Source organism: Podarcis gaigeae (genome assembly GCF_964106915.1).
Source record: "Podarcis gaigeae genome assembly, chromosome: 9".
NCBI classification, from domain to species: domain Eukaryota; kingdom Metazoa; phylum Chordata; class Lepidosauria; order Squamata; family Lacertidae; genus Podarcis; species Podarcis gaigeae.
In genome coordinates, this window is record NC_139685.1 from 39,482,550 (window position 1) to 39,554,638 (window position 72,089).

Sequence of the window (72,089 nt, forward strand, 5' to 3'; positions counted from 1 at the left end):
CATTGCAATACACCCTTTCCCATTGTTGCACACCTTGGCACTTAGGAGCTCCTTTTTCCTCCTTCAGTTGGTAAGTCAACTGTAGGCATTCCTAGATCAGGATAACTTAACCACAGTTTTCCATGCATTGTGAACCTCGCATTTGGATTACTGCAATGCGCTCGATATGGGGTTAGCCTTGGGGAAGGTCTGGAGCAGAGGCTGCACATCCCTTTTTGCCACCTGAGGCAAAACAGGAAGGTGATGCTCCCCTGCCACCCCGCTTCCTCTGCAGGTTGCACAGTGGCAAAGTGGCAGCGAAGACAATGGGTTCTGGTGATATCTCACAAGATTTTGGTGAGATTTGGGGAAGACCTCTCCAGAAACCCCCACCACCATTTCTCTGCTGATGGTGGAGATGGCAGGGACCCCCATGGCAGCTGCCTCAGTTTTCCTCCTGGGCAGGCAGGTCTTGCTCCAGAGACTGCAGCTGACACAAAGCACAGTGGGTAGGTTGCATGTGGGGCCAAACTCACACCAGCAAATAACACCCTGCAAAAAACACCATGCCAGGTTCAGGGTGTTGGTACTCACATGTAAGTCCCTATGCAGCTCAGGACCAGGTTACTTGAGAGAATGTCTTATCTCTTATTATACCATGGGTCGGCAAACTAAGGTCCACAGGCCAGATCAGGCCCAATTGCCTTCTGGATCCAGCCCACGGACAGTCAGGGAATTGCCGCATGGATCGCCAGCGCATGCATTCTTTCCCTCTCCCTCCCTCTCCCTCCCTCTCCCTCACATCAGCGGTGGCACCTCCTCCCTCCCTCCTCCTGGCTTCTCTCCGCCCTGCCTAAAGGAGGAAGGGGACTGGGCTTTGTTGGTGCCAGCAGCAGCAGCGCTCGAGCAGATTCCATTTTAAACAGCCCTTTTGCGTGCCGTTCATCATCCCTCCACCGCCGCTGCCAGCCCCTGCTGCTAGCAAGACACAGGTAAGCAGCCACCGGGGCTCGTGGTGCTCTTGCATCTTTCTTTCTTTTCCAAAATATAGTCCAGCCCCCCACAAGGTCTGAGGGACAGTGGACCGGTCCCTGCTGAAAAAGTTTGCTCACCCCTGTCTTATACATCTCAGCAGCCTGCTCCACTGTAACTCAGAGCAGGGCTTTTAGTGTGGCTGCCCCTGTGCTGTGGAACAACATTGCTGTCAAGATATTATCCATACTTTCAGAAAGCAATTTTTGTCCCGACTGGCTTTCCCAGCTAGATAAATGGGTCTAGCGCAAGTGTCCACTTGTTAGCGTTTTAGTCTTGTTTCAAAAGCTTTGCTTTTGTGCTTTTAACTCTTTATAATTATCTGATGTATAAATCACCCTGAGATGCTGCTTTAGAAGGTGATTAATAATTCAATAATAATAGTGAATTGTATCATCAGAGCAGTCTTTAATTCAGGAGAACCTGGAACTGATCACAGATCATGCAACACCTTCTAAACAGACTGCCTTCAGCATATCCGGTGTATTAAAGGAGAAGCCAAAATAGTCGCTGCTGAAATGCTTGAGAAAGCACTATTGCCAAGTCAATTACTCTTCTCATTCAGACATCTCAACTTGGTCATCTGTACCGGATGGAAGATGAATCCATTCCAAATGAACTTCTAACCAGAGAACATGCAGATGTTCAAAAGCCATCGAATCAAACAAAGATCAGGTTTTAAGGATGTTCACAAGTTAAGAGGGGCCTAAGGCTGAAAAGGAACATTGTAAGTTGGGAAATTTCAGCTGGCAACAGGCTATGTAGAAGGTCAAAATGCAGCAGACAGAAAAGAATATAAGTAGAGGAGAAAGAGAATAAAGGAAAGGTCCACTGTGAAGTCTTTCCTCACCATACCTTCAAGGTACATAAATACCTTGAAGATACAATGTCCAGTATCTGTGTCCAAGATAACTGTGCATAGGTCAGTGATCCATATGTGCCATAAATATATTTCCCTTATCGGGGAAGGGCCATAACTCAGTGGTAGAGTATTGGCTTTGCAAGCAGGAGCCAGGTTCAGTCCCTGGTGTCTCTAGGCAGAAGTGGTAATGTCGCCTCTCTGAAATCCTGGATAGCCACTGTGGGCAGTATAGACAATACTAAGATGTATGAACCAAGAGCCCATATACGATAGTCCTCCTGCAAGTCACAAAGACATAATATGTTGTTCAAGTGCCATCAGGAGACAGCCTTGGTGGAAGAGGACAGTGGTGCTGAGTTTGATGCTTTAGAACTGACTCAATGTATGTTCCTCTACAAAGTTAGTAGAGCAAAGTAGTTTTCATCTGAGCTGCAGAAGAACTGTATCTTTACAGTATGCAGAACACAACCCAATTTAAGTCTCTGAAAACTGTTTTGTTGCAGTGAAGACTTTAGCAGAAGTAAGGGTTCATTACCATTTGCTTGTGTAAGCAGAAGAGATTATTTGGCTGTCAGCATCAAAACCTCTGAAGCCCATGGGACATATATCTTTAGAGGATTGTTTATTTTATTCCAGATTCCTGCACAGTTTATTATTTCTTTGACTGTGTGTCTAACCTCATGTTCCAGCACAACTGCATAGTTAACATTCAGATCCACCCTTTGTATTTGGGAGAAAACACAGCTCAAACCACTGTATCTGGATATGATGGGGCATTCAGAGCAGTGGATCATCTGTGTGTACACACTTTGGCATCCTTCTAAACGAAGTAGCATCATTTTAAACAACCATCCAGCCATGCAGTTCAAGGGAAACTCTGTTAATGTGATGGACACCATTTCCATGTAGGAAAACACATTACTAACAACCAGAACTACTGCAACTATGACTCTGGCAAACACAGATGTTCCACTCCTCTGAATGCCCTTCCATATCTAGAGACAGCAGCCTGAGATATGTTTTCTCTTAAATGTAAATGATGGATCTAAAAGTTAAATATGCAGTAATGCTGGAACATGAGATTAGACATACCGCCAAAGTATTCTGCAATGTGTGATGGGAAGCACACATGACCCAGTGTGTGGCAGTTTCTTTTTTTGGGGGGGGGGAGCAAATTCCATGCTAGGGATCATTAGGAAAGGAACTGAACATTTAGACCATGTTCCTGTTACAGATGTGCCCTTTTGCCCCATGTTTAGGTGGCAATGACAGATTTTATGGGGACAGGCCAGCAGGCATGGATCTGCTCTTCCCCTTCAGTGAGTACTATCATTCTGAGATCTACTGAGATCTTATACTGTCGTTGAGAGAAGTCAAAAGTGCAAAACTGGTTTCAAAAGTGCAAAGATCCTAGTTGGATAGCTCAGTCAATAGTTCATGAGATTCTTAATTTCAGGGTCATGGGTTTGAGCCCCATGTTGGGCAAAAAAAACCCCTGCATTGCAGGGGGTTGGACTAGATGACCCACATGGTCCCTTACAACTCTACAGTTTTGTGGTTCTATAAATCTAGCTTCAACAGATTTACCTCAAGTCATAGATTAAGTCTTTGGCTTAAAACCATTTTTTGAAATCTATTTTTTTCCCAGTCCTATTACTGTTAGAAATGATATACAGTCTCGAAAGTATGGTCATGCTCAAAGGCTTTGACTTAAGATCCCTAAAAAAAAACTTCTCCTCCATGTTAGAAGTAAAAAGAGAGAGAATAAAATGCAAGATGATTCAGTGACCTGGTGTAAGCCTTACTATAAATGGCAGCTGAGTTTCTATTTTTGGAGTCTCACACTCTAAGGAGATACGTTTCCTGCCTCTTTAAGCCTGAACCCTCAAACAATTTACACTTGACTAGTCTCTGTTCAGTCACCTGGAACTGGTCCAGAGTTAAGCTGTTTCAGGTCTGCAGCCCTTTTATGCAAATAAATGAGGTGGGAAAGAAGCTATTTCTGGCCACTGTGAGGAGAGACAAATAGGATCACCAAAGTAGGCCAGGCATGCACATGCAAAAGGAGTCAACATCTGGGCACAATATTGGGTTCTGCATACAACAGAAGCCAGCAGTGTATCTTATAGCAAGAGTAAAGGTAAAGGGTAAAGGGAGCCCTGACCATTAGGTCCAGTTGTGGACAACTCTGGGGTTGCGGCGCTCATCTTGCTTTATTGGCCGAGGGAGCCGGCGTACAGCTTCCGGGTCATGTGGCCAGCAGGACTAAGCCGCTTCTGGTGAACCAGAGCAGTGCACAGAAACACCATTTACCTTTCTGCCGGAGCAGTACCTATTTATCTACTAGCACTTCGTGCTTTAGAACTGCTAGGTTGGCAGGAGCTGGGACCGAGCAACAGGAGCTCACCCCATCGTGGGGATTCAAATTGCCAACCTTCTGATCAGCAAGCCCTAGGCTCTATGGTTTAACCCACAGTACCACCCGCATCTGGGCATAATATTGGGTTCTGAATACAACAGAATCCATCAGTGTATCTTATGGCAAGAGTACACAACAGGAAAACAGTTCTGTATACTTGTTTCATCGGTAGAATTGCAAATCTATGAGGTAGCCACATTTGGAATACTGTTTACAATTATAGTTGCTCCACCTCAAAAAAGGGATAGCATAGAGCTGTAAACAAGCAACCAAGATTGGAGCATCTTCCCTAGGAGAAAAGGCTAAAACATTGTGTGTGCAAAGCAGGGGAGAGGAGTAATTTAGGGGGGAAAGTGACTGTGGTAGTGGAGTTTCTTCTACAAGTTCCAAAGATCTTAGAAACTCACTCTACAGTAACTTGGAGCTGGGCTGCCCATTTTCTGTGGAATAGCATTCCTATTGAAATATGACAGACATCCACTATCCACTTTCCAGAAACAACTGAAGGCATCTTAGTTCTGACAGGCTTTCCCATTTGGATAAGTAAGTCTTTATCACGAGTGTCCATTTGTTGGAATTTTGGTCTTATTTTCAATGTTCTTTTCTCTCTTTTTTGTACTTTTGAGTGTTTAACTGTGTTTAATTATTTTATATGTAAATTGCCTCAAGACAATGATTAATACATCAATGCGTGTATACACAAAGTATTACAATTTAATAACACTAGAACTTACAGGGTTGTTCAATGAAAATGGACTGGTAGTAGTTTCAGGACAGATGAAATGCAGCACTTCTTCACAAAGAATATATTAATCAAATTTATGGAATTCACAGGCACAAGATGAAGAGATGGCCACTAGCTTAGATAAATTTAAGGAAGGTTTAGACTAAACCATCAATTTAGTCAACAGGATGGAGGGATAGAATGCTTCTAGTTCAGGGGTCAGCAAACTTTTTCAGCAGGGGGCCAGTCCGCTGTCCCTCAGACCTTGTGGGGGGCTGGACTATATTTGTTGGGGCGAAATGAACGAATTCCTATGCCCCACAAATAACCCAGAGATGCATTTTAAATAAAAGGACACATTCTATTCATGTAAGAACACGCTGATTCCTGGACCGTCCGTGGGCCAGATTTAGAATACGATTCGGCCAGATCTGGCCCCCGGACCTTAGTTTGCCTCCCCATGTTCTAGTTACTGTATCCTAAAGAACAACACTAGGTGAGAGCTACTGACTTTATGTTCTTCATTGTTGACTTCCTGGAAGCATCTAGTTCTCCATTTTGGGAAAGAGATTACTGGATTGTTGGTCTGTTCTTGTAGGGCCCCTTTGACATTTTTAACATGCTGTGATAAAAATTTCCAAGTCGGCAAAGTACTGATTTTCCAAGTCGGCAAAGTATAACTTACAATCTGTACCCATGTCGGATCACTCTCACTGGAGTCTAGCAGGGATATGCCATGGTCTGACATGGAAAACCTTTCCTCATGCAGACTGTGCCAGAGCCCTGGAATTTGGCACCATTCTGCTCCATAAGTGTTGGGCAGGATCCATAAAGAGTTGAAGGAGAAGGTTGAACTTGAATTACATGCTCTTGCTGTCTTATGATTCAACCTTACTGACCTTTACTAGGACAAGACTGGCAGGCTTCTTTGTACATTTATTATGCAGTTAGGAGCCACTGCCCCTGTTCACTTCACTCAACCTAAGCCATCCAACCCTTTTGCCACCACCACCCTTCCCTCAAATTTGGCCAGCTCCACTACCTCACCCATTCCCTCACCTATCCCTCCACTTCAGACAGTGGTATTTTGAAGTGCCCTTGTTAAACCTCACTCCAGCTACGTTGAATGGGGGTGGGGATTTCAAAGAGTAGTTTGCCAAATTGCATTGTGAAACCCCTCCTTCCATTAAACAACTGGGATAGGCTGCCTTCCACCCTGTCATTATGCTGGAGTTGACATGGCTGTTTATGCAGCGTGATGACAACCTTACATTTTTATGCATATAGGAAAAAATGTTCTGTACATTATTCAAGTGTTTTTCCTTTTATTGAAATCATCATATATCAAAACATGAGTATACCACCCATATACACATACATACACACACATATACATATACACACACATGCACACACACACAGACACCTCACACTTCTGTGATGAATGCAATGCAATCTGTTTAGAAATGGTCGATACTGTAGAATAGTTTACTTTACACTTTAATATAAACTTAAATAGCAACGAAAAGAAAACATTTATTGCTATAATACATAACAAGGGAGATTTGTTCCCCTTGAAATCAGATTTATAAGTTTGATTACAGAGGTTTTAGCATTTGATTATAATCACACACACATATACACACACATTGGTATAATTTATTGACAGTGAAAGAAGTTCAGAAAGCAGTAAGTGACATATCTGTATACTAGCACTGAAAACAGCTGATAACCATATACGCAAGAGCAATCAAATGTAGGCCTACTCAAAATTAAGTCCCATTAACTTCAAAGGGACTTGCAGGTATGTGTGCATAGGATTGCAGTCTAAGTGAAATGCTTGGCCTTTTAATATCTGATTAACCTGTGCCTTTCAGGAAATGGTTAATACTGAACAGAGTTTTACTTAAAATGATGCAGCAATGCAGTGAAAAAGGATGTCCCATATTTTAGGACACTTTGGCCAGATTATACATTTCTCAGCTGGTAAAAGAGCATGAAACTCTTAATCAAAAATTGAGGTTGTTCCATCATGTTATGCTTCCTCCCTTTCCTAATTTTTTTGATGACACATATTCATGATGACACATACTTCTTATATCACATGAGATAAGAAATAGGAAACTGTAGGACGTACAGAAGTCAGAGCAGTAAGTTTGAGAAAGAGGAAATTCCATTTCCAGACAGGTATGTCAAGAATAATTTCAGGGAGGTGTACAAATGAAGAGGAACAGTTACAAGTCTGAGATGGAGGGAGAGAAGGACAGAGGAAGGAGATCTTACTACATAGACTTGCTTGGACCCAGAGTGTGGCAGAAAAATGGTTCCTAAAAGGAAAAATTCCTCCTAGCTTAGTTTCAGAATTGGTCAGTATTTTACCAAGAATTTTACTCTCTTTGTTAATTGACAGGACTGAAGGATGCAAAGGCAGAAAAAAAAATCCAGCCAAGCATTTTTGGTGTCAGTGCGAATGCATAAAGTATCACAGTGTACACATGGGGCCTAGGTCCAGATCTGTAGCGCATTCTGTATGCATGCAACGTGAAGGCCGTGCACTACAAATGCATTCTGAGCTACCGTGTGAATATCCACCGCATAACAAAAAGCACATTGAGGTATGGTGCTGGAAGAATTAAGATTAGGAATAGTTCAGATTCATTTAAAATACTGTAATGGGGCTACTTGAATGTCATCTTTGTTTTTGCTATACATTTAAAAATACTACTATAGTAATAATGGGCTGTAAATGGAAACTAAGAAAAGGTACACTGCATGGCTTGCAGTGTGCAGTAACTAAGATTGGACATGTTTTCGCTTCCCCCGCTTATGAACCAAACAGCCTTCTCCCCATCAAATGAATGGTGGCCTATAGTGTCATTCCAGGCTACTCCTTTGGTGGTACTGTAGCATCTGTGAGGCCCCCTAGGCAGAATGAGGATGAGAGGCTAGACACCAATTCCACTTGCACCTAGGTAGACATTCTCTTTGCCATGTATTACATGTGCATGTTTAAAACTAGCAGTGGGCAATGTGGCATTGCTCACCTGGCTTCCCAATGCCAAGCATCACTGCTAGTTACCAAGAAAGAGATGAGGTGGTAGAGAGCTTGGTGTGGTGCAGACATGGAGATGGAAGCATTGAATTGGTTCTTCCAGGCATGCACCACACCCCCTGCCTCCTTTGCCATTCCCCCATCCTTCTTGGTGCCAGCAGTGGCACTTGGGTGTTGAGAAGCCTGGTGAGCAACACCTCCCCACCCACCACTAGTTGGTACAACTTGGTTAAGCAACTCTATGTAACCCGAATACAGTGGTACCTCAGGTTACAGACGCTTCAGGTTACGCAATTTCGGGTTGCGCACCAAACCCAGAAGTACCAGAACAGGTTACTTCCGGGTTTCGGCACTCGCGCATGCGCAAAAGCGCTAAATCGTGCTTTGCACATGTGCAGATGCAGCGCTGTGGGTTGCGAACGTGCCTCCCACAAGATCACGTTCACAACTCAAGGGTCCACTGTATATTTCAAGAAAGAGCAGTGCTACATGTTATGCTGTTCATATAGCAAGCAGCTCAGTTCTGCTTGTTTTGAATGCTGTCCCTCCAGAAGTGATTCCTAAAGACTGGGAAGTCGAGAGAAGTGTCAAGCGCATACTCTAGGGAAGCAGGGAGCCCTTATCAGACTCACCTTGGTAAAGCAGCTGTTTGCAAGAGGAAAAGAAATATTAGGTGCCTGGGCTTTCCCCCTTTCATTGTTACACGAGGTGTCACTAATATGGGCCGCTCCTGCTTCTCACCCTTCCAAACTGCCACTGACTTAATATATTTTTACATAAAATAAAAATTAAAAGTAGTATGGAATATCCCTTTTTTGGTAATTTTAATACTGGCTTTCAGGTGTTAACAAGCTAAAGTGCTGTCATGTTTCCTTTTTTTGAATGTTCAGTTCATACAGAACTCATCCTGGAAATGCAAGAAAGCACAGCTTAGTCTACTCCTGTTGGTGTCCCCAAGAAATTTGCTTTTCCATCTTCAGCGTCTTTCTTTTGAAACCAGGGCTTTGAATTTGTTCCTTGAAGGTAAGCATCAAGAAAGTAACAGATCCCGGGAATATCACTTGGGAAGTTGGGAGGAAGTTCCTGCCTTGAACGAGGAGTAAATACAAATCCTGGATAATCTTTTAGTAACCTGCAAGAAAAATTGAAATGCGGTTAAATATAATATACATGTAACCTTTAAATAATGGTGATCAATATTATCAAAACAAATTCATATTTGTTGCTTTTTTGCATGGGAGGGTGACAGTTTCACTCTGAACTAACCACTGCAATGCAAAGATCTGGAGAATTTCTTCTCACGTTTCTAATATATGCATATATCTGTCTCTGATATTGAAGAGAATGAAAGCCCGAGGACAAGTGAATTCTGCACAGCAAAGCTTTATGCATGTATTCAACTACTGCATTGGTGGTATCAAATGCATTGACATAACGTCTTACTTCACTTCATTATGGATCAGATTGTGCTGTGATCCCTAATTTTCTATGCACGATGGTGTGCTGTATCTGCCGTCAACACAAATTGCTAGGTCACATAGGCTTCCCATCCCAACAAGTTTTTACTGGCTTGTTTTTAATTGTTGTATACGCTTTTTTAAAACAATGTTTTTCATAGAATAATAGAATTGGAAGGGACCAAAAGAGGGTCATCTAGTCCAAGCCCCCTGCGATGCAGGAATCCCAAGCACATGGTCCCCCATCCAATTTGAAATTATAACTGACCCTGCTTAGCTTTTCAAATGTGCTAGGTTTACGTATGTGCAATTGTTTAACTATTCTTGTATCTGGAATTGTTTTATGTAAGTTTTTATTATACTGCAAATCATACAATTGTTAAGAAATGCAGTAAATAATAGGTAATAAGACTCTGTTATTTGTTATTGTTTTGCTTTTTGGTTACAGAAAAAAAAATTGTCTCAAAGTGACTTACAATTTAAAAGGAAAAGGCAAAAAGCATACAATACCAAATTGAAATACATCACTGTTTGATCATTTTATTCAACCTTCCATAACATTCAGGTTTATCCATTCCTGACAGTGGTTCTCTTGCTGAACATTGCACAAAGCCAACAAGCACAAAATCAGCAACAAGAAGAGCAAAAGAGTCTCTTCCAACCTCTCCCCCCACACCACAACAAGAGCAAAACAAGAGCAAAACACCCCACAACAAGAGCAAAACAGTCTCTTCCAACCTCTCCCCCCACCCCACAGTTCTGCTAATTCAATAGAACCATGTCATAGAATGCAATGCGGTACTTTGCAAAGGGGGGAAAGCTGCAGATAAATGTGAAAGTGATTAACAAGCCACCACTTGCATAGTATAAGAACTTTGCATAGTAAACTGCTGTACCTATAGGTTGTTGGGCTGACATTTATTTTCCTAGGAACGCTGCAAGACTCAAACTTGTTGGCAAGTGTTACGTTGTTTCCAAATAGGCAATACCGCGGCATTTTAACACCGACGACACCAGCAAAGACTGAGCCGGAATGCAGACCTATGCGCATCTTTTGAAAACAAAAGAAGATATATAATATTGTTTGATTGTTACACGTGACAAAAATCAAACTATCAAAGATGCAGTAAGTTTTATTAGCTTGCTTGCAATCATGGTGGATTATGACCGGAATATGAGCAGTGCAATTTGAAGAGCAGTAATCAGATGGTAACAACAGAAAACTTCTTTTGATGCTTGCTCTGCATAACCATTAGCCTAAACAAAGCATGTTTGTGCAGAAATGTCTGAGTGCAGTCCAACAGGAATGGTTGATGCAGAACATTAGTTTTGGTTTTGTTCTTTTCCAGCAAACCTTGTTGGGACAAATGGAGCTGGTGTTCTGTGGACTATTTTCTGAGAAATGAGTCCTTTAACCTCTAGCTTAGGAACTTGTGGGAGATCGTGTTTCTCAAATTTGAAGACTATTTCAACAGTTCTATCATCTTGGCTTCCCCTCAAATCAAGCACTTACCATGTCTTACAATCCTGTTCTGTATCCTACAATTACATTTAAATGATAAATACTATGCAGCCAATCTATTCTTCCATGTCCAACAAAATACTTTGCAGCATGCTGCTTGTTTACAGCTAGAAAAAATAGTTATTTATATTGTATCCTCAAAAACAAACACCTCTCAAAAGTTACATGCACACTGTCTTCTCTTTGCAGTTTGTTCATAAACAAGGGCATATTGCATGGCAGAAATTATGTACAAAGCTGCAATCAGAATACCATTACTGTTCAAGGAATAGTCTCCTAATTTACAGGCTGGTGTTGGCAATCACTTGAAAGTTCTTTACACATGCCCAAAGGATCAAGAAAACGCCTGCATTGACTGATGGAAGCATATTCAAATCACAGTTCAAACTTTTACTAATATAATCAAACAAAATACTCTGCGATGCATATGTGTTTTCCAGTTCCTAGCAGCCTGGAATCAACAGATAAATATGTAAATGTTTCTCTCAACTAGGATCCATCCACCTGCTAGTGAAGTGATCAAGCCCAGAAAACAGAAGGCAGGTGTTACCCAGGAACTGGAGGGGTCGGTGCCTTTGGAATTTTAGAGAACTGGCAAAGCAAAGTGCCTCCCATATTATAGTGAAACCACAACCAATTTAGGATTTGCTGAGTTGCAAGGTACAATATCTCATGAGGCACGGACTGCTTTTCTTCATGCTATGCCTAAAACTAGCAGATGCTTCATACTTATAGGCCACAAGAAAGCAAGGGATAAATAATAAAATTGTAGAGTTGTAGAGCTGGAACCATGAGAACCGCCTGCAATGCAGGAATCTTTTGCCCAAAGTGTCACTCGAACCCACGACCCTAAGATTAAGAGTCTCATACTCTCCCAACTGAGCTATCCATAGTGACATTAACGTGGTTTTATGGGCACCAAGGGGACTTTCCAGAGGAATGCTGATTAACAGTAATGAAAACTCAATTTAGGATATTAGTAGTTTGCTTTTGAGATAGCTTTTGAGATAGAATACAATTACACAGCAAGTGTCAAATATTGTAAGAGTTAACTATCATTAAGTGTGTCGAAAACATTAAGTGTAAACAACCTCTACTGATAAGGTCCAAGAGCTAAGCCCATATGCCAGCTGCTAGGGATAGATAACACACTAGTCCCTTTCTTGGAAAATCTAACATTATGGAATAGGACTGTGGAGTCTAAGGGCTACATTTCCCAATAGCACTATCTATGACATGTACTGCTAGGTTGCATTGTGGATCTATAGTGGAATATAGTACAAGTTTAGTGCTCACTTCCATGTAATTTGCTTCTAGAAGAAACCCATTTGTAAATAAAATGGACATGAATGCTAAACATGTGCTGTATTCGACTATAGTTCACTATATTCCACTATAGTTCTGGAAGTGGCTCTTATGTTGTCTGAAATCTCACCGTTAGGAAAGCATCAAGGACATGGAATAAACTGTGAATGCAGCCTCAGGGTGGGAAACTGCCCTGCTGGGAAAAGGAGATAAAACAGAGGAAGAGACAGAAAAGTAGAGGGGATGTCAGCCTAGGATCAGGTCTGTGAGGGCTGATGAGACACCAGTGGAAACTCAAGTGGAAAAGAAGATTGATTCTAGCAGTCTGGGAAGAAAGATAGCCCTGAGATTCTGGCTAGACAAAGTGTCTTTGTGAGAAAGGCCATTGGTAACTGTACTGGAAGGCAAGAACAGTGACTGCAAGATGAGCTTAGCACACCAGCAGTGCTCTCCTGATTTTTATTAATGTCCACTTGGTGATTCATGTTCACATGCTGCCTGGGCTGAAAATAAATCTTCCAAACATAATTCCCCCCCCTGCCAAGGCATATTTATCTTTTCTGTAGAATCTTGCAGCCAAAGAAAGTGGTGTGCAGTTCAGATCGATATTTAAAACTCAGTCCTTGGCCCCTTTAGGGCTCTCATTACTCTCTAAAAGTTGCCAGGTGATAATGCTGCCATAGAAACAGCAGCTGGAATAACTCCTATGAACTCCACACCTTGGACTGACTTTCTTTAGCAACCTTTCCCCCTGACCTTACCAGTCCTTTTGGACAGAATAAGCCAATAGTTTTAAGCATTTGACTTTAAACAGTGACTTTAAGCACTGTGGTCCTCCAGCCATAATTTCCTTCAGGCTGCTTATCCTCTTTTTCTCTCAGTTCCATCTCCCCTACCCTTTTCCCAAGCCACCTATCATTCCTTCAACTTCCTGTCTTGGTTCATTTCTTACTCTGCTTTTTTTCATTTTCTTCAGCCCCCTTGGTTTGGGGCAATCTATGTCATTACTGGGACACGGGTGGTGCTGTGGGTTAAACCACTGAGCCTAGGGCTTGCCGAACAGAAAGTCAGCGGTTCAAATCCCCGTGACGAGGTGAGCTCCAGTTGCTCGGTCCCTGCTCCTGCCCACCTAGCAGTTCGAAAGCACATCAAAGTGCAAGTAGATAAATAGGTACCACTCTGGCGGGAAGGTAAACAGCGTTTCCGTGTGCTGCTCTGGTTTGCCAGAAGCAGCTTAGTCATGCTGGCCACATGACCCAGAAGCTGTACGCCGGCTCCCTCGGCCAATAAAGCGAGATGAGTGCCGCAATCCCAGAGTCGGTCACGACTGGACCTAATGGTCAGGGGTCCCTTTACCTTTATGTCATAACTTCCCCACATCCTAGGACTCTTCCTGGTCCTCAGTCTGACCCTGTGTGATGGTTTCCTTCTAGCCAAACAGAACTTTCTCTTTCTCCACAAAATCTGGATTTCAAACTGCTTTGTACTCTGAGCGACTGAACATCCATTGGCAACACATCAGCTAAGCCAGTATCAAAGGTGTCACACCACAAATCAAGTATTTGTGGGGCAAATAGAAACTTTTGTGGGAAAGCAGCATGAGGGAAGGGTTAAAACCACCTTCTCCAGCCCTCAAAAGAGCACCTCCCATCATACAAATACTATGAAACAAATTCTAAAATATAGGTGGTTTGATCATGGATCTTTCACATCACACCTGGTTTGGTCCCAATTCTGCACAGAAAAGCACAAATGAATTTACACCACTAGTCATGAGGTAAATTTAATCATTGTGAAAGAAAAGCATTTTAGGTAATACTTCACTAAAAAATGAAAATAAGGAACATTTTTTTCTACCAGCTAGTATTTAAAATATCAGTAGTTTAGTGAATTTGAGATAACATGCTAACCTTGATGAGCTCTCCATGTGGAGACATCACTTCATTGGACAGCTCCATCATTTTCAAAGCCATCAATGCAATCTGAATAGCATGGGTCTCACTTTCCTTGTGTAAGCCTCCAGCCACACAGTATGCATCTCCAATGGTTTCTACCTGAACATTAAAATAAATAACTTAGAACACAAGTAAAATCACATGAAGAAAACACAGAACACACTTGGAAGGGTTGTCCATAACTCTGTCCCCTCCAAAACGCACCCACCCACTTGAGATTCACATGAACTTGAGTTCTGATGTGCTAATTGCATGATGCAACTTGCCAGCTGCTGGAGCAGATTATTTTGCGCTGTAAAATCTGGTTTACTGTGGTGTTTCATTATGACAAAAATGTCAAAATATTTATCTTTCATCCACCATCCATGAGGTTCTATCATCAGTCCTGGAGGCATTAACTCAAAAATAGTGCCAATGAAGCTAGAAGATTTACTCCACACTAAATGCACCAAGGATTGCATTCTGAGGTATATAATTTGTTAAATGACTTATTCCAGATTAACAGCATCCTCTCTAAGTTGCATTATATCACTCAAATAACCTTACAAGCTTGATTCCCCTCTCTAGGAGGACAAATTGGTGCAATAAATTCTCTACCTTATAGACATCCAGATCTCCACACTGGTAATCAAAGAGAGTGTAGAGTTCGTTGAGCATTGTGATAACCTGCATAGGTGAACACTGGGAACAGATAGCAGTGAACCCTACGATGTCAGAAAAAAGCATTGTCACATTATTAAATTTCTTGGCCGGTACAACTTGTCCTTGCCACAGCTGCTGTGCAACCTCTCCGGGGAAAATAGAGCACAGAAGATCTACTGTCTTCTTTTTCTCCTCTTCAAGGGCTTGGTGTGCCTGCTCAAGAGTAGCCTTCAGTTTCCCTAGCCTTTTCTTCAGTCCATCTTGAGCTCGGGCTTGTTCTCCTATTAAAACAACATCCCTAAGTGCATTATGAATTGGAATATCTGAAAGATAGAGGCCACGTCCTGTAAAGTCTTCTAGTCTATCCACACAGGGGGATCCCAAGAACAAGATGGTACTGGACTCAAAGATGTAGATCATCTGTCCTTTAAGGTCCATAACCTGAAACAATGAGAGAAAGATGAGGTGATGTGAGACTTCTGGAGCATTATGGAAGTTTACTAATGCAGTGATAGCCAAGTTATTAAGCCATAGTACCAAACTCTCTCCAGACAACCTGCTTTGAGTTAGAAGCTCAATGATTATTATAAAATCACAAATCTCACACCTCTGAAGAGCTTTAGATAAATAGGGGCTGTCCCTCTACTAAGTGAGACTTAACAACTATTGTTCCCACTGGGTAATTTGGTAAGGAGAGGCACTTCACATGCACAAATAGGGGTCAATAAGAGCTAGAAAACTCAGAGTAGGGTCTGGATGCAGCTTACAGGCTGTCCTACAGATTTGCTGGCAAGGGCCAATACGTTTAAATGCTCTCCTGTGATTATTTGCTTTTAAGAAACCTCCTTATTGAAATATATCTTAAGGTGGAGTTTTAACCTAGCTTTCTCCCTGACATCCTTGTTTTCCATGAGTAGGGTCTTTTCCTCATGAGGTAATGTTAAAACATGCATTCCCTTCACCTGCAGTCCAAAGTGGAATGACCCCAAAATAAATGTAACAACTGGAGAATAGCTTACTTCAAACAAGCATTCCATTGTGAATGGAAGCATTAACAAATAAACGCAAGAATTTTTTATGCTTTCACTTTTGCGCTTTTGCTATCAAAAAAAACTTACATGAGGAGAAACTTCAAATTCAAAATTCCCGATGTCAAAGCCCCCCCCCCCCAATGGGAGGAGGAATCATTCATAGTTATTCACTCATTGCCTTGTGCAATACATCCAAAACTACTATTGCATTTGTACACTTGAATTAGAGATGGGATGAAGAAATAAGAAATATAAATATGATAAACCTGTTCTTACCCCTGTTGACCTTTTAAGAGTGCTGTCCCCTCGTCTCACTCTTATAGTAAACTGCATGTTTAGCATTGTCATGATCCCACTAAACGTGGAGTTTATTTTAGGGGCCAGGATTTCGAACCACTCGTCAAAGTTTGGCTTTGCTTGAAATTCTCTCCTGCTCAACAGTCTCCTTATACCATTGCCAACTTGCAGAATAGCCATATCCTTGTCAAACATGCAATGAAATGGGAAAGTCTTGCAGAACATAGAAGCAGGAATCACAAGAGAAGACTGAGGTTTACAGGGAGATAAAGATGGCTTTGCACTTTTGACTTGCACAGAGTACAACAAATATGGCTGGTTAATAAACTCAGCGCTATCTTTGCAGAAACAAGGGGGCATCACTGTCACTTCAACCTCTGTTTCATACAAAATGTGAGCTGCTGCTTTGATAATGCCAGACAGGATGAGGCTGGTTGTTTTCTTGGGAAAGAAATAGTACACGTTTAAGAAATCTGGGTCCTTTTCCAAGCACAGTATTGAGACCTCTTCAAGTCTACCCTTTTTTTCTGCATCGTGGCAATGAGCACTCTGCTTCAGAAGAGTACTGAAACTGTTCAAGAAGTCTTTGAGGGATCCCCCGACAACTCCAAGGATATGTTCATCTTCTTCATAGCATATTTTGAAAAGCTCTTCACCAAGCGATTCCTTCATAATGATTACTGGAACTCCTGCAAAGTTAAAACATTTTATACCAGCATTCTTCTAAACAGTATGCCTTTGATTTTTTTAAATCCTTCTGCATTTCATTTTCTTTCACCCCAAACCTGTTTTCCACTATTAAACATCTTCAAACTAACAAAGCCATTTCAGATCAGTCTCTGGAAGCATCTCCTCTCACAAAACCTCATATGGTAGGAGCAAAGTACTTGTTGACTTTGCTTTGCAATTTTATTTTATTTTAAATATCTTAAACTTTTAATCGTTACATCTGTAATTGTTTTATTGTATATGTTAATTAAGGAATTTTTATGTTAGGTATTTTAATTATGGATTTATTTTATAGTTGTAAGCTGTTTAGAAATCATTTGGACAAGTTATAACAACAACTTTGCACGTCTATTTGTTTTGAGCAAAAAATTGGTAACCATTTCTAATAGAGGACAATGAATAAGAGTCCTTCCAAATGGACAAAAAAGAAGTGGATTAGAGTTTACTAAAATCTACGAGCTGAACTAAGCATTTGGTAGCAAACATGGATTTTGGAGTCTGAGGTGGCACTTGTCCACTGGAAAGCAACACATGTGGTATGCGTGCAAGTTCTAGAGGAGAAATGCCCAAATGTTCATGTATCACCTCATGACAGAGAGATGACATTGCAGAGGAGGTGTGTAACCTTGGGTTACAGATGCTTCAGGTTACATACACTTCAGGTTACAGACTCCGCTAACCCAGAAATAGTACCTCGGCTTAAGAACTTTGCTTCAGGATGAGAACAGAAATCGTGCAGTGGCGGTATGACGGCAGTGGGAGGCCCCATTAGCTAAAGTGGTGCTTCAGGTTAAGAACAGTTTCAGGTTAAGAACAGACCTCCAGAACGAATTAAGTTCTTAACCCGAGGTACCACTGTACTCTAATACTAAAGAGGAAGGAGTGTGCAGCTACCCATCCAAAAAAGCAAAATAACAAAGCAAAAGGGTTCACCAAATGACTTGGGGAGGAAGGGAGATTTGTTTATATTTAATCACTTTAAGTATTATGGGCTGCTTGAGAGAGTGCTCTCCTTCTAAAGCAGGGATGGAGAATCTATGACTCTCCAGATGTTGTTGGACTCTGGTTCCCATCAGTTCCAGGGCAGGGATGATTTAAGAATACATTGAAAGCCTTAGGTTTCCCATTCCTGAGCTATATAATTAAAAAAAAATTAAAATGAAGTTTGTTTTTAAAGACACATATACTCACTATTGCAACAGATGTGCTTGTTTGTAATAGACACAAAGCACTTATTTATCACAATAAAGCAGAAAGGATAACATTTTCTCAGCAACCAAGTAGTTTGAGTGCCTAGAAAATACAAATCCTCTGCAACACAAATATTTTCTTAAACTAACAATTGCACTAGAAAATATCTGCTCGTATTGTCAACCTCCACAGTAGCCAAAACCAGGTTGAATCAACACCATATAATGAAGACTGCACTGTTAGCCCTGAAAGTAATTTATTATCTCCTACTGTGTCCTCAAAATATAAACTGCATCAACATGATCCATCACTATTGCTGGTCACAAATGTGACTGGTGTGTGCTGAACTTCTTCCACTTCAAATGTGTAATAAGCATCAACTAATTGCATTAAGTGGAATTGCTTGCCATAGATATCTCATTACCTGATGCATTTGCATGGTCAGTGATTAGCTTTTCAAAGTCTTCTCTTTCCTCAGAATTCCTATAAATGATGCAAAACAGAATTTTAAAAACTACCTAATCCACAGTAAAAATTAATTTTCAGGTAATAAAACCTGAAGAAAAAAAAACAACAGATAAGCAACCCAATTTGCAAAGTTAATTTGAGAAAACTTTAGATTCCCATTTACTCAAAAATTTAGTTACTCTTTCTTATCTGCTAACTAACCAATTTTGCAGAAAAACAATTAAGCAAGCCAATGCTTTTGTGTCGCTTCCTCATACAACCTATTCTGTTCCTACACAACCACTAGCATAAGAACTAGCATCTTTCTGTATCTTCACCACCACCGCCAAGTAACTGGAAGCAAATCCTACACTCGAATATCAGTAGGATTCACAGCTGAGTTAGCTTAAAATCATAGTGCCACAGTGTTCAAGTTCTACAAACTCAAGTTATTATGAAAGGAATTTTAGCTTCCAAGAGTGGCAGGATCAGAGACTAGGCAAGACTGCTATGAAACCCCCTCCCCCTTTCTTAGGGAAAATATATAGCTGAATATATTTTTAAATAAAAGTAAAAGTCAGCTACTTTTTAAAGCTATTAGTTCTCATGCCTAAGGACAACTTTGCAAATCCCATTGTAGGAACAGGCAAACACAAAATGTCTTCACAATAGAGAGAGGAAAACTCTAAAGGGAATACTGCTCAAAATTCAGTCTTGGTACAATGACAAACTGATAAAAGTTTCTAGTGTCTTAATGTTGAATTATTGTTTGATACCTTAATACCTAAGACTGTGTTTGACATTTATGGTACCTGATTTCACTAACATAGGGGTTTGTTATATAATCTGTGCAGTCATTACCGTAAATGGGATCCAACTTCCTATTTGGTTTTTGCACTTGTTATTGGTTGCAAAAAGTTAACTTATTTAACTTACCTGATTTCTTTTATTTTATTATTTGCTAGTGTCCTCTGAAATGCAAGATATAACCTTTCATACTGAAAGGAGAAAAGTCATATTAATTCAAATGTCAAGTTTAAACATTTCATATATTAGAATTTCATATTAGAATGAGCTGCAAACTTTATACCAAAGGTAGAAAGCAATTCTATACAAAATTAGAACACACCTATTTGTAGATCATCGGAGTCCCCAACTTGTCCTGTCTACATTATGGTGTAATGTAATGTGACTGATGTTTTCAGATGGCCAGCATTCTGTGGCAAAGCACCTGCCACTAGATTAGATATGGATCAGGGAGATCACATTGTAAGTTCCCATACTAACACAACAAGCAACTGTGGGCCTGTATCACTGTTATGGAAATTTACTACACAGGCCATTCCATTGATAAGATGCCCAGCTACAGATGTTACTCTCCAAATACTGTCCATATTCACATGCCACTGTGGACAAATGAAGATGCAGTGTGCTCATATCCACTGGATACACTTCATTACTCCTCAGCCCTTCCAACTCAGTGATTTATCATGGAGTGCTCTGATGAGCATGCATAGTTTCCCATTTGTATGGGCCTGTCCATTTATTTCAATGAAGGAAGGTGATCTGTGTCTGTATTGACTCAGTTCATTGAAATGAAGGATAGATGTCACATATGAAAATGGAACACATGGCAGCTTTCAGGACTGAAGTATTTCTTTGACAGAAAGATAATGCTGCAATTCCCTTCAGTTAACACATAATGAAGTTTGGTCAACTGTATCTCAGGACTTATATATGGATCAGAATGCCCAAATTATACAATAATAGAGTTGGAGGGGACTGTGTAAGTCGCCTAGTCCAATGCCCTGCTCAGTGCAGGAAATCCCCAATAGAGGATTGAACTATTTATCTATTTAGCCTCCTAATATGAGAGTCAGTATATATGAGCATATTGTGAAAATGACAGGATCTCCAAGCTTGGGCACATAATGTTTTGTTGTCGTTCATTAACCTTGTTGTGTGACACACAGAACTTTGTAGACAGCAGAAGAATGGAAGTATGTCCATGCTGCCTCAAGAAAAAACTACACTGGTAATGAAGGCTGTGTTCTACATTTGAAATAAAAAGAACAACTGAATGAATGTTATACCTTATTAAAACAAGATGTAATTAATATTTATATCTAAACAGAAACAATATGTGCAGCGCTTTCCAACTCCTTATTTGAGTCTGGACTTACAATCTTCTTAAAAAACAAACCAACCAACGAATTAAGAAACAAACAAAGCCCCACATGAATTTGCTAGTATCTTGAATCTCATCAAATGCTATTTTGGGCCGCACTATACACTCCCCATGATATTTGCACACAACCTTTCACTGACGTCAATGGAAGCAGCATGTGTTGATCCAAGTCACGATAGTCACCTTCTCAGTTTTTTGAGTTTTCCATGTGGAAACTGCGTACATCCAGTGACGAGAGATAGTAACTTTTAAACAAATCTAAGACCATCTAAGGCAGGGGTGGAAAGAAAGCTGGTCACAATCTACTGGGAGATCTCTGGGTGCTTTGCAGTAGATCAACAAGGGTTTCTGCCTCAGTTATTTAATGACAGCAACAACTAAATGACTCCCTCTCTCTAATTTAGGATGCTGAAATAAACAAAGCTTGCTGGTAAATCCAGCAAGCCTGAAATCTCCCCGCCCCAGTTTTTATAGATAGGCGTATCCCCCCCCCCCCACACACACACATATAATGCAGTCAATGCCCATGCAACAATCTGCACCTTTGAAAGCAATGTTGGCACATTTTCTCAGTCAGTGTACCAGTTCAATGAACTGCAAACCAAGTCTAGAGGCAACAATGAAGGTTCTATGGTTATATCTGAATCCTATCATTTCCGTACATACATTAACATTATGTAACATTAAATATAACAAAATGAGATGTCTCTTTTAGTATATATTTTACAGCACAATCCTATATATGTCTATTTAGAAAGAAGTCTTATTGAGTTTACACTCAGGTAAATGAGCTTAAGCTTAAGCACCCTTAATTAAAAGACAGCAGCATGCATATTATACCTTACTCCTGGTACGCAGTATACTTTGCATGTGGAAGACAACTTGCCCAATTGCTTTTTAAAGAACCCCATACAGTGGTGCAATGAAAAAGATCTATGCTTCAGTGAATCCAAAAAACTGATGATATTTGGGATAGACTGCATTGAAACAGATGAGCCATTAGTCTGACTCCATGTTAGGAGGCTACTTTTCTCACTAAGGAATGCTTTTAGACATTGCTGCATTGCCCACTAAATTTGCTTCTTGTCACACTCTCCCATGGATTTATAAAATGTTTTTGAGTTATGGATGCCTTTCCTACAACGACAATGGGGAGAAGACTAAAAAAAACAGACATTCCGTAAAAAGCAGGGGCCGAGATGTGTAATAAAGAACATGTAAAGATTTGGTATCCAATTAGCAAAATTGCCCTTGCCCTTAATAGTGTAGTGGATTTCTGGACTGAAAGTTTGTGGTTATAATCCAAAAGTTTTCATTTCCCCCTTTCCAGTTTCCACAGCTAATATTATTATTATTATTATTATTAACCAGCAATTCTCTATCCACACTATGGCTTTAGCAAGCATCATTCCTTCTACAGTGCTCAGTAGATGAGATGACAGACACCACCCCCTCTGTTGTGCTCAGTGTAAGCCACACTTATCTACACATCAATTTTTCAATATAGTACCAATTTATATGTAGGTTGCTCCAACTGTTCTCCATTAAAACTAGGTGGTTTCCAGTAATTCTTTTCCATGCACCTTTTCCAGCTCTACAATATCTTTTGTTTTTTGAGATGTAGTCTAAAACATAACTTGGTGGTTGGCTGTGATAACGGGGTTGGAATCCTGGGTTTTTCATTTGTTACCACAGCTGCTTCCCCATGGCTTCCTATTTTGCCATCAAAACATTAGGAAGCCAAGTGCAGCAGGCCAGTTGCAAAGATCCTTCATCTTACCTCTTCCTTACAGGATATGTTTGGTTGGGAAAGACCTATGTGATTGGGCCCACTCACATGGTTCCAAACTTTCACATGTTAGTATGCCAGAATGGCAATAAGCTCCAGAAAGCATATCTCTCATCAATGCTGCAACAAATTCACTGCTATAATAAATTAAGGTGCCCTGGAATAAATCTGAGTAAATCTGCTCCATCTAGATGTTGCCATGGTTCATCTGGCACAAAGTATTATCCACCCTTACTTCACATAGGTTGCTAACCTCTTTAAATTTTGCTAAGTAACTGCTAAATCAATGTGTGAGTAAACATTTCATATTTGAGTTGCTTTTAATCATCCTTCCTTTCCTTTCCCGAAACACAGAAGATGTAGTGAAATAAGATTAAATAAATGCAAAAGGTTTCAAACTACAGGATTAGGCATAATTAGAAATGAAAACAGGACCCAATGTCAAGAACAGAGTTTGAAAAGGAGCATTCATCAAGTGAAAATTGCTTTTAAAATTATTGCTTAAAAGGCATTCCTCTAAAACCTCCCTTAGAATGGTCTTTTAGACTACTTTCATCAAAGCATCATAATAATTTATACCTCAGGAGAGATGAGTTTGCAGATGCTCTCAGCTAAAGTGTGCAGATACACTCGGCTCCTGCTGGTTTTCCTTTGTGGAAGGTTCCCCTGCGTAGTCTTTTCTCTGCAAATTGGCAAAGCAGCCTTGGAACTATTTGGCACTTCTGCACATTCATCCTCATTTTCATCTGAAATCCCACTTTGGGTCAATAATGAAAAAGGGCACTCGCCAGTGATCTTCAGGTCTTTCAGTTTGGTACAGAACATACTGCACAAGTCTCTGTTCACCAAAGTTGTGAATTTCTCTAGTTTGGGCTGAACATGTCTGTTCTATTAACCGACAGCAGAAGATGGCAGGAACAACTGTAGCTTTATATCCCTACAACAGAAGATGAAACAGAAAAGAGAAGCACTGCATTTGTACATTTGTTGAATTTGGTTCAACTTCAGAAACATAAGCTTCCTTAATTCAGCAGGCTCTGGCTTTGCAACACACAAGCATGACTTCACAGTTGACCTAATGTTCAATTACTTCATACAACACAGAGCCAAATGGTAGATGTAATGTGTGAACTAGCCGCAAGAATACACCCAGTCCAGTACTTTGAAAGGTTAGGACAATTGCACAAAGAATTAAAAATCCACAAACCCACCTTCAACACCATATACTTCAAAATGGCATTTATGTCAAAAGGTAGAGGGATTGCCATTTACTCTGATTCTATTTTTAAGAATGGGTTTTCATGGGGAAAACAACTCTGGAGCAAAAAAAGGAGGGTCACTTGGACATGGAGCTTTAAAGTGCAGCCACGCCTGGAAAGAGCAGAGGAAAGGCACGTGTGGATAAGCCCCAAAGGGAAACTACATTCACTCGTGTATCTTTCAAGGATCCAGTTCAGTATCACTTGTCTTTTCAGTACAAAAAAAGGAGGGGAAGGTTAGATATAAGAAATATGGCCTACCAGTATACCACTGAGAATTAGGTCCTCTTATTCTCCTCTGGTGGGTGCATATTATTCCAAAAGAAATTCACCTGGAGTCAGCTGGATAAATTATAGCTTCTCCAAATTAATTGGCACAATCCTAGCAGACCTTCACTGACCATAAAGACACTTCCAGACTTTGTGTTCTTTTGTGAGTGAGTGACAGTGTGCCTGGTATGCCCAATGGGGACAGTACCAACCTCTGCAATGATCGCTGCTGGGGGGCGAATTAACTAGCAGCATCAACTAGCACAGCCATTATGGTGCAATTACAGGGAGTAATGGCATTAAGGGCTCAGCTACACAGCTGCAAATAAAATGTTTTAAATGTGTTGCAAAGTGCAATATACAAATGTATATTGGATGGCAAGAGTGAGCTATGAAAATTTAATGTATTTTTCAAAACATTTTTTAAAAAGCACTTTCACAGAGTTTTTTTTATGTGTGTGTAGATTCCACCTCTGTAACTAAAATAAGATAATATGAGTAAAGATTGGTATCTTATTTGTTGCTGCAGGCTGAAGAACAATATTTGTCTAGTCCTATGTACCTTATGTACAGAAAATTTGGAACGTCTCCAGATCAACAACAAAAATAACCTCCTCTATTTGTGAATATAACTACTTCAATACCCTGTAAGGTAATGTACAAAACCTAACTCCCTACTTTTCTTTCACATGTTTTGGCAGTAGGTTATATTCTGAAAATAATGTGTAAAACAGATGCTAAGTACTAGCAACTACGAGCTTGGATTCTTCCATTGCTATCACTTTGCAATCATTTGGATGCATCAAGGTTTGGCTAGAACATGATAACATTTCTCATGATCTAAATGTTAATGTGGTAGAATCATATAATTGTAGAATTGCAAGGGACCACAAGGGTCATCTAGTCCAACCCACTGCAATGCACGAACATGTTTGAAAAATTATAAAGGACATTATACATAGGACTGTATCCAGTGCAACAGTAAGTTAAAGTCACATAGTGCTGGCAGAACATTGTGGTGCAAGAGAAAACACAAGTGCATGACCTAAGATGGTTCAACAAAAATCTAGCTTCTGCTAGTGCAATTCCTAGGTGGAATATTTTGTTGTGAAACTTTGCCCATCCATTAGCACAAGAACTCTTGCACTAGCCACTGGAGAATGATAGATACGACCCATACTACTTTGCTATGTATTAGTCAAACTGCAAGTGTGATCCACTCAATTTTACTCATTCACAACCTACGCAAGAGATTTTAGATTGCTTTGTGCAAGGCACAGCAAAACACATTATCACTGATATGTGTAGATTGTCTTATGTCGTCTTTAAAGTGTGCTTTGTCATAGAGGCAGACATATACAGTACAGCACTGGATATACAAATAGTTTATTTTTGCAAAAGAAGCCAGTGTAGTTGTTTGGTTATATCATCATTATGTCTCCCAACCAATCTGATTACAGTATTAACAAAGCAAAAGTACAGCCAGCCAGGTTGGTGAAAGATCTATTCATACTGAGAATATACATAAGCAAACAGAATCGCACACAACGCTCAAAAAGCACAAACTGACAAGTACTTAGATTATATAAACAAGCTGGCTTAACTTTACATGCAAGAAGAGAATATGGAGTGTGTACTCCATATGAGCTTGATATTATGTGCAAGATTCATTTGAGAGGGTGGGATAGAGAATAAGAGACTATGCATGATTTAAATAAAGATCAAACACAACAAACTGAAGCACATTGTACGTCCAAGATAAACACATTTATTTATTCTTTACTGAACTGGTTTCCACTCCACCCCCCTCATTTTTGCACCCAGTGTTATAAGAGAGAGAAACAATAATGGACTCAGGTAAACAGGACAGTGATAGAACCATAGAAAGGTAGAAGAAATTGGTCTATTTCCTCTATCAAGATGATCCTCTGAACTCAACACTCCAGAAAAGATTCACTCAACTTATCTAGGTTTCAGCCTGCCACAAGGAAAGAGCAAGAACAAGTAAGGGCAAATGAAGCCATATTTGACACATAGCTACTTTCTTTAGCCTTAACTCCAGCTCAATCAAACTAATCTTTGTTGAGTACCAAGCTACCTTGCTGCTTGAAGAAAACAAGAATCTTCTCACCAAACCCAACTTGCATTGTCTATGTATCACAGATCCAAACTTACTCATTATCTGACAAAAAGAGGTTGGTTGGTACACTGGGGTTGTTATTATTTCAAAGGAGTTCTCAAAGGGTTACTTTTCGTTGCCAAGTAACTGGGAAATATTCCTGGAACAAGGAGACAGAATTAAACTATTTTGATCTATCTGGGCAACAAGTATTACAAAAATAGTTCTGAAGCCATTAGCTTTATTATTAAGATGTGTAAAAGATGTGTAAAAGAAAGATTTCTTTGGCTTTCTTTGAAAACCATGGCTGAAGTCATTACAGCCCATGGCAAATAATTTCAGCTGGGTATGGATTGCATGCTAGGTAAACTGAGTATAAGGTAAAACACAGTAGTTCATGGGGAAAACTGAAATATTTACATCTATTGCTATGTTCTATGCAGTGTTCTTTTTATTTAAGTTATGAAAATCAAGCTTCTGTCAGTGTCAGCAAAACGTAGTCAAGAAAGGCAGCAAATAGAAATGGCAGGAGATTTCAGAAGGTATGAAAAAATAATTGCCATTCTTATATCTGTAAATATCTACACAAACAAGTATTCTGCACAGATAGAAATGTGGTCATACATGTAGCATTATAATAAACTAAGTTATACTCAGAATGGACTTAAATAACAAGTCAATGGATTTCAAGGGATGAACACTACCCATAAAACAGGCATCAGACCTTAAATGCCAGGGATATTGGAGGGTTCAAGCCTTCCTTACTTCTCAGTAGGCACAAAACAAAGAAATGTTAACTTAATAGCTGCTTAAATAGCTGTTCTTTTATTAGTAAGGCAGTAGAGTTCTTAAAATGCTATACGGTTGCATCGGAAAACACCCAAAGAAAGAAAGTATTCACAGGCAAAACATGGTAGCAAAATTACTGAACCATTTGGAGGATAGTGAAGTATGGTGTTGATAACTTAAAAACAATTAAGGGCTGCTTCCAAGTTAATATTTTGCAAGCCTGCAGGGACAGGGGAGCTAAACTGAAACAAGAGTATAAAAAACAAACAAAAAAAGAGTATCAAAGCTCTACATACATAGTTATCTCTTGTGAATGCATAACATCTGTTTATATCACTGTCTGTTCATAAATCAGGCCATTATGTTTACTCCATATAAAGCAACTAAATATAGAAACAATGTCCTCATCGAAGGCTCAGTGCGATGGTGAGACTGCCCAATAGGTCCATCCTTTCTTCCATGCTAATGTTACTACCACATGGTGTGGTAGAAACTTTCTAAACAACAGACAGGAACAGAATATGAACATATATGACAAGTAAAACATGAAATTAAGGAACTCTCCAGAATTCATTCTGATTCTGACACCACAATGCATGCAATAATTTTTTGCATGGAAGAACATCTTAAGACTATTTTTCAAGGTTTATCAAATTCAAAACTAATCTGTAATACTAAAATTCAAACACAAAGCCTCTCCCATACCTTACTGATCTTTTATACTTATATTATTTTTATAATATAGATTAGTCATGTTCTGGAGGCACTTATTTAATTATGTATTAGGCAGAAAGTTAATTTCCAGAAATCTGGAGTCTGGGCTAACAGGATTATAAATGTCTGAAGACTGCCGTGTGGAGACAAGTCTTAAGGAATCATGACAGGAACATAAACTTTACTTATATCTAGTTTTTCATTTAAAACTGCAAATGCACCTGTTAGCAAGGGGAATACCTCTGGTGAGGCAGGACCAACGAGGCAAGGGGGGCTTTATAAATGGGTGTTGGAGATGGGAGATACAGGTACCTGTGCCCGCTCCCCATGTTGCTGAACCACAACTCCCATCATCCCTAGCCTTTGGCCCTACTGGCTGTGGCTGATGGGAGCTGGAGTCCAAGAGCAACAGGAGCTCCCCATCTATGGTATAAAGTGTAAAATATCATTGTTCTCACTTCCTATGTCACATTGGCTATTTGAAGCAAAGCTCCTCTGCCTCAGCAGTACCCACCCAGCCACCCTTCTCCTAAAAGGCTGGCACAGGTTTCATATACCAAACAATGGGTAGATGCATCCCACTGATTTAACTGCATCAGATGACTGCTTTTGCTCATCTCTCCTGCTTATGCAGACTTCAGTCTTTCACATCAAAATCTGGGTGGAACAAACCAGATGATTGTTATTGCTGTGAGTTTGGGAGGTTGGGGGTTAGTCTGTACGATGCCAGAGTCCCTTCTAATTTGGGGCATCCTGGATCCAGCCAGGGCTAAAATCTAATGGGAGGATGCAATTGTTGGAAGTAGCCAGACCAGCTTCTTGATGCGTTAATGGGCTTAAGCATGGTAGTTAGTATAATAACGGAAATGGCTTTGTGCCAATGGGTGGGTCTCCTCCTCCCTCACCTGGCTGATAGTGAGAAGCACAATAGATAGTGTGTGAGGAAGCTGGGCTAGAAGCAGGCAGAAGCTAGAGAGTGAGGGCAATGCTTGATTTGTGCATGCCTCCAAAGTTGTGGCTATGGGAGAAGCTAGACCTTCTGGGGGTTTTAATGCTGTAATCCCCTCCATTTTAGGCTCAGGTTGTATATATGTAGAAATAAACCATATATTGAAAGGACACCACAGTATATCTGCTCTGCCTCATTCCAAGGAAACTGAACCCTGGGTAAGCTCCTGGAACCCCCTGAAATCTCGCACCACTCAGAGATTGGGGTGGCATATTATCATTCTTGAAATGCCTAGTAAATCTAGCTTTTGGTATGCATTACTTCTGGGGATTTGGATTATTTCCTAGGCAGGAACACAATTTGAGATGCACTGGGGTGGGGAGAGGAGATGAATGATACACCACACATGTCTAAGCCTTGATGTTTTCTTTTCAACTAGAGCCAAAACATGGTGAATTCTTTTTAAAGAACTTATTTTCTATGATTTTTTTTTTTTTTTTGCTGAAATAAAAGAACCCAATTTTCTTGGAGCGTTCAGCGACTTTGGAGAAGTCAATGTGTTATGGAAAAACAGTATCACTATAACATGTTTTGATAATTCACACACCCATCCCACACCCCACACTGGGCACAGATTCTTTAAACTTTGTTTGCAGCAGAGAATTAAATCCTACATAGCAAGTGATGCATCAAGCTGACAACAGGAGCAGATTCCATAGCGACAAGACACTGTCACTAAAGTAGCAAAGCTGGAGCTAAGATATGAGAGCTGTTAATATTTGACTTAGAATGTCAAATGTTTCCCACCGCCTATCCAGTTACTGCTGAAATGAAATTATGGAAATACATTATAAATACACACATTTCGCCTCACACATTTTTCTTTTAATTTGTGAACAACAGTCAGCTAGAGAACAGAGAATGGAGCATGCAACAGAACGATTCTATAGGAACCTGCACACACCACTTAAAGGTTTGTCCCATTTTAGCAGCTGAAACTTGCAATGTAATGTACATAATACTTCTGGCCTATTAGCAAATATGTTATTCATAGACTGAATTTACTATCCAAAGTATGGCTTATTGGTTACAGCAGAATGTGGAGTTTATTGAAAGAAAATGAGTCCAAATGACACGTGACTGCAGGAGATCTTTGATTAAACCTCCCAATATTTTCGTTTTCAGTTCAAGGCAGCCACAGGCAGCTCTAAATTAGTTCAGAGCTGTGGCACAAAGGAAGGAGTCAGCACCAAAACTGTTGGACTGCCCCTCCCACAGGGCCATTGATCCAACTCAAATCAAAGCACCCCATGGCTATTTTTAATTAAAAACTAAAAGTGAGAACCAGTCACAAATCTCCCACATCCCATGTAGTTTAGCTTCTGTGTCATTAGGAATAAAGTACCTTAAGATTATGCTTGTGAATGCATTGGTCTCAAAATAACTGAGTTTGAAGTTTAGAGTGGTCCCTGGGAACAAGTGAATTAATATTCATTAACTGCCATGCTTGCTCTGTGACATTAATATTCATATTCATTTGTAATCCATAACAAGTTATACAATGTATTTTAGCCCCCTTCATTGTTCAACAGCTAGGATGTTGACTTGTATCAACCACAATGGGCAAAAACAATAGGGTGTCCATATGCTCTCCTTTGCAGAGGACAGTCCTTTGTTTGAAGGAATCCTCTAGTTGGTGAGCTGTCTGGTTTTAAAGATAAAGACCCATAAGAAGGGAGAGCAGGGACCTTGAAGTTGCCCATCAAAAGCAGCTCCTGGACAGCAGATTGAGCAAGCTCACAGATCACCTGTCCAGACTTTCTCAATATATTGTACGTCTATTAAAATTTTAGTAATCAATTCTACATTTGTATCTGTACATATGAATTAGTGGAAGCAAATTTTACACAAATCAGCGTCCTCTTTTGTGGAGATGTGTTAAGTGACCACCCTAATAAGCAAACTGTTGTTGCAGGTTGCCAGTTAGTTTCCGGGCTATATTCCAGCTGACTGTACTTACATGTCCTAGGGCAGAGGTACAAGAAAAACTCCCCTTATTTTTTGTTTTTTGTCCACGTTGTTATGAAATTTTTATATTCCACCTGCCACCTTAACCAGGGCTCTGTTTCAAAATTCAACAGCACAGGTGAAACCATTTAAAAGATCTTGCTACTTGTCACTATCAATTTTGCAACCCCAAATACCTCCCTCAGTTGAGTTTAAAAGCCTGACAATGACCTGTTTGTATTATCTGGATATTTTAAACAATTACTGTTGCATTCCTATGCACAATTTCCTGAGAGTAAGGACCACAGAATTCAGCAATATTTACTTCTGAGGAGACATGTATATGATTGCAGTGTTCAGTGTGTAAAACTATAGTGAGGCTTTGATTCTTCTTGATACCGTTTTCCTTTTATAAACCATCAAAGGGCAGCATACAGATTTTAGAAATGAATGAAATTAATTGCATTAGTGTGTTTATAGTTACACTGCATTGCTTTTCAAGCACTAAATATACAACTGAGCACAATTCACATCTCAGTGTAGATAAAAGGTGAAGTATTTTGATTTACAATTATTTGCTCTTACTCATTTCAACAGAAAAAAATCATTTTCTTAGACCCAAGGAATCTGCTCAAGTTCCTTGCAAATTATTGTTTACAAGCAGAGCCTAACAATCCAATATTGGAAGCTTCTGCACTAGAACTAATAGGAAGAAGAACAAGGATCCTAAAACTTGTGCAATTTCACAATCTACACTTTGAAGGGAATTGAACACAAACTTCAGTTTAGCACAGTACAGCAGCCACCATCATTGTCGCAGTCTCCCATTCCAACGTAGAAGAACCTCGTTGTATGCACCCTGGGCTGTGATTCAGTAAAGCACATGCCTTGCATGCACAAAAGTCATGTTCAGTTCCTAGCATCTCCAGTTAAAAAGGATCTTGGGTAGCAGAGATGAGAAAGACCTTTCTCAGACACCCTAGAGCACCACTACTAATCAGTGGAGAGGATAATGGGCTAGATGGATCAATAGTATAAAAAAGCAGCTTTTTACAAGCCATTTTGTCTCACTAGAGCTGCCGGTGTCATACAGACTGTGCCAGACACAGAATACAGTTTTAGCTTTTATGGAGAAGGTCAGTGTTTGTTCCATAACAGGAAAGCAGATTTGCAGGATCAAAATAAATCCTCTCCAATCTAAACAACTGTTACATCCCTTTAAAAAAGATAACCATGCAGAACAATTTTCCAATATATACTCAGTTTTCTTACTTTTCTAACACAAAAGCATGTTGTTACACCCATATAGTTCCAGTGCTTTGGGGGTCCCAACAGGTATTCCCTTCCATATGATTAATCCATTGTATACAATTTGTACTTTATAGTAGCTCCTTCTTTTCTTTTTTCATTCAGTCCACTTTGCTGTCTTTTTTCCTACTTAATATTTTATTAAGTTTACACACACACACACACAATGCACTCACTGTGAACAACAATGCATACACAAAACTGAACATCCTTCTTCGCATCCCCATTTTCCTCTGTACAGTTTTCATATACTAGAGGTTATAAGCAGTACTTATGGAAATATAAAGCCACGATCGACATCTTGCCTAATTCCTTCATCTATCTTTGTTATGTCTTTTGCATTATAAAGCACTTTCTTTCCCACCACCACCCCAGCCAAGACTTGTGGGGGGGGGGGGAAGGATCTCACCAGACTGAACTACATTGCACTGATGCTAAATGTGTCTGTTTGAAACATATATTTAGCAACCCCTTTTACTCCTGAAGGGCATATTAACTATATTAATCATCTCTAGGTCACTGGAAGCCTTTGGCTTGGAAAGAGATTATTTAATTACTATTTGCTTTGTCTAGGCCTCTAGACAATCAATGTGCTTTTGACTCAGTGCAAGCATTAACTCTTTTATAACCCTTCCTTGAGCTCAAAATGCTCCTGTTTACTGGGTACACATGAGCAATCATTAACATTTTGGGTTTTTACTTGAGGTGATGAATTCGTGATGCCATGCCTTCTACACTGCCATGTAGATTTGCTCTTTTTAAAAAACAAAACCATCCTATTATTTCATAACATTGTCATACCACTTAAGAAGCTTGTGTGTGTACGTCTCATTGAACCACCCATTCCACATACACATAACAATGTAATACATTTGATAGTTTTCAAGATGCCACAAGACCATTGTTTCTACTGCAAAAGATTTACTCCTCTGAAAGCATAAATATTGTCCTATTCAGAATAATCATTTGACATATCACTCTTGAAAACTGTACCATTTCAAAATATATGCAGAGGGATTGCACATTTGAATACTGTACTCCTCAATGTTATATTTATGTAAATGGTGGATGAAATCCATGTAGAAATCCTGACATAGTATCTGTGCTACTAGATTCATTTTGAGCAGTTTCGGTACGCTAAGAAAAAAAGGGCAAGTACAGCATATTAACTGTTGGAACTCATCAGCATGCCAACTAGCATAAAATGCTTTGATTATAAAGAGTACTTTTAATTGACATTTTAATCAAATTCTAGTCTGTTTGGTCTTTACCTACTCCTCTTCCATGTCACACACACACACACACACACACAGTGTAACCTTTCTGCTGGATTTTCTGGTGTGTTTTTTAGAATCTCACCCATCCTGTGATTTTTCTAATTTTTATATTTCTGTTTGTCATTCTAGAATAAACACTATTGCAGTAGAGGCTGCTAACTCCCTTCAGCTTGATTTGGAACTAGGTCAGCAATTATAGGACTCACTGGATAGCTAAACTTTAAAAACTAGAGGAAAACCCCCAGACTCATCTTTTTCTAAGTTATCTAAAATTACCCTAACGTCACCTTGGCAAATTGTCTTAACATTTCACAGACCTTTAATTCACCTTTTTGACACCAGCCTCAGCTCATACAAACAGATTCAAAGGATGATATCAAGGGATCAATGGAGAAGATCAAAACTTATGGAAAAAAAACCATCCAATTTCTGAATTTGCCTAACCAAGCTCTAGGAAACTTCCCAGCCAAAGTAGTGCTTAACATGTGCAATCGTTTCCCCATTTTTCATCTGACACCAAAAAACATTCCTTCCATAAGTCACAGTATTTTTTAAAAAATGAACTACATATATTAAATTTGTGGTTAGATTTATGCTAAATATTTCTCATTAGTTATGTTTTTAGCTGTTCCTATTTTATCTGTAAGCTGAATTTAGCCCCTGTCAGGGTGGGGGTGGGGGAGGCAGGCGAATAAATAAATGTGAACAAGCTTCTCCAATTTATTTACTAACTTAGTAGCACTGGTCCATTGGTTACTTGAAATATTGTAATTCTCTTCCACAGAATGGTGTTCACTGATACTGTGAAGCTTTTGGGTGATAAAGTTTGTGTTTTCATATTACACAATAGTGTTTCATGTTGCCCAATTTCCCAAGCCATAGAACATGCCAGGGAATAGCCTTTCACAGGGTCAGTGTCCTTGTGAGGAAAGAGTCCTGGAGATTTGCACTGCTTTTGTATGCTCTGGTTATCTTCAAACAAACAAGTTATGTTGAATGGGAAGCAAGTATATAAACAGGCATCAATTGTCAAAAGCAACAGGACACCCCTAAGGCTTATACCAGTCAAGTCCAAAAACGTAGCAACTGTATCTCTCTTTGTCTAAATTCAAAAGTGTTTCTCTTTTCCCTTTCTTGGCACTACAGATGGAGAATAATTTTGTTCAGGTCACATTTTTAAGCAAACTGACCTAATTTACACCTTCTGGACTAATGCACAGATCAGAATGTAATTATCTATTGGATTGCATGCTTCTCTGAAATAGCTAACATAGTTCTCAGCTTTAAAAATGCACCAAAATGCAAAAAGTATACATTTTTGTGATACAATATGTCAAGAAATGTGTACATTGAGCTAGAATAAGCATTTAAATATATATTTTATAAAGTATTATTAAGTGCATATCTAAATACATTTTTCTATGGACTTTAAAAAATGCAATTAATCCATGAATGGGGCAGAACAGACTCATGAATGAACACATGCAAAACTGACATGGACCAGATGTGCACTGATTTGTCCATCCCTACTTGGCGATAGATTCCCTGGGCGTGGTGGGGGGCTCATCTCAGACCCCACCCTGAGAGGTATAGATATAACTAGCATTCCAAACATCTGGAAGAGCTAGCCTAGTTTAGTAAGGATCAGTAGTGACTGAGTATGTCCAAGCTTTGTAAAAGGTAGCATATTTATTGCAATGCTATTAACCTCCTTGAATTCATGGGAAAGGCAATAAAGACAAACAAACACAACTAACCTTTTTGTGAACTGTATTTCAGAGCATTTAGGGAGTGCTGTCTAAAGCATTTTAGCAAACTGGGCAAATGGAAATTTCCATCCAAATTCTATCAATGCAATAAATTCATTATTGCAATATTTTTCTTGCATAATTATATAATTAATGTTATTTAAGCAATCACTTTCAAGTGGGCATGTCTGGGACCCTGGGCACTTTGAACAGAAGGAGATAAGAAATGATACTTAGTCCCATTCATATATATATCTCCACCCACACATAAACAAACCAAATTATTCTCCAAGATTCTCCGTGTTACAAGTGACCTAATTACAAAATGGGCTGGACTGTGCTCAAGGGATATAACAATACAAGTGACAAATCTGCTTTTCCAAAAACTGTTTATGTGTATTATCCCTGACTTTTTACATATGGAAATATAAAGCCATTATTCTCTTAACCTTTCATATACATATCCATGCCTATCCATGCTCCCCACTACTCTACTAAAATAAACATAAAGTGGAACTCAGATGAATTATATTGAACTCTTGTTGGTGTTAAAACAGTTCAAAAAATTCAAAACTATTCTTTACTTAACTACTGTAATCCTCTACATGTTCTGCCTTCATACTTGCAGGAAGCTGTAAAAGTCCAGCTGTGACATCTTCAACAGATTTATTTCAATGCCCATTAAGTATGCATTTGAGGTGAGAAAATCCATAGTTGCACAAGAAAGAAAGAGTGGGGGAAACTCAGGTTACAAACATGGTTTCAGCTGCTGCCAAATGTGATTGCTGCAACAGAAGCATCTAGCAGCTGTAAACCCTGTGCAATGAAAGAGACCTCTGCGACAACATCTGAGAAAGGTACATGGGCCTCCACTTTGATTTATTCTCTCTCTACACAGAAGGCAAGAAAGGTTATATCCATGAAATATGTTGCTCTCTTTTTTGGCAGAACGTTTTGCAAGATTGGTTCAGCTGATAGTCGGTTATGATTAGCTTGCTCCCTCAGGGACGCAATCCTAAACATACTTCTCTGAAAGGAAAGGCACATTCCTAAAAGCCACAGCATTTTGGCTCCACGTGGGCTAGGATGGCTTCTCCCCTGCCCTGTATGTACAATGTGATATGTGGAATACATCCTGTCTATATACATAATGACACAAATATACTAGGCTCAAATTCCACACATGCAACAGAAGGGAGTAGTTGCAGCATGTGGGTGAGGCATATATTCTGTATCTTGTGTGTGCATGCAGCATTGCAGGGAACATACACAAGACTGAGGCTTGTTCTACTTTATATGTGGAATCTAGCCATGTGTGGAGCCTACCTACTGGTGTGAATTGGCCCTAAGCCCCGTGGATTTCAGTGTGGTATGACTTCCAAGCAAACAGGTTTTTTTGCTTGGTGGGTTTTTCCAAACAATGCCCTCCAAAGCATTATAAGGTTTAATAAACCCGTTTCTCCATGATGGAGACTACATCTTATGGGGCCAAGGGAAAAGAAGGCAAGACAATTGAAAATAAAGAAATGTACCTATTGCTATTAAATAGCAATGTAACAAATGTTTGTGCCATAGGAGCCAGATTTGTGTACTTCATGGATTACCTCAAAGGAGTTCATATAGCTGATAAACTGATTAAAAAAATTACTCAATATATTTCAAATAACTGCATTATACTCTTGTCTACTGCAATGTTAGCTTCACATTCAGTTGTCAGGGGCGGGGAAGCACCAAAATAATTATCTGGCTATTATCAGTTAGTGACCTTTTCCACTTTGTTTCTTCTCCTTCCCAACTGTAGAGTGAAAGGAATCTTCTGACTGCTCTTCTATTTAGAGATAATGATCAGTTCAGCTGATTGGGGCATCTCTGCCTGCCTTTTATCTAGCAGCCTATCTGGTCTACTCATGATTGACAGAGTATAATAAAGCCTAATCTCAGTTTCAGAATCACAGCAATACACATAGGAACAAGATTTCATTCCCTACCATTTGATAAAAAAGTGAAAACAAATTGACTGTTTCACTACTTTTTGATAGCAGTGAAAACAATATATGGCTTCTCCTTAATGGCATAAAAAGTATTTCAAACAAATATTAGTTTTATTATATAAGAAGCCATATTTTCCAGTAGCTGCCGCCCCTATCAGAGTTGTTGTCATCACCAGCCTAGGAACTTCAATGTGAAGGCAGCACCTTCTGGTTTGTTCTTTTTAAATTTATTCATCCCAGTCCTCTGTATTTTCCACAAAACTACATTCATTTATCAAAGAAATGTATATGCTACCTTTTAAACAAACTGTCCCAAGATGATTATTTTTTAAAAAATATACAAAACAATCCATTTACAAAACTATAATTACTACTGACAATTTTATGTCAACAACAGTTGAAAGAGCCATTAGGTATTCAAAACTCACATCAGAATCCACAGGAGTGAATTCCACAGACAGATACTTGAATTTGCAACATTTCAGGTTTGATCTGTTTAATTATTCTAATCGAGTATCAACCAAAAGTGTAGTGGTGGTAGTTGTTCACTCAAAGGTCAGGCTGCATTTTGAGTGTGTTGATTTTATAACATTAAAAATGCAGAATTCACGATATTCTATGAACTCAGACAGTTGGAAGCATAACCATATACCCTTTATCCCGACTGTCTGGATTTTAAAAACAAAACAAAATACATTGCAAGCTGTATTTTGCACATCCACATTTTAATTTTGGATCTGACATGAAAATCCACCAATAAATTATATACCTTGAAACTGTCGTCCATTAACGAAACTGTTGCCTTCCAAAACGAATTATTGACAACAGCGTTAATTGTTGTAGTAGACACCTTTATCCTTAACCAGTGAGATGGTGAGCTAAACATTAAAACCTTCTTTTGTGACTCCATAAAGATGTATCATGAAATAATTCTCATTAACCTCACTTTCTATATTGTTCTGGTATTACACAACGTACTTTGAAAGATATTGTTCTTTCACCGTGCTTGTCTAAAGTTAGTAGAATAAAATACATGCAGTAGGTGGCCCAGACGACAAGACCCCCACTCTTGACCTCATTGATGTGGTCAAGTGAAAACAGAGCAATATGTTTGGCACCAGCTTAGCTGCAGGAGTTGCCGGAAGGACCTCCATACACACTGCCCAGGCCTGTCACTAAGGTTTGACATCCTCCCAGGAGGTGCAACCCATTGCCTCTTGAGACAGATGGATGCCAACAACAAGTAGGTGGTAAATTACAACCCATAAGGAAGTATAATAAAGTCACAAAGTTTCTCATGGTTTCTTAAAATTTATCAAATACATTCTGGCATAGGCTTTTGTGGACGAGAATCCATTTTTGTCAGATGCACCTGACAAAACAAGGACATAAAAACTTATGCCACAGTAAATATGTCAGGCTGAGCCTAAGTCCCCTTGAACTCAGCAGGACTCACTTCTGTGTAGAGATGTGTGTAGAGCTGTGCTGTTAAGTCTTTAAAGTGCTACCTAAATTCCAACTACTCAATAATACAGTTAGATAATTAATAAAAACCATACTAATTTATTTGTTTTTTTTACTCATATGCCAGTTGCATGTTTTCATACTGGATTAGAAAAGGGGCAAATTGCCTAAGAAACTAAGAAACTTTCAAGGTTTTAAACAATTCTTAATTTTAGCTTCACAACCATGAAGACAAATGGCAGAAACAACAGCAGATTCAACAATGGAGCCTTTGACAAACATTAAAATACTGTCCCCAAGTGCTCAATCATAAACCAGAAAAGTAATATATTTCTAACCTTTAGCGATTAATTCTACTTTAACTCTGCTTTCAATAAACATTGCTATACGATGCATACGATAGCATCACACCAATAAGTCCAGTTGGTTTTAATGCACCAATTAGTCCAGTTGGTTTTAAAATAAGAACTTATTTTCTAAACTTGCTGGAAGTTATGTAGATGAGACTGAGGCAAAGAATTCATAAGGACAAGAAAGGAGAGTTAAAACTAGCAGCCTTTCGCCATATAGCCTACATCATGCTCAACATTGCAAGAGTTGGGATGGGGGGGAGGATGTTTCTTTATAGAATATGAAGCAAGTATCAATAATTTAATGTCTGAAATCAGTCTGACTTGCACTCTAAGATGCTTAACTATATATTTTAGAGCTATCTCCAAGAAAGATGGTAATGGTGAAGCAACTGGGTATTGGAGTTTTGTTTTGCATACTCAGATACAATGGCCAAATAACCAGAAAAAAACAGCCTTGGCCTGGTTTGTGCTTGATTCACAAAAATCTACAGATGAAATTTTCCACAGACCAGACATAGCGTTGGTGCCAAAGCATGAAAACGAGCTAGTACATTTCCTTCTTTCTTCTCTAACGGGAATAAACGCCTTATTTTGAGTTGTGTCATTTCTGATGAATTTTCCCTGATCGTTTTGACACTATACCATGGTTTCATCTGCTGTTTTCCTCCTTGCTTCTGTTGACTACTGATTCTAGTTTTAGTTTCCTTATTTTAATTGATAACAAGATAGAGACAAAATTTTAAAAAATCCTTCCAGTAGCACTTTAGAGACCAACTAAGTTTGTTATTGGTATGAGCTTTCGTGTGCATGAACACTTTTTTTTTATTTTGTTTCAACTACGGCAGACCAACACAGCTACATACCTGTAAGATAGAGACAGTGTGACATAAGTGGCTACAATGCTAAAGTTGGGGACATTCAGATCCAGCCATGGAGCACATGAAATGATTGATCCATTCTGCTCTCCTCCACACAGTTTTTTTGTTTAAAAAACATTTTATTTACAATTCTATCAATAGTGTGTCTTGCCTTCAAGGAGTTAAAACTTGTATATATGGTTCTACCCTTCCCTATCTTATCTTCACAATAACCCTGTGAGGTAGGCTGTGCCAAAAGAAGTGATGGCCCAAGGTCACTCAGTGAGTTTCATGGCTGAGTGGGGATTTTGGCCTTGATCTCAAAATGACAACTGTGAAGCTAAAAGGGGGCGAAGAAAATCGGACGCCATTCTGACCTTGGAAGAAAGGGGAGTTATGGTTTGGTTTGGTTTGGTTTTTAAATGCAACAGATCCTTGCAAACTGCTTTGAGAACCGTTACAGTTGTAAAGCGCCGAGCAAATCTTGTTACGAAACAATAACGAACAAATAACATTTAAAGCAGCAGCCATCCAGCCTATGCATGTATTTGCACAGCATGCGAGCTGCTTTTTCGGGGCGCAGCTACGGTGGCCGCTGAGGACAACTCTGGACAACTCTTGACTCGGCCCGAGGAAAGGCCGGCGCGGCCTCGGCAGCAACCTTCCCTCCAGATCCTGACAGGGTGAGGGTGGAAGCAGCTCGCTCCGCCTTTTCCCACGAAGCTGCCCCGCTGCCACTGCCTGGAAGCCCGGAGCTCGTCCTGACCCCGCTGCCCTGACCCGGGACGCTTCGCCCTCTGCCGCGTTCCGGAGGCCGGAGCGTGGGAACCAGGCAGAGCGAGAGCCGGACGGGCGCGCCGCCGGGGGAAGGCGGGGCCCGCAGGCTCCCGCGGCGGCTCCGGTTCCCTTCAGACCGCGCGAGCCTCTTGCCGGGCGCAGGACCTGCCTCGGCACCAGCAGGGGGGGGGGGGGAGGAGAGAGCTGCCCGTCGCGGCCCGTCTTTCCTCTGTGGAGAGAGTAGGGAGGTCCGGAAAGGAGTCCTGGCTGAGGAACCCGCTTTGCTATTGGCAGGACTTTGCGGAGCTTCCAAACCACCAACCGCGTGCGGGGGGGGGGGGGGCAGTGAAGGAATGGTGCGCATAGGAAGGTGAGGGAAACGGCAACAATACCCCTCGCTCCCCCCCTATCACCTGCTTCAAGTGGACCATGCCCAGAGAAAGGCATTCGCGAACCAATTTAGGGCAGAAGAAGAAGGAAAGTGGTGGCGCGCGGTGACGGTTGGGCTAGACCGAGGGAGCGGCGCAGGCACCGCTTGAGCAGGCGAAGAAGGGCGGGAGAGGGCCACACCCCGGCGCGCCAGGCAGCGCCAGCCCCTCCCCTCCGCGCCCTAGCGCTGTCCAGGGTCCCCTTTTGCCCCGGCTGGCGGCGACGAGACGTCTTTCTCCTCGACGCCTCAGCGAGAGGTGGCCGCGCGCCGCCGACCCGAGCAGCCCCAGCGCCGCGCGCTCGCCCCGTTGCCGCCTGCTTTGTGGCGCTCGCCTCCTCCACTCACCCCGTCGCGCTGCTTCTCCCCTTTCGCTTCGCCCGGCGCTCGAGCGGCAGTCGGCGGCTCTTGCTGCTGCTTTTTCGGTGCCTGAGGGGAAAGCGCCGCTCGCCTTCCCAGCTCGACAGCCTCTCCCCGGCGAACTCATGTTGGAAACGTGCGTTTGGACAGCTGGCTTCAGCCGCTTCTTCTGGCCCCTCCCCGGCCTCTCGCTCCAAGCGAGGAGGCGCTTTCTTGGGCGCCCAATCGGAAGAGCCGCCGCGGCAGGAGCGGAGCGGGGGGGGGGGGGAGCAGAAGAAGCGACACAAAAGGAGGAAGGAGAGCAAGGTGCGGGGGGGGGGGGAGAGAAGAGGCACTCGTTAGGTGGCACATTTTAAGACTTCCCATCATCTTGGGTTCTACTGTGTTCAGTCGCCGATTACCGTAAATACCAACACGGATAGGTTCTTGGCTGCCACATAAAGCCTTCCCCCTGATTCTAGAATTGTTGGGAGTTAAACACCTTCACTATTATTATTATTATTGCATTTCTATCCCATCTTTCCTCCAAGGAGCTCAAGGTGGCACCGTCTTTCTCATTTTATCCTTAGAACAACCCTGTGAGGTAGGTTGGGCTGAGAGTGAATGAGTGACTGAACCAAGGTCACACAGTGAGTTTGATGATTAAGCTGCATATGATTCGAACCCTGGTCTCCCTGGTCCAGCACTCAAACCACTACACCACACTGCATCATATGTAGCTTGCCCCAAACAGATAAACATACCTGGATGCCCCTGGGAACTCTTCTATTCCACCAGTCTGCGTTCCTCCCCGCCCCCAGCATCCACTGCCTTAGCCTATGTAATGAGAAGGCCAGCCCGGTTAATCCATCTCTTCAAGTTATATGGACCTTTCCAACTTGGCATCATGCCGGAAACATGCTTCTGAGCCGGGAGTGGCCTGCCACAGCACTGTCAAATACTTGCAATAAAGACTATGCTCAGGAGAAGCAGAAGTGGAGATGCTTCTGGGGGCCTACAGATGAACAAGCTCCTGGGTGCTAAAGATGAGACTCAAGCTGTCATGAATTGCCTGCCGCTATCAGGAGTTCTACCAGGATTGGAGAACCTCAGTCCCAAGATGCAAATACAGCCCTCCAGACCTCTCTATATGGCCCTCAAGACTCTCCCCATGGCACACACTTCAAGCTCTGCACCCTCAGTTGTTTTTGACTGGCTGTAATGTGATCATCCCTTTTGCATGGATAGAGGATGGAGAAGTCAGTGTGCATGTGGAAACCTCCGATTTTCAATGGTATGTGCTGAGTAAACTTCAGGTGGCTACCACCCAACATTTTTTCCATGTAAGGATAACCAAACGTAACTAAGGCCTTTGATTGTTACCAAGAAAATCTCTCTTCCTATATAGATAATACCTCTTTTCCCCTTTTCTTTTTAAGAAAAAAAAATAGGGCAGCTGCTCATGAAAACGTCAAACTGATTTGTGTAGGTTACAGTTTAGGATTCCTTATCCTAAGTGGGGAAATGGGTGTGCACACATTAATGTGATAAGACGTAAATATTGAAAATACAAAAATGCAGAGTGCAAACATTATAATACTGATATATTTGGTTATTCATATAACTAGAGTTGCAAACGCAAGAAAGAAAGGAAATGCTGTCATTAAAGTGAAAAAATGCATAAGGCTGGACAGTGTCTTGAAACTGATCATTCTGTACATCTTTACCAGTATCTGTTTTTCTCCAGTGGAGTTGTATGCATGCAACAAGTTTTTGTTTCCTCTTCTTTGGAAAAGCAGCCCAGTTTCGGCATACCCACACAACAACTCATTATGCTTTGGCTTGTGAATTTTGCAAATAGGGAATTGTTCCTAGCTTTTTATATTGATCCCTGAGCCCTCATTTTGCTCTGGATTTTAGCATGTTCTTTTGTATGTTGTATTTTGTAACTTTATAATGCATTGTGGCTTGGCTCTAGCTGCATATAAATAAACAAACAAATGTAAATATTTAAGAAGCTGATCATGATATGCCTCCTTTTTTCTTTTTCTTTTAAAAACATCTGGATCCACTCTTCACTTTATGGGAAAATCCTCTGAGTGTGTATTTAAAAAATCATTCATTGTAAATACATGCACACAAATTGAACACAGATGAAATCCTTCTCATTCAGGAAGCTGAATCATTAATTGGACTAACATTTGACTGGTTGCAGTTTTGAAATTACTTTGACTTATGCAGATGAAAAACCTTATGTTCTTAAGTGGTAATAAATGCCAAAAGCATTTTGACATCAAAATTGTATGTCATTATTATTATTGTTATTGTTATTAGAAAATATTTGTTTTGGACTAGATTTTTTTCCCCTGTTTTCAAAGTTGAACTCATTTATTTCAATCTGACTCTGTGTTATTTATCACATCTGTAATACACTGTAGTTTATAAAATGGTTTATCATTCTTATCTTCACAGCAATCTGTGAAGTAGGTTAGGATGGGAATTATTATTCCGCACCAGTCTGCCACTCTTCTTCATGGCTAAGCAGTAATGAACCACCCTAAGGAAACTTCTAAACAGTTTTGTTGGCTGGTGGTTGCAAAGGAATGAATTGCGGGGAACCAACTGAATCTTAATTGAAACTTAATAGAAATAAGAAGGGGTTACTATTGGGTGGAAGAGTCTGTGGTCCAGGAATGGATTAGACCAAGGCCCATTGAGGCCAGCATTCAGGTCTCACAGTGGCCAACCAGATGCCTATGGAGAAACTGCCAGCAGGACCTGAGTGCAGTAGCACTGTTGCCCCTTGTGATTCCCAGCAACTGGTAATCAGAAGCAGACAAGGGATGTGGGTGGTGCTGTGGTCTAAACCACTGAGCCTCTTGGGCTTGCCAGTCGGAAGGTTGGCAATTCAAATCCCCATGACGGTGTGACCTCCTGTTGCCCTGTCCCTGCTCCTGCCAACCTAGCAGTTCGAAAGCACGCCAGTGCAAGTAGATAAATAGGTACCGCTGTGGTGGGAAAGTAAACGGTGTTTCTGCGCACTCTGGCTTCCGTCATGGTTTAGTTGGTTTAGTCCTGCTGGCCACATGACCTGGAAAGCTGTCTGTGGTCAAACGCCGGCTCCCTTGGCCTGAAAAGAGAGATGAGCACCACAACTCCATTGTGAAGTATGTCCTTTACCTTTACCTTTTACTCAGAAGCAAATGGCAAGGTAATGCATGAATTCTGTGTTGCTTTTACCAAACACCTGATAGCCAAAATAGAAATAAAAATGCATCCAAACAAGGAGCTTGCATTGCTGGATATCAGATCTATTAGGTACTTGAAACATTTTTATTATTATTTAAACCACCTATTTCAGTAGCCATCACGCCATCCCTGCCAAATGAATCCCATAGGTAATTATACTTTCTGCAAAGAGCTGCTTCCTTTAGCCTTCCAGTTTAATTGGATGACCCTGATGCAGTTCTCATGTTTTGAGACAGTGTGCAGATTTTTCTCTATTCATTATTTCAACATAGCAAATGAGCCTACCATTAACAGTTCTTCTTAAACACCAACATTGATTGGAATGGGATTTTTAAAACACACACACACACACACACACACACACTGCTTTTGCAATAAACATGCAAAGTTCAAAGATGGATATTTTATAATGACAATAGCCACAGCTCACAACTTTGGGGGGGGGGGGGGAGAGAGATACAAAAAAATGGTGCCTAGCCATCTAAAGATGATTTTGTAGGCACTTCATAGTAAAATTATGTCATGTTGTCATTGTCCATTTGTTTTCTAGATGCTTAACAATGAACCATTTTATGCTGCCTTCCTCCTGTTATTTCTTCCTTGTATAAAGAAAACTTTTTCTTAATATGGTATCCTTGTACATTTTATTTTAAATCTTTAATCAGCAGTTGGTGTTAACAGGAGAGCCTTTAAGGGAAGAGAATAGAGGATGGTGAGCTAGATTCCCTCTTTACAGTGGTACCTCGGGTTAAGAACTTAATTCGTTCTGGAGGTCCTTTCTTAACCTGAAACTGTTCTTAACCTGAGGTACTACTTTAGCTAATGGGGGCCTCCTGCTGCCGCCACATGGTGGCGGCAGCGCAATTTCTGTTCTCATCCTGAAGCAAAGTTCTTAACCTGAGGTACTACGGTATTTCTGGGTTAGTGGCGTCTGTAACCTGAAGCATCTGTAACCCGAGGTACCACTGTCCTTCCCAACATCCCATTTTCACGACCTTCCTAATACCACTCCTGCATCTGAGTCGGCTAGGAGGAAACCTGTTACTTCTCAAGGGGCCAGAGCTGTCCTTTGGGAATTATCCAATTGCTGGTCTCTGCCTGCAATTTACTTCTTTTTACCCTTGTTTTCTCTGGGTTGTTTTTTTTAATTAAAAAAAAAGCTTTTAAATTCACAGTGCTGTAGTTGATTAATAGGCCCACTTAGCAATGTAAACTGTTGGCAAAGACTGTTTCTTAACAACTGCTGCCACCAACGAGTCCTAGGGCAAATCTGGACACCCTAAAACAAACACCGGATGGGGAAAGTGCTTTGAGACTGGACCGCTTTGACTCAGCCAAAGTTCTGCGTTTCATTTGCTAATCTGGGCCTGACGTCCTTTCATACATAATCATGAATGCAATGCAGGGTCCTCATTAAATAAAATTGCGTTATTCTAGAGAGTAAGTAGACAAAAATAGCATGGAAATATAAAAAAATGCAAGATTATGTAGGTGGACATGTTTCTTCACCACTTAGCTAAGAAAGGAATTAGCAAGCAAAGCTGTTCAATTTATATTCCTGATCTGAATGCCCTAGGTCAGTTTAATAAACATGAAATATTTTTGGCTGCATGTTATGCATGTTTAAGCCCTACTTTAACATTAGCCCTACTCACAAATTGATTCAGGGCCCAATCTGGGGTGGGGCAGTGGGTCTCTGCATTGGGCTTGTCAGCAGGCTGTGCATAGCCAACATGGCCAATGTAAGTATAGCTCATTAAAGATACACCTTCTAATTTAGAATGTAATCTTTGGAATACAACACTGTTCACTTATAAGAAGAACTCAGTACTCATAAAATAAGGGTGATATCTGCAGGCATACTCAGACTGTAAAGGGCAATAGAACAAAAGGAATGTTAAAACTGGGACAATGCTCACTTCTAAAGTGAATTCTTCTGTAATTACATGCAATAACCGTAAAAGGAAAATGACAGCCTTTCTCGCCTAAAGAGACAAAAATAGATGAATCTGTACAGAAATGTGACATTCTGAAAGTCACTTTGGCTTCTTAGTACAAGCAAAATAAATAGATTAAACCAAATTAAAGGTTAAAGTGTTACATCCCTAAAAGCTAGATAATTGAGAGTCTTCGCACTACAGATTTACTTATGCCAATCAAATGCTGACTGGGTCTCCAATGCGCACCCTACCTAGTACTCGTCACTCATGGTTATATAATAGGCCCTCAAAAGCTTAGGAAGCTACCACTGGGTCCGTCTAGCTCAATAGTGTTTACACTGACTGGCAGTGGCTCTTCAGGATTTCAGATGGAGTTTCTTCCAGCCTAACTTGAAGATACTGGGGATCGAAACAGGGACCTTCGGCAGGCAAGGCAGATGCTCTGCCCCTGAGCTATGTCCCTATTTCCTGTTTGCAACAAACATGTGTCCAAACCAATAACTGAGGTGCTGAGTCATTTTCAGAGCCAGTTCTACTTCCCTAAGCAGCAGATGCTAAGCAGTGGGCAGCAGACAGAGAAGTGACATAGAATCTGGTGCAATTCCACACTGACGTAAGAAGCTATCAGCCTCACTGTCGCTGTACTGCAGGAGCCGTCATTGCTGCTAGAACTGTCCAGGATAGGTTAAATGCTTGTAAATCTGGTTAATCATAGCAAAATACAGATTCTGCAAACAGCGATAAAGTTCAGCAGACATTGGGGTTTGACTGCTTTTGCTAATAGGAGGTTACGTATGAAATGTGTTGAAGACTTTACATGCATTTGAACCCAGTATGCATTAACCAGATGCATTTTCTTATCTATTACAGTGGTGGCTGTTAAAGTGAAGTACATGTCTGTTTGGAAGCTATTTATGAGGCTCCTGGTTTTGTGTGTTAAAAGTCACCAAAGGGCTGGCTGAGAAGTCTCTGCAGCAGATCAGTTCCTGTGTACACCATAATACTTTTAGATAAACTCAAAACAACTAACATATACTTTAAAACAACTTTTAAAATGTAAACAAATTTTTAAAAGGAGCAAATACACAAATAGCAGTGGAAGAGATTGAAAAATAGAATCGCTCATTGATGCAGTAATCAGGAACCCCAAAGCAGCAGCAATGCAGAAAATAAACCAAATAGCTTTAGCCAATCCAAATGCCTTCCAACAAAAGGCCAGGTTTTCCACCTGGCACTTGAAAACATAGAGTGTTGAGTTGTACCTTTCTGATGAAAGCATTCCTAAAGTCAGAATCATCACTGAAAAGACACTTCTCAAGCTTTGCAGGCACTTACCATTCCAGCAGGTGCTTAAGTTCGTAGAGATGGCACTTCCTTCCTTCTTATCCTTGGACAAGCCTATGAAACAGGTTAGGCTGAAAGAAAGTGACAGGCCAAGGTCCCCAAGTGCAGACCCTCCTAGTGACCCTATTTTCCAGGGACAGTTGCAGATTTACAGAAGCCATCCCAGTTTCTGATTGAATCCCGGAATGTCCTGTTTTTCCTTAGGATGTCCCTATTTGCATTGGAGAAATATTGGAGGGTATAAAGTTATGAAACCCCCAAGCCCAGGAGAGAAGGAACTATACAACCTTTAGAAGACATCTGAAGGCAGCCCTGGATAGGGGAATTTTTAAATGTGTAATGTTTTATTAAGTTTTTATATATGTTGGAAGCCACCCAGAGTTGCTGGAGCAAGCCAGTCAGATGGGCAGGGCATTAATAATAATAATAATAATAAATAATAATAATAATAATAATAATAATAATAATAATAATAATAGGATGTACCTATTTTCCCTGGAGAAATGTTGGAGGGTATGCAAGTGAACTACATGGACAAATGTGGATTTGAACACGGGTGTTCTAAGTCCTAGTCCAGCATCCAAACCACTACACCACACTTTCAGTCTTCATGGGAATATGTGCATTCTTGGAATCCAAGTCACTGTACCTTAGTACAGGCTGAACTCAGTGACTGATCAGAGATAGGGAACTGAAGGCCAAATGCAGCCTCCAAGGCCTCTTGCTGGCCCTTGTGATTCTCCCCAAGCCATATCTCCTCTTCCCAGGGTACAAACCTCCCTGGCCTTGCTTTGCATTCTCCTTGAGTGTTCTTTCCTGGCTGCAATGTGTCACTGAACTCTGAAAATACCTCCTGTCTGGATGGTGGCTATAGAGCAGGTGTAGAAATTAGCCAGCTGCATAACAGTGAAATTCACATGATTTGCTCTGTCTGTCTTTGCTTCTGGCCCTGCCTACCTCTGGCATGTGGTTTTTGTAAGCTTGTCCAGAAAGCAACATGGCCTTTGAACTGAAAATGGTTCCCCATTCCTGCTCTGGATTTTTCGGCAAGTAACTATTCTTTATGTTTCCAACATATGGGCAAATAATCTAGCCTAATGTGAAACTAAACATCAGGAAATGAAAATAACCATGGTGACAGAAAACACAATTATAACACTTTCTAATATATGGCAATCTGTCATGACACATTAAACAGAAATGTCGCATCCTGGAAGATTTAGTCCTGAGAACAGAAGGGAGGCCTTCTAGCTGTCTTCAAGCTCACAGATGGACAAAATTTGGAGGCTAGTGACTCGCCATGGCAACAGAGGAGTTAGCTAGAGGAAGTGGGATAAAGTTGCAGGAAGAAAGATAAGTGCAAGAGAGAGTTTTCTAAACATAAAAATATTTAGGAAATGGAACAAATTGCAAGGGAAGTTGTAACGGCCCCATCACTAGAAGTGGACTCTTTAAAAATAGCTTATTAGATAAACATGTGTCTGAGCTGGTTTTCATAGTGCAAAGACCTGGATGACCTGCTATGGCACTCACTGCTGCGTGTGAAGTTGTGCTTCAGTCATCTGGCCTTTTAGTTACTTAATATGAAATCTAATGCTTCATGTACAAGTGACAGTCACTGGCAGAATCGACATGGACTACCTCCTATAAATCAGAGGTTGAGGCTCTGTGTGCCCCTTCAATATTGCCCAATTCCCTTCAGTCCAGGCAGCATGGCCAGTGGTTGGGAATGATGGACTCTGGAGTCCAGCAACATCTGGTAGGCTAGAGATCCTCCCTAAAAAAAAAAAAAATCCAGTGAAGTGAATGGAGAAAACTTTTGGGGGAATAGCAGGGAGCATAGCTTAGTGGTAGATCACATGTTCTGCATGCAGAAGGTCCCAGGCACAATCTCTAGCATCTACCATGTCTAGCTGGGAAATACCGTAGCCTGAACCTAGAGAGCTGCTTGGCAGACCAGCCTTCCCCAGCTTGGTTGTGATGGGATAGTGAGCTGCTTGTGCGTAAAAGCTTGATCCCTCTGGGGTTTGGCTGGTCATCCAAACCGAGGCACTAACGGAGCCCCCAAAGCATGACTCCATCAGTCGCTGGTAGAATCTGACAGTGGGCGTCTACGGAATTTACGCCAACATAAAAGCTGTTTGACAGACATGCGCCTTCGTGACTCTCTGCGTGACAGTTTCCGGCGAAGGGTGGGAGTTCCTAACGGGGGTCTTGTTACCTCTTCGCTATTCTCACTAGAAGTATCCCAGAGCCTCCCCTCCGCTGTGACTCCTGCACTCCCCCTGCTGGTTCCTTCCTCTGCTGCAGATTCTCTCCTATTCTCCTGGAGCCTGTCCACCACCTGTCCCTCCGATGGCAGTTCCCTGACATCCACCTCCCCCCCAGGGCCCCCTTCACCCCCTCCCGCCTCCTCTCCCACTGGCGGTGAGGGCGGAAAGCCCCTGAAGGAACTCTCCTCGTCGTCCGAGGATTCAAACACTTCTAGCCACGGCGTACCGTCTCTCTCCCCGTCTTCCTCTTCGTCGTCGGAGTCGGCTTCCTCACCCACCCCTGACTCTGGGAACCCTTCAAACTCTCCTTCCTCATCGGTGGTCCCAAAGTGTTCCCTTCTAAATCGTGCCACGGGTTGCGGTTTTCTTGGGAAACGCTGATGAAATGTTTCTATTAAGACCTCGTCATTGACTACCTCTGCTGGTACCCAAGTGTTTTCCGACTCTACTTCCCCCTCCCATTCTACCAGATATTCCACCTGATTCCCCTTCCACCTGGAATCAATGATTCCTGCCACGTTCATGTCGCGCGCTCTCTCTTCTATCACGGGCGTTTGGGTGGCCTCTCTCTCACGCTCCCCCCACTCATGTCCCTCTCGGTACGGCGACAGTAATGACCTGTGAAATACTGGGTGTAATTTCATGTGACTGGGCAGCCTGAGTTTGAATGCTACTGGGTTGACCTGCTGTATGACCTCAAAGGGTCCCAATCTTTTGGGTCTCAATTTCTTACTCCCGCCCTTGAACGGTAGTCCTTGGGTGGATAACCACACCCGGTCTCCCACCCTTATAGTTTCACCTTCCCTCCTATTTCTGTCTGCTTGCTTCTTATATTCTTCCTTGGCTTTCTCTAAGTTAAGTTGAAGCTGACAGTGGATCGCTTCCATCTCTTCAAAAAAATATTCCGCCGCCGGCACGCTCCACCTCTCCCCTCCCTCTCCTGGGAATGCCCGGGGGTGACACCCATAATTTGCCAGAAAGGGACTCATCCCTGTGGACACGTTCTCCGCGTTGTTGTAGGCAAATTCTGCTAGAGGTAACTTATCCACCCAATCATTTTCTCTGTCTTTTACATAACACCTCAGGTATTGTTGTAAAATCCCGTTTGCCCTTTCCGCTTGCCCATTTGTTTCTGGGTGCCGGGCAGTTGAGAAATTGAGTTCTACGTGCAGTAAGCTCGTAAGTTTCCTCCAGAACCTGGAAGTAAATTGTTTCCCTCTGTCGCTCAAAACCCTCAAGGGGGCGCCATGCAACCTAAAAATATGTTCTACAAACAACTTGGCGGTTTCCTCCGCTGTGACCGCATGTGAACAAGCTATAAAATGACACATCTTGGTTAATAGATCTACCACCACCATGACAGCTGTTTTGCCTTTGGATTTTGGCAGGTCCGTCATAAAATCTATGGATACTGCCTCCCATGGCCTTTCTGGCGTGGGTAAGGGTTGTAATAGCCCCGCTGGCGCCACCCTCTCTCCTTTCGCTCGCTGGCACCTGTCGCAACCCCTGACATATTCCCGTACGTCCTCCCTCACCTTGGGCCACCAAAACTCCCTGGTAACCAACCACATGGTTTTGTGCTGTCCAAAATGTCCCGCTGTGGGGCTGTCATGCAACTGCTTGAGTACTCTGCCCCTCAGTTCCCCATCGGGTATGTACAGTGCCCCTTTGTAATACAACGCCCCGTTCTTTTCTTCAAACCCCCCTGTGTTCTCCTCTGTCCTCCTGAGCTCTCTGAGTTTCTCTTGGGCGTATTCATCGTTCTCAGTACCCTCTATCAGTTCCCTCTGCCCCACCAATGCCGCCCCACACACCCAGCGGTCTTCAGGGATTACATGCCTTGCCTCAGGCGCTCCCTCCCCCTCTAAGTACTCAGGTTTCCTGGAAAGAGCGTCCGCCCTCATGTTCTCGGAGCCGGGCACGTAACGAATCTCAAAGTGGAATTTGGAGAACTCCTGGGCCCATCGCACTTGTCTCTGGTTCAGCACTCGGGCTGTTCTCCAGTATTCCAGATTTTTGTGGTCAGTTCGGACTTGAACCTTGTGCTGCGCCCCAATCAGCAAGTGCCGCCATTTCCGGAATGCTTCATGAATGGCGAGCAGTTCTCGGTCGTATACTGTGTAGTTCCTCTCGGATTTGTTCAACTTCCGCGAGAAGAATGCACACGGTCTCCATTCAGACGTATCTTTTCCCGGCTGGAGAAGAACGGCCCCCACCGCTCAGTCTGACGCGTCAGTCTCCACTCTCATTGGTTGTTGTAGATCCACGTGCAAAAGTTGCTCTTCCGACGCAAACGCCTGCTTTAAACGTTCGAACGCCCGCTGCGCTTCTTCCATCCAAACAAATTTCTTTTTGCTACTAAGACAATCCGTGATGGGCGCTGTTAAATGGGCAAAGTTTTTGATGAACTTCCTATAGAAGTTTCCGAAGCCCAGGAACCTTTGCACATCCTTCTTGGTCTTTGGTGTTTTCCATTCTGGTACCGCTTGAACCTTGCTGGGATCCATGGCCAATCCCTTGTCAGACAACCGGTACCCCAGGAATTCCACCTCCCTGGTATGAAACTGACACTTCTCCAGTTTCACCCACAGCCGGTTTTCTCGCAGCTTGCTCAGTACCTCTCTTACATCTCGCACATGCTGCTCCTCATTCTCTGAGTACACCAGGACGTCATCTAAGAACGCTACGCAGTTCTTGTAGAGCAGTGGCCCCAGGACGTGATTCATGAATGATTGAAAGCAGGCGGAGCCCGCTTGTAATCCGAAAGGCATAACCCGGTACTCAAAAGCCCCCATGGGGGTGAACATAGTGGTCTTCCACTCATCCCCCTTTCTCACACGTATCAAGTTATATGCCCCCCTAAGGTCCAGCTTGGTAAAAATTTTCCCTTTTCTCACCCGTGTTAGAATGTCATCAATTCTAGGCATAGGGAAAGTCACTGGTTCTGACACTGCATTTAGGGCCCTGAAATCACATACAAGCCTGGGCTTGCCCGTGTTTTTTTTGTCCACAAAGAACACTGGGCTACCCCCCACCGCTCGTGACTCTCTGATGAAACCTCGCTTGAGGTTCTTGTCAATGAACTCCCTTAACTCCTGCATCTCACTGTCTGACATTGCATACAGCTTGCCCACTGGCAATTGTGCTCCTGGGAGTAAGGTAATTTGACAGTCAAAGGGTCTGTGCGGGGGCAGTTTATCTGCTTCCTTTTCGCTAAAGACGTCAATCAAGTCAGCGTATTGTGGTGGCACCTTCCCCTTGTCCATCACTTCCATCCCTGCTAGAGTGGCCCTGGCCCCTGCCTGAGCCTCTCCCTCCTTGCAGTGTTCTAGGCAATGTGCTGATCCAAAGGAAACCACTCTCTGATGCCAGCCTACTAGCGGATCGTGTAGCGCCAGCCAGCTCATACCCAAGATAATAGGAGCTCCTCCCAAGGTGGCTACGTTAAACGCTATCAGTTCTGTGTGTCTTGCCACCCTCATTATCATTGGTACAGTCTGTTGGCTCACTTCTCCTCCCAACAGCTCCCTCCCATCAATCGTGGTAACCTGCAAAGGCTTACTTAATGGGATAGTCTGTATCTGGTGTTCAGCTGCAAACTCCTTACTCATGAAATTACATGAGCTACCTGAATCCAATAGCGCTTTTATCTTCAGTGGGTGTCCGTTTGCCAGTTCCAGCAACACCTCTATCACAAGCGCTGGTCTTGGAGGTTCCGGCGTGGGCACATTCACTACTCCCTGGCCTGGCTGCTGTGCCCTGATGTTGGCAACCAGGCGTTGGCTTTTACTTGCTCCGTGATTTCTTCTTCCTCCTTCCCCCCAACAGTTCCCGCCATCCCTTGCCATTCCTTCCTTTGCGGACAGACTCTGGCAAAGTGACCTGGCTGTTGGCAGAGATAGCATCTCTTGCCGCTCTTTCCCTCCTTTTTCCGCCCTTCACTGGTGTTTGAAACTGCGCGCATGCGCGCTGTTCCAAGTTCCATCGGCTCTGCTGGCGGAAAAGGCTGCTCCGGAATCTCTGGAATGCGGAAGTCCTTCCAACGTCCCCCCTTTCCTTCCCGCTTTTCCATAGCTCTAGCCTCCTGGCGTGCTCCTATGGACAGCGCTGATTTAGTCAGCTGATCCATAGACTCCGCCCTAGGCGCCCGGGAAAGTTCATCTTTCACTGCCGGAGAGAGACCTTCTTCAAACAGCATTTGAATAGGTTCACTAGCAAGGTCCCACCCTAGTCTATGAATCAGCATGGTGAACTCAGTCCAGTACTCACGTACAGATCGGCTCCCCTGTTTACACGCCATTAACTGTCTGCGCACCACCCCCTGCTCGATCTCGCTGGAAAACATCAAGTCCATGGCGCGAAAAAACTTCATTGTGTCCTTTAAGATTTCATTATTGGCTGCCATCAGGGGCCAAACCCAGTCCTTCGCCCCTCCCTCTAGATGGCCAATCACGTACGCCACTCTAGAGTTCTCATCGGGGAAGTCATCAAACAGTAGATTGAGAGCATATTGCATCTCTGTCCTAAAGGCTTGATAGTTCCTGGGATCCCCCCCAAATTTCTGCACCAATCCAGGCACCCGTCTGGCAAGTGGGGTGGTTTTCCCTTTATCCGCATCTTGAGCCCTCCTCTCCTCGAGCCTCGCCGTTTGCAGCGCCAGCTGGACCTCCAACGCCCTGTACCTTTCTTTCCGGCTTGGACCTGCTCCAGCTCCAGCTCCTGCTCCTCCGGTTCCAGCTGGTTCGCTCATGATGCCCTCTGCTTGCACAAGCTGCTTTCAAAGACTGTCAGATTGCTGTGATGGGATAGTGAGCTGCTTGTGCGTAAAAGCTTGATCCCTCTGGGGTTTGGCTGGTCATCCAAACCGAGGCACTAACCGAGCCCCCAAAGCATGACTCCGTCAGTCGCTGGTAGAATCTGACAGTGGGCGTCTACGGAATTTACGCCAACATAAAAGCTGTTTGACGGACATGCGCCTTCGTGACTCTCTGCGTGACAGTTTCCGGCGAATGGTGGGAGTTCCTAACGGGGGTCTTGTTACCTCTTCGCTAGAAGTATCCCAGAGCCTCCCCTCCGCTGTGACTCCTGCACTCCCCCTGCTGGTTCCTTCCTCTGCTGCAGATTCTCTCCTATTCTCCTGGAGCCTGTCCACCACCTGTCCCTCCGATGGCAGTTCCCTGACATTGGTGCTCTCCAGAAAGTTGTTGGACTGCAACTCACCTCAGCCTCAACCAGCTTGGCCTAAGGGACAATAGGAGTTGTAGTCCAAAATATCTGGAGACACCAGGTTGGAGATAGCTGATGTAGACAGGGCTGTGCTAGATAGACCAATAGAAGACTAGCTTCCTGTTTTATGCCTGCTTTGACACAGGTGAGTCAGTGCTGTGATCCAGGGTGCTAATTTAGGCTACTCCCTTTATGATTCTCAGAAAGAAAAAGTTGGTTTTTGCTTAACCAATGGAACTTTTGACTCCCCCCATCATTGAACAGCAAATCCTCCCCTCCCTTTGTTGCCCGCTAAAACACAAACTGCTTTTGAAGCTCCCCTTGCATTCAGAAGTCTTTTGTTACACAGCATAGAGGGGCTGTCATTCACAAAGTTCCACTAGGAACACAAAAGTAGTCGGATGCTGCTTGAAAACTCAAAATGATGCTTTGTGCCCAAACGCGTCCAGTCTAGGGAATATGAACCACACAGAGTTACATTGAAATAAATGGGGCAGAGGACACTGGGGATTACATTCACCATCCTTCTGCTTTTGACTTGGGTGATGTTATCTATAATCTCGGTGTGATCTCAGCCTGCAGTGAAGTTCTCTTCATGAAACCGAATAACCTAAAACTGAATAGATTCCTCTGCAAATATAAATTTGTTTTCAGCTGTGCTGTTTGGAAGAGTATCTTCAAGCTACTTTTGTGGAGAAATGCCTTTCTTATTATGAGGAAACTTAAGGTGCTATTTGAGTTCCAGCCTATTCCAGTCTCCTCTTATATTCTGCAGATTTATTTATAGACTATGAACATGCATAACCAAACATGGATAAAGCTATTTCTAGAGAGTTTGTGTGTTTACCTGCCCCCTCCCACCATTTTGAAGAAGCAGTCTTTCTTCAGGAAGCCTTAGAATCAGATATTACACAGTGTACTGGGAAAGATGGTCCATTTCTTTGAACTCGCAGAAGATATGAATGGCATACTGACCTCAGCTGTGTGGGATTCCATTTTTATGGACGTACGTTAAATTGTGTCAAAATGGAGTTTGTGTTCTAGTATTAAACTCACTTTTGTAACCACTGGAAGAATACCTAACCACTCTTCAGGGGAGAAAGAACAGCGCAGACATTTTCAAAATTTTGGCATGACTTCTTCAGTACCCTCATGACTGGAATACCATTGTCAAATTTACCATCTTCATATTCTCCTATCATAGTCCTATCAGACAGTAAATTCTTCTCAAAGGGTTGGAGAATCTGCATTCCTCCTGGTGATGCTGGATTAAAACTGCCACTTTGGTTGTTATATTTTGCTGTGTTCGCCCCGGCAAGTGTTATATGGAAGCGCACTGCTTTTCAGTATGTATTTATTTAGAAGTCTTGAACACCATGTTTCAACTGAACAGTGGTGCAATGGATGGGGAACATGGCAGAGCACAGGTCCAGTACATTTTTCATAGCATGAGGAACAGCACCATCTTCCAGAGCAGTATATGGAAGTGTTATAAGCTTGCCAGTGTCTGTACGTGCAAGACCGGACATGGCCATTTTGTTTGACATGGACTATAGCAGGTCCAAGATAATCCAGGACACTTCATGTCTGATCAGGGATGTGAATCTCACCAGCCAAAGACTTGCATGCTAACCACTACACCTCCCTTTGTCAGCTTATTATTCCAGATTTACCCTTTCAGCGGGGAGGGGAAACCTTGTTGACAACTATCCATTTGCAACATCCGAACAATCTGTTTGCAGTATTAATGCATTCATTGCCCCCATCTAGAAGCAATCTATGACTGCTTATTGACCCTAATCAATTGAGTATTGTGTTGTGTGCTGCTGTTGTGTGTAATGGATCAATAGAAACGTCTGCACCCCCCTCCCCATTTTACTTATGGGGATGGTTCTGGGGCAGTCATTCCTACACTTCAAAATTGTCAATTGCATCACTGCAATGGATTGCTTCTCAAGGCATCTTACAACATGTTGTAATAATGTTCCTTCCCAAAAGATTTGACATCCTTCCGCAGGGCCTCCAAGATGGAGCTGTTCCTCCAGGCCTTTGGTCAAGGTTCAGTCTGACTCATTTTCTCTTTGTATAAGAACAAGAACGAAGGAGGTTTCCCAGCCTGCTTACAGGTCCTTATAATATCAATGGAAACAGTTGGTCCTGGTGAGTATTAACAACTTTCAATTTTAACCTGAGGATTGTCATTTGTCCAGTTTTAACTTTAACTTTAATTTATTTGAATTAATTTTGGGATGCATTTGAATTGATCGATTGCTTGTTTTCATGCATATCGTATTATTTATATGATGCTTTATATGACTGCTTGTTTTTATGCATTTGTATTACTTATATGATGTTAGCCGCTCTGAGTCCGGCTCCGGCCGGGGAGGGCCGGGTACAAATAAAATTTTATTATTATTATTATTATTATTATTATTATTATTATTATTATTATTATAATAAAGCAACACAGATAACAATCCAGCATCACTGCTCACCTGGCTGCCTAATGCAGCTGTGAAGTGACAGGGAGGTTGATGCATACAGGTGTAGCATCAGGAGTTCGTGGATGGCTCAGCGCTGGCACAGCAACAGAGACAATCCAAATACAACAACCATACCCCACCTATCTAACTGGGTTGCCCCAGCTAAACTGATGCACCCAATGCTGACCCTATTTTGCACTGACCTCCCACCTGCCCCGTCCCTCCTTCTCATTTACCAGCACTGAGCTCCACACTAGGAAATCAATTGAGCAATGCTGCCCCAACATAGTCTGCCCTGTCCTGCCAGCCACTACTGGTTGGGTCCATACTAAAGGCTCATTGAAATCACTGGGACTTAGATCCTAGCTATATGGCTCCAACCCACTGCTTAAGGAACCAACACACTATATGTGGTGGGAAAAGAAATGGATGTAAACAAGAAATAATGGCAACATATGGATGGAACAGAAGGAAGACAGTTGCCAGGAGTAGAATGAGATGTAATTACTCAAAGTGGAAAAAGTAAGTGCAGATGCACTCAAAACATTGACAGAAGGCTATAAAAACAGTAAAAGGAATCTGGCAACATATAGAAAGTCAGTTTCTCACTGGTGCAGCATAAGCTATAATGCAAAGAGTAGCTACTGGCACTATATTATTATTGGTGTATTTTCTAGCATATGCCATCAACTTCTTTGGAGCCTTGAGGGTTGGTGAGGTAGTATCCAAAGTCCAACCAAATGGGACCTCCTGTGGCCTCCATTTAAATGACATACAATTATCAGAAGGTTGGTGGTTCAAATCCCCGCAACGGGGTGAGCTCCTGTTGCTTGGTCCCTGCTCCTGCTGACCTAGCAGTTTGAAAGCACGTCAAAGTGCAAGTAGATAAATAGGTACTGCTTCGGCGGGAAAGTAAACTGTGTTTCCATGCACTGCTCTGGTTCGCCAGAAGCGGCTTAGTCATGCTGGCCACATGACCCAGAAGCTGTACACTGGCTCCCTCGGCCAGTAAAGCAAGATGAGCGCCACAGCCCCAGAGTCGTCCATGCCTGGACCTAATGGTCAGGGGTCCCTTTACCTTTACCTTTATTTGTGACTGGAGGAGCCATGGTTCCATCAACTACTCAGTCTTTTTCTTCCCATTCTTTAACTACTGTGCGCACACACAAGGCCACACCTTTAAATTCCATACTAGTTGATCTAAACATTCTATTCCCAGTAGTGGATGGTATGTTGGGGTGGTGGTACACACCTGACCTCACAACAACCAAGTCACTACTACTAAGGAGGAAGGAAAGGGGTGAGACAGCTGGGAGGTCAACATGGTGCAAATGCACTGGCAGAACCAATGAGTGTCACTACATCTGCTATGGTTTATCCCTGCCCCCATTTCTGTATAGTGGTACCTTGGTTCTCAGACTTGATCTTTTCCAGAAGTCTGTTCCAAAACCAAAGCATTCCAAAACCAAGGTGCGTTTTCCCATAGAAAGTAATGCAAAATAGATTAATCCGCTTCATACTTTTAAAAACAACACCTAAAACAGCAATTTAATGTGAATTTTACTATCTAATGAGACCATTGATCCATAAAATGAAAGCAATATTCAATGTACTGTACTATAAAATAAATAAGACAGTATTGTAGATGACAAAAAAAAAATCAGTCAATAAATCAGTAGCTGAACTGGGTTCCACACAGTCACAAAAACAAATTAACTGAAAAGCCAAAAAATAAAAACGCAAAATAAATAGAAAAAACAAAAGCGTCAAATACAGTGGTACCTTGGTTCTCGAACTTAATCCATTCCAGAAGTCTTTTTGACTTCCAAAATGTTCGAAAACTAAGGCATGGGTTCTGATTGGTTCAGGCACCCCGGAAACAATAGCCAACAGCCTCATTGGACTTTCAGCTTCCGAAAAACATTCCAAAACTGGAACACTTACTTCCGGGTTTTTGGCGTTTGGGAACCAAGGCATTTGAGTACAAAGGCGTATGAGTACCAAGGTGTTTGAGAACCAAGGTACCACTGTATTTAAAAACACAAACATGAATGATTATGGAGTGTTTATTACTTCACCCATAACATGAATGGAAAGTGTGAGGGGAAAACTTTATATCTTTTAACCACTATTATTATACATTAAACATAATTTTTAAAGGGTACATGAGAGGCAAGATGGAAGGTAATTGTTCTGAGGTCTGCATTATGAATATAAACTCAGAACAATGGCTCTTCACACATGATCCCCACATCCTTGTATCTTTTTCTTTATCTGGCTAGTTGATAAACCAGTTTAACATTTGAACAAAAATAAAACAAGAGCTATATGAAATATCTTAGGGCTGAGCTACATCTGCCTTTTTTGTATTGTAATTACATTTCAAAGCTAAAAAACAAAGTTACAATTCCCTTTGCCTGTCCAGTTGAGATCTAAATGCCAGCTGAGCTTTGGTTCCAAATGTTAGCACAGGAATTCACCATGACAAGCGAGCCATCTGAAAATGGCAAAATGCTTATAAGATTTCATTTAGAAGGCAACAAGTGCACCACCTGTATAATACATCTTCATTAACTTTGACTGCAGTTCCTTTACATTTATAAATGCCATTAGTAACATGTATAATATCCTTATCATATTTTGTTGTATGAAGGTCACCTTTCTGCAACACTGCATAATCAGCTTGTGTTTAAAAGGACTGGACTGATTCCAACATGTCTTTCTGACCGCTATGCCTGTACTCCAGCTTTCCTCAACTGGTTGTCCTCCAGAAGCTTCAAACTACAATTTGCATCATCCCTAACATTGGCAATACTGGCCAGGGCTGATGGGAGTTGTACTGCATAGCATCTAGAGGGCACCAGATCTAGCAAGGCTGCTGTGTGCTGTTATTTAGATATTTGTATCATGGTGTGTTAATTCTATGCCTCCAGCAGCCATGCGTTGTAAGTATCCCACGGTGAAGGAAATTAAATACTCTCTTTACAGAAACATTTCTACTATTTCATTCACCTGTTTAAGATTTAGAATATCAAGAGTGAGCAGCAGTAGAAAATATTTCTGGGGCTTATCAATTTCAACATTGTGTTTGAAACACACGTGGACATCCTGCACATAGAGAGTGCAAAAGGAAAAACAGAATTATATATTTTTAAAAAACATGCACATTTTTACTCAACCTTTTTTTGGAATTCTGATTGTTTACCCTTCTGTTCAGTAAATTTATACTGTCTCTGCTTTTAGTGATTTTATTTTGATGCTTAAAAAACCCCAACAGATTGTGACATAGTTTTTTTTATTATTATTTGTAACCAGTCTTGGAACCTTTAGATGAAAGGCAGATAATAAATGTATCTAAGAAATAATACAATAGATGAATTAATTAATATCTGGCTTTGAGGAGATTACAGTCTGCTCCTTTAAAATAGTTTCTTTTTCACTACAGCCCTTCCTCTCCACTTGAGGCTTGGAATTACTATTCTAGAAAAATGCTATTTTTCTAGAAAAACTGGTGTGGGAGCTCACCATAAACTTCTGCCTTATCCTTTTAGAATGGTAATGGTGCTCACCTGAGAGGTGCTGGAGCTGAGCTCCTGTGAGCTCCAGCTTTAAAAAAGCCCTGGTTGTAAAACTAGCATATTTTTTTCAAACCATTTTTTCCTTCCAAATAAAAATAAACTGTTTAAGATCAGGAGATGTAGCTGTAGGTCAGGAATAGAAAACCTGTGGTCTTTCCAATCTGCTAGACTCCCAACAACCCCAGTCAGCAACATCTGGAAGTCCAATGGTTTCTCACCCCTGCTGAAGATGAAAACAGTCGATGCAGGTCTTGAAATAATCTTACATCATGACTACTGATGAAAACAGTTTCTGAAGGCACTGGTCTTTCATAGTCTGTCATCAGCTCCAAAACAAGGACTCACCAGCACCATGACATCACATCTTTGCAGGCTTCTCATAATGAAAGAATGTGTATGCCAAACATCTTTCATTATTTATCCTCTTTTCCTTTGTTTAAATAATGAAAGACAAGATTTTCTCTCATAATGCTATAATTCTGGGGCATCCAACAAAGCTGATTGTTGGAAGATTTGGGACAGACAAAAGGAAGCACTTTTCCACACACTGCGTAGTTAAACTTAACAATTTGCTCCCACAACAACTCAGGGGTACCAACTTGAATAAAATATTGGGGGTGGCAGGTAAGCCCTGCCCCACTATTTGAATGGCTATGCCCATCAACTTAGGAGGGGGGGCTCAAAGATTTTATTGGGAGGGCTGAAGTCCCCTTGGTCCCAAGGAGTTTGCTTCTATGCAAGAAGTAGTGATTGCTACCAACTTGGATGGATTTTAGAAAGGATTAGAGTCCAGTGGTGTCCAAACTTTTTTTCAAAGAGATTTGATGAAGTGAAGGGCCATGAGGGCTGACCAAAGGCCCATCCAAAGTTGTTGACCTTTTCTTAGGATTTTACCCCAGGAAATAAACTGCCTCAGGGAGCAGATTAAACCGACCGGCAGACCGTATTAGGTTCCCGAAACGGACTTTGGACATCCCTGGATTAGACAAAATAATGGAGGGTAAGGTTATCAATGGCTACTAGCAAAAATATTTGCAGGTTTCCCATGAGTATCTAGTTGGCTAACAGGATCCTGAACTTTGGACTGATCCAAGTGTCTGCTATTTTTTCAAAATGTTCAGACCTTCACTCTGTATAGGATTCCATGTGAATCAAATATCAGCTTGCTGTCTGGTGAACTGCCTTAGCAATCCAAAACTGGCCAGCATAAATGAGAGAGTGATACCCAAGCATTTTAATGAATATCTTACTCACAACGAGGCTTAAGAATAAAAGCATTTATTTCCTTGATAAAATAATTTAAAAAAAATAAATGTGAAAATTATTTGCAATCATCTTCCTTTATAGTTTTTTCTTTCTTTCTTTCTTTCTTGGTGAGATGGATGATTGCATTTGGTAACTGGACTGAAGAACAAGTGCGGTATGTTACATCACCTATTGTTAATTTCCAAAAGGATATTGTTCAAAGAGAGATAGATGCTTTTTATCATGCACAAGGAGTGGAATAAGAGACTAAGATTAAGATGAATAAGTTTTTCTGCCCCAAAATTCTAGCCATAGAGAAAGTTACACACCCACACATGGGCAGTTTCTTTTATCGAGGAGTATTATAATTCCCATTTCTGACTGAAGTTTGTGCTAATGGGCTTGCCAAAACCTTTTCAGGGGTCAGCAAACTTTTTCAGCAGGGGGCCAGTTCATTGTCCCTCAGACCTTGTGGGGGGCCGGCCTATATTTTGGGGGGAAAATAATGAACAAATTCCTATGCCCCACAAATAACCCAGAAATGCATTTTAAATAAAAGCACACATTCTACTCATGTAGAAACACACTGATTCCCGGACCGTCCGCAGGCTGGATTGAGGAGGCCCACCGGCCTTAGGTTGCCTACCCGTGATTTTATGATTATAATCAATGCAAAGGGAAATGGAGAAAAAGTCACCAGCTGTGGGTTATCTTGCAGTCAGAAGAGCTTCTTTACCCAAGCACTTGCAACAAAATAAGTACTTGTTGGAGCCCTCACATGCCAATATACACATTTCCCCTCTACACGGATATTAAACACATGTAGGACATAATCATATGCACATGCTTGCCACTGCAAATTTTAGGTGCAGTCATGAAAAGCTTGTGGGTTCCTTTTTAGAGTTTTCTTTGGAAGATAGAATTTGTGGTTCTCTTTTTAAACAAGACTAAACAAACACTCAACTTTTTCAGTCTTGGTTTGTTTAAATGCACAGTTATGGTTAGAAGAGTAATGCTTTTTTTGGCTTCCTGTACTAAAAGAATATTTGTTAAACTCAAGAGTGATGAATTGTTTATTCGTACTTGCTGTTGCTGTTGCCTTACTTTATTTAACTTAAGCCGATAGCTATCTCCCTATCTATTTATTTCTAAGATTATTCCCCCCACCCACCCATACACACAGACAGACACCAAAAAGCTAATCACGAGCTGCTAATAGAACTTCCTGGTCAATATTCTCAAATGTGGAAAATACTCATTAATCTTGGAAAGGAAATATTTTGCCTCTGGGTCCCAGTATATGTGCTTGTTATTCTTTTTCTTTTGTAGCACCAAGAAGTCTAAAGGTCTATAATTGCATTGTGGAACTTGGCTATCTCTCTTCTGAGATTGTGCAGATGTGGCTTCCCAACTGCTGTTTCTACTTTTATGTCTTCTATGCTAATTCAAATGCAAAAGGTTGGAAATTTGTAGGAAGTAGACTTCAGAAATAATAGGTGTTGTTGAGGTTTTCTAATACACCTTATCTTAGTTACAAATCAACATTTTATTTGTGATGCCCAATGCATTGTAAGGCAGCCCTACTTGGAGCATGGCTTGCTTGCAGTTATAGATCAAGATAATCTATAGTGGGTGGGTAGTCTGTAAGCCGTTCACATGCTGATGGACTTGCATCTTTTCTGACCATTAGTCATGCTGGCTGGGGCTGACAGAAGATGGAGCCCAACAATATCTGGAGGGCCACCTAAGAGATGGTAGTTTTTATTTCCTTATTTATTTATTTAGTTAGTTAGTTAGTTTCGTTTCTCAGTTGCTCTACCCTGCCCAGGGCAGCCCAAAGCGAATTACAACCAAACAAATAGACAATACATCCCACATAGATGCATAAAAAACAACAACAGAAAAGACAAATACATTAAAAAACATCTCACCCATTTCTAAAAGGCCACCGATAGTTAAAGGCTAAATGCCTGGTTATAGAGAAAAGCTTTTGCCTGGTGCCTAAATATATTGTATGTTGATGTCTCTTGCTATGGCCTCACATGTTCTGGACACGAACTGATGGTTATATAGTTCTTTGGGATTGAAATTGTTCATTCTACGTGCCCCAACTGCATCTCCAGTAGCAAACATACCAATTGGGTTTTGCTCACCCATGTTTTGTGGTTGAGATCTGAAAGGTAAAATATTTCAGAGTGTGTATTCAGCAAATTGTGGAAACCAACATCAAAATTTCTAGGCAGTTGTGTGCATAGGGAAAAGCAACCCCCTCACTTTAGTTTTTCTCAATTTCTAATTTTCCCAACCTTTAGTTCAGTAGCCCACATTTCTGCATCAATCTGCATTTTAAAAAATCCTCATGAAAATTCACCAGTATTCTAGTGCAAATTTGTATTATTCCTTTTTTTTTGTATGAATTTTGCTTGATACGTGCATTTTTTTCCAAGCAATTTATCCCAGTATAATGCATTTTAAAATTCTATTTTCATCAATATATGCCATTTTATCCATGTCTTACCTGACTATAAACATCTGTGTGCACATTATTCGTTTGGACAACTACATCACAATATTCAGAGAAGTGTGAGTTTTGTTTCGGTTTGTGTCTTGTTTTCAAAATCAAAAATTATGTAGGTTTGCATTAAAATATTAACAGAACTGAGTTTCCAGTTGTGTGTGGCTCTGATGGACCCAGGTGGTTGCATGCAGCTCTGGTGTGGAAACTTCCAGCACCTAGGAATTGAAGTTTCATTTTCTGTTCTTGGCAATTTAAGAAGTGTGTGACATTTTCTGTTTCTTGTAACAGCTTGCATAGCAGTAGCTACGGTATAAATCGTGCTATTATTCTTTGTGACAGAAGAAAAGCCTAAAGAGCTATATAATATTTTGCTCGTTCCCATCTTCTTCTCTAAGCCAGTTCTGGAAAGATTCAAGGAGGTTGAGTCAAAGAAGAAAAATAAGGGGGGAACTTTGTTGCAGTATATAGGAAATAAATCAGTCTTTCTATCTGCAGAAAGCTGCTTTGTGATGGCAACAGCAGACAAGCAGGAAAGTACTTTAATCTTATGCAAGTCTACTCAGAAGTAAGCCCCACTGAGTTCAGTGGGGCTTGCTCCCAGGCAAGTGTACACAGAATTGTTCCTTAGCACTTTTGCATGATTTATTTGAAGTATTAGGGCACTATAACTCTAAAGTTGTGGAATTTTTTTGACCTAATGCAATTGCGTTTACTGGCAAAAATGTGAACTGTTGTTTGACTTGTCATATGTCCTCACATGACATACTGAGGGGGGAGGGGTGTTTGCAGTTTATTCCCCTTAGATTGTTCTCCAGAAAATCTTTCTTTGTTCTGTGTTTAAAATAGAACACAGCGCACCAGTTTGCAATGTGCCATCAATGTTTTAGTAGCTCCCTCTTGACAGCAATGAGAAGCCCATGAAAAATTGATGGTACAATATGGTCCTTAAGTATGCATAATTAAATAATTTTATTCCATGAATTTCACATTAGTTACCAACCATGTGTCAGCGTCAGTCGACGAGACAAGTGAATGATAGTCATAATAGACGCATTCTGGCAAACTATAATTGTAGCTTGGTGGTCTGAATTACCCTATTTTCAAACCTGCAGCCCTTAGGGACTTCATCATGCTACGACTAGGGCATAAAGCATGGATAGTAATGTGGTGTTCAACTCCAACTCAGCCCCAACCAACAGGACCAATGAGAAAGGAAGATGGGAGTAGCACTTCAACAACACATTTGCTCCCATGCTTTAAAGTATCAATGGCATCAACAAAATGCATGAAATGTGTAGCTGTTCCAAAATAAACAAACCTTTGTATAATACTGTACATAAATAATATATCTGCAAAATAACACATATGCCTTGTAGTGTCTTTCTAAAAACCAAATGTCCCAGGGACAACAGAAGTTGGGTTTCACAAAGAGATACGTTTGGTTTTCTAGACAAAAGTCCATGGTACAAACCACTTATTCCCTCAGTCAAATCTGAAAGAGCCTTTGTTGCATATTAGCTGTCAGAAGGCCAAAACCAGTCTTCAGATTTAGGTCTCCCAGTGATGTCAGTATAAATGAAGTCAGGGATTACAGTGCACAAACATAAATTATTTTATTTTAAAAATCTACCCATATGTTTAGCCCACACAAGGGTCTCAATTTAGTTCTTTTTAATCCAATTTCTTTTTCAGGGATGCAAGATGATTTTGTTTATATTAGAAATTAGAAATGTTAGGTTGCTTACTCAGAAGTAATTCCCACTGTGTTCAGTGGGGCAGATTATCATGTTCCATGTGTCAGTGCTAGAGGGTGGGGCTAGCTGGACCATGTGATGCAAAGGGTACGGATGCTTTGCATGCCCCCCTATCTGCTCCCATGTTGCTCCACAGAGGAAATATAACACCTGAATAAAGCATCAAGCTGCAGCCCTAGCTCAGCTTATCTGGAAATAAGCCCCACCCACTTAATGCATGAACATACATGGTTAGGCTTGCATTAGTTAGCCTGGCTCCAATGCAATACAATCTGACATGGAAAAGAAACACAGATGGATTTAAGGTGGCGTTTCCATAAGGTCACATGCAAAGTGATTAAAGGTTCACAATACATTGAACATCTATAGAAATATAAACTGCAGGAAGAAGAAAGACAGATGATTTAAATAATTAACAGTAAATAAAATTAAAGCACAGTGTTTGTTTATTATTATTTTATGTTAACCATTTGGGCTTCGTGAATGAAAGGCATTGCAGGCAACCCCTTCACATTCAACCAATCAGGCTTCATTCAGGGGGCGTGGGCTTGGCTTTTTCAAGTTCTCTCGTTGTTCTCAAATGGAAAAATTGCCCACAAGAGAGGTGAGAATGTTCAGCTCCACCAGTACTTTCAAATAATACTTTCCAATCTCTAGGTTTTCTTTTGTCAATGACAATGTTTTTTTCTGGATGACTGCTTTGACCAGATCTAGAATGTTAGACCCCAATTGAATCACAGAATTGTAGAGTTGAAAGGGACTCCCAAGAAAAAGGAGGCACACATCTTTTGCTAGAAAGAGAGAGATATTTTAAGCCACCATGGCCTTTATCCACTTCAACTCTGAGGAAAGTACTAAATATGAATTAAAGGTAAAGGTAAAGGGACCCCTGACCATTAGGTCCAGTCGTGGCCGACTCTGGGGTTGCGGCGCTCTTCTCGCTTTATTGGCCGAGGGAGCTGGCATACAGGTCATGTGGCCAGCATGACTAAGCTGCTTCTGGCGAACCAGAGCAGTGCACGGAAACGCCGTTTACCTTCCCGCCAGAGTGGTACCTATTTATCTACTTGCACTTGACGTGCTTTCGAACTGCTAGGTTGGCAGGAGCTGGGACTGAGCAATGGGAGCTCACCCCGTTGCAGGGATTCGAACCGCCGACCTTCTGATTGGCAAGCCCTAGGCTCTGTGGTTTAACCCACAGCACCACCCGCTTCCCTTAAATCTGAATTAGATCTATTCAAAAAAGGACCTACAAAGTATTGCGAGAAGTTTGCTTATTGAAGAGCTACCCTGTCTTGCCAAATGCAAGGTGGTTCTTTTAATGAGATTCAGAAGCAATACAAACACAAGTGAGTGAGAAGATTAAAGATTTTATTCTAAACAGCAAGCAATATATACATTACCAAGCAAGCACTTTGATCTGCCACTTGGAAACCCTCAAGAAGTGGTGAAGTGACCCCCAGGTAGTTTCAGTTTGCACAGCCCTGCAATCAATCAGTCCATGCATCAGCTTCCCAGAACTCCTGCCCAACACTATCTGATTTATAACTAACTAGCCTGTTACCCTACGTGCCTTGCCTGACTAGCTAGTGTAGATTATTAATTAGCTTGCCCCCTCTTCCAATACAGAAGCTACCCTGCATTATCACTTCCTTCCAACAAATTAAAGGATGTGCTCAGCCATCAAAGAGCAGAACAAGAGAGGGGAAGTAAACAGAGGCAGGAAAAAATGACCATGCTAGATAAACTCCTCGAAATTACAATTGTCTTCCAGATAAATTGCCCCTACATACCTATGGCCACCCTAACTGAAGGAGCACCACTAGTATTCTTCCTTGCTGGAAATGGTGAAGATTCTATAGATTTAAACAACGCCCTGTTATATGTGTGCTGCAAAATTGTAACTCATGAGGCAACAAAACTTGCCAGAAATGTTAATGTAGGCTTTTTTTGGGTCTGTTTCATTTTTAAAAGATGCCAGATTATTTAAATAAATGTGTCACATTCTAACAGATTTATCATTTATTAATTTAAATTCAAGGCCACATGGCTTTTTAAATGAATATGAGACATTTGTTGAAAAGGGGGGAAATGTTAATGCATTTTTAAAAAAAATAAATGTGTTACCTTCTAGCAGATTAGAACCTTTTACTCTACAGTTATGGAATTTATTGATTCACAGTGGTATATCATCACAGAGGGGTCAAATGGGGTGTGGATGTGCTTTAAAAGCACATATGCTTTAAAAGTGTTTTAAATATACTGTGTGGCTGTTACCTCTGATGGATCAGCTCAAGACAGAAATGATAGGAAGCAGTTTTATTAGATGGCTTCCATTTGGTAATATAAATTACTGCATTTTTCGCTCTATAAGACACACTCCCCCCCCCTAAAAAGTAAGGGGAAATGTGTGCATCTTATGGAGCGAATGCAGGCAGCATTGTTTTCGCTGAAGCCAGAACAGCAAGAGGGATTGCTGCGCGGCTTCAGGGCTTGCAGAGCAAAGCCTCTTCAACAACATTTGATTCAGAATTTTTGTTTTGTTTTGTTTTCCTCCTCTAAAAACTAGGTGCATCTTATGGTTGGGTGTGTCTTATAGAGTGAAAAATACGGTATCCACCAGCCTGGTTGAACAAATTCAATCTAAGAAATTAACTAAACACAAGTGCCTGCTATATTCCAAATGAGACTATAAGTTCTGCACAGTTTCAGATAGGTGTTTTTCCCCAGCCTTACTGAGAGATACGAGGGATTGAATCTGGGAACTTCAGCATACAAAGCAGATGCTCAACTACTGAGCTCCCACCCTCCCTAGTTAACTGTGTTGCCCCTAAAGAAAGGAAATGGTTCCATCACACAGCACTTTGAAAGTATTCTGTGGGAAAGAAATTTCTACTAAAATGTAAGCCGAGTTCAACAGATGGTAAATTAGATGTTTGGTTTCATCTGTTAAGATTCTGGGTAAATGCTTTTGCTTGCATGGGTTGCATTCCAAGGCTTCAGTGTTTCAAAAATTTCTAGGCTGTGTTTGGGTGGCAACTATCTCAAAACATTAGTTAACTGCATGGATCTCATTTGCTTTAATCCTATATATGCATTATAGGATTAAAACATAGCACTTGTCCAATTAACACCGATTCTGGTGGACGTTATGTAAAGGCAAGCTGAAACAACCAACGGAATATCCTCATTAAAGTCTTAAAAGACGACAGCGTTGACGGCATTAATGTATGTCAAAGTTTAATGCTCTCTGTCAGCCTTTCCCAACTTTGTGTCCTCCAGAGGTTTTGAATGACAGCTCCCATGAGCTTCAGCCAATCCTCATCACCCAGAGGAGCCCCAGATCATATCTCAGGATCCCATGACCCTCAGCAGCAACTTTTCCAAGGGTTGGGACCTCAGTGGGGAGGAATGAGAGGGAAAACCCTGTGGTGTGAGCAGAATGCTGGATCCAAGCCTCAGATATTATGTCAGGGGTTGTTTCTCAAGAGTTGTTACCCCAAGATAACAGCCCCTGTCTGTCACCAGCTTCCCCTAGAATTTATTACCTGCTCTTTTATTTATTCATGTATTTATTTGCTATCCTGACCTTCTTTCCCAAAGCAGCTCAAGGTGGCAAGCGGAAAAGTTGCAATACTATTAAAAAGAAAAGAAGAAATTGGAGTCATTGTATGCACTTTTTCTTGTTTGTTTTGTAAAATATTTAATAAAAACTGATTTAAAAAGAAGAAAGAAAAGAAAACACCCCAAAAACATCTTGGATCACTCCCAATAATTCCCCCCAGGATCTAAAAAGCTCTTCATTGATAAAAAGCTTGCAGAAAAGAGACTCACATGGACACATTCTTTAGGTAACTCAGACTCGGGTGATGTTAACACAAGACAGCAAAAACTTGAGGGGGAGAATTTAAATGTATTTATGTATGAATTGGAGGGAGGACAAGCAGACCAGAATGTGTTTGGCTACTGACATGTGATTGCCACAGTACTGTATAGCTTGTTCTGTGTTTTGAAACCCACAGAAAGAAAATGCCGTTTTTTAAAAAACAAAACCTTTTATTATTTTTCCAATGGACATCAAATTGATTATGAATTACTAAGCCAGATTTATTAACTTTTCTGCAGTTGGATCGACATTGCCAGTTGGAAATAACTTAATTGTACTGTTTCACTGCTTGTTTTTAAAAAGACTGGACAACTGTTATGTGTTTGAGTCACTCCGCCGGACATGTGAAATCATCAAAGCCTGTTTGGAAAGAAATGTGCATCTTTCTCTCTGTGTTTCACGGTCTCAGATATTCACAGAGGGTGAAGCTGTCAATGGCTACAAGCCACAATGGGTATATGCAACCTCTAGGATCAGAAGCAGCTTGCTCCTGAATATCAGTCGCTGGGGGACAGCAGCCAGAGAAGGGTTTTGACCTCATACTCTGGCTTCCCATAAGCATCTGGTTGGCCTCCGTGAGAAACAGGATGTTTGACTAGATGGAGCCTTGATCTGATTCAGCAGGATTCTTCCTATGTCCTTATGAATAAAGCAGCATGCCTGTGTCCCATGTGATTAGAGCAACCAATTAAAAAATTGATCCAGAAGATGGGCAGATCCAACTTGCAAAAAGTCTTAGGGCTATTTCACATGATGGAAACACGATGTCTCCTTCTCCTTAGTGCTTACATTCAAACAATTGACACCAGTAGCACTACATTCCATTGGCATATAATATTTGCTCCAAGGAATAAAAAGAAATCCTGTAGGGAAATAGTCCACTTTTGTTTGGTACTCTTTTTAAAGACATGTACACCCTTAGACCCAACACCAAATAGAAATAGGAAAAGGATTCATTAAATTTTGTCTTTAGTACTTTACTGTTCTGTGGGCAAGAGGAAGGTGGAGCCTTGCTGCTACTTATTACTATTTTGTTGTTGTTATGAGGCTAAGATGCTGTGACATTCTCTGCTGCATTAGTCCTTGCTGCATAATATTAAACATTTGGAGAAGTTTTTGAAAATAACATCAAACTTTTGAAAAGTTTACAGAACAGCATAGGTGTGTGTGTGTGTGTGTAATTGTACTATCCATCACCACTGACGTCATGGGTGCTAGCCAACAAGTGCGCCAGCAGCACTCACACCTCTGCATTCCACATGACAGAAGCAGCCACAACAAACTTTGTTGAGTAGCAGATGGAGCAGGAACTGAATTTTTCTAG

The 72,089-nt window shown here is 41.3% G+C and overlaps 1 protein-coding gene across 1 annotated transcript; it reads right to left on the reverse strand.

Moving 5' to 3' along the window:
* Window positions 1-6,500: 6,500 nt before the first annotated feature.
* Window positions 6,501-41,495, reverse strand: GUCY1A1 (guanylate cyclase 1 soluble subunit alpha 1). The gene is made up of 9 exons (XM_083754748.1): window positions 41,279-41,495; window positions 23,201-23,558; window positions 19,581-19,642; window positions 18,622-18,680; window positions 16,257-16,966; window positions 14,905-15,390; window positions 14,263-14,406; window positions 10,422-10,576; window positions 6,501-9,200 (listed from the first exon to the last, which is right to left on the reverse strand). Exons 2-9 carry the CDS (start codon window positions 23,444-23,446, stop codon window positions 8,999-9,001), a joined length of 2,064 nt encoding a protein of 687 aa, XP_083610874.1. The 5' UTR covers window positions 23,447-23,558; window positions 41,279-41,495; the 3' UTR covers window positions 6,501-8,998.
* Window positions 41,496-72,089: the final 30,594 nt, after the last annotated feature.

What these genes read in the sequence shown, in the direction of transcription:
- GUCY1A1 (XM_083754748.1), bottom strand. Translation starts at nt 23,446, where the DNA reads ATGTTCTGTACCAAACTGAAAGACCTGAAGATCACTGGCGAGTGCCCT. An exon ending in CTCTTAAAAGGTCAACAGGG is followed by an intron (nt 15,391 to 16,256) that starts GTAAGAACAGGT and finishes TCATTGTTTCAG; the next exon opens with GTTATGGACCTTAAAGGACA. An exon ending in GTCAGCCCAACAACCTATAG is followed by an intron (nt 9,201 to 10,421) that starts GTACAGCAGTTT and finishes TTTTTCTTGCAG; the next exon opens with GTTACTAAAAGATTATCCAG.